Consider the following 72089-nt stretch of genomic DNA (forward strand, 5'->3'; position numbering starts at 1 on the left):
GCCTCTTTTTAAAAACCCTTCTATGCAGAATTGAAAGCTGAATGGGGACTCTGAAGTAATATTCAGAGACAGGCGCATCTACAGAGTGTGATGGGGACTCTATGTTGCCACAGTCACCCCTTACATGCATGAACCATATCACGGTTAGTTGGAATATGTCTGAAGACCTGTACCTTAGATAGGGATCAGTAATGGAGAATTTCCCTTTCCTGTCATCTTCAAACTCTCTACACCAATGGTGCAATGAAACACATGAGTACACTGAACTTCCATAAAGCAAATGGCCACAGATAATACTTATCGTAAATAGAAGTTGCTACACTTTACCAATCATATTGCTGCACTGTAATTCAATGGTTAGCACTGCTGCCTCACAGTGCCAGGGACCCAGATTCAATTCCACCCTTGGACAACTGACTGTGTGGAGTTTGCACATTTTCCCTGTGTCTGATTGGGTTTCTTCCCCCAGTTCAACCATGTGCAGGTTAGGTAAATTGGCCATGAGGAATGCAAGGTGACAGAGTTAGGGTAGGGGGATGGGTTTGGGTGGGATGCTCTTCAGATGGTCGGTGAAGACAGAGTGGGCCAAATGGCCTGCTTCCACACTGTAGGGAATTTTATGAAATCAATGAAACAATCATTACTTCCTGATGCCAAAAGTCACAAAGGGGTGAGTTACCTCTTAATTATGTCTGACCAGGTTTGGCAAGCCAAAAAATTGGTAATCTGTTATATAAACTGTTTGTACCCATTAGGACTTCCTGGAGGTTCCTGCAAGTGGGATTGTGTTAGATGTCAGCACAGTTGTTTTTATTTGAATGATGGACACTCCCATTGTCCTAGATATTTCTCTGGCTGTAATTGTTGACTTAATCAACTTAGAGAAAAAAGACAAATACTTAAGCCTTCATAGGTTGACAGGTCTCTGGGATCCTGGGTGCAAGCCAAAGATGTGGCATACAAGTTTAAAATATTTCTTTTACCTTTTTAAATAACAAATTAAAATGCACAGGTTTTCAAGCTGTCAGAGGTCAAGGTATACTATGAGCAGATGTGGATAAGAATACTGGTAGCAATGTTTTTAGTGTGTTTAATCTTTTATTGAGGGAGCAAAAATGTTTAGCAACACCCAATAGTTAGCACAATGAGTGGATTTGTGGTCTTGTGCTGGATCTGTGCCATACTCTGACCTCTCAATTGATGATCAGGGAAGTGCAAGTGTTAAAGAAGGAAATAATGTTGAAGACAGTGGCCTCCATCCACTACAGGATACTTTCCCCACAAGCCAGGATTGGCATTGTTCCATTGATCTTTCTTGTTGCAAAGATATAATAATTCTTATTAGGGAAAAAGCATTATTTCCATAATGTAATGTCAATATACCAAATCAACAGTCGTGCTAGAATACTTGGCATAAATTGACCAACAAAAAATGCACAAAAAACAAATAAAAAAGATAATAAAAAGTTTAGAAGGACCTTAAAATTCTGGCAAAAATGCTCCCATAGAATCACTTAACTGTAAACTACACAACTTGGAGGCACCAGGGATACATTATATTTTGACTTTCCAATAATGTCATTTGTCCTTATTTTAATATCATTCCCTGCAGAGTGGTGAATAATTTTCATATCAGGAAAAACTCCCTCCTCCCCAGAAAATTGAATAAGGTGTTAAATCGATGAACAATAATGTAAAACATATCAGTTTGAATGTCTGAATGGTTATCATTACTTATGTTTGTCAACTGAACCAAACTGATTGGAAGAGCTTATTAACACATTGTTGCAGTAAGTTTTGCCATTTTATAGTGAGGGGGAAGCCACTGTAGTGTTAGGCTGCTAAAGGACCATGACCAAGGAAATGGCTCCAAGATTACAATTGCCCACTAGATTAAAATTAATGTATTTAGACATTCAAAAGCATGTCAACCTGAAATGTCCTTTTGTCATCCTGTAACCATTTTATTTATACTTAAACACAGTACTGTTGGGTGAACATACTAAAAATTGACTACAGCTGTGGGCAATGAACACTTTCCAGATCAAGTAATCAGAGGAAAGAAATAGTTTTCCTTTGCTCTTATCTAAACACCCATGTTCCATTTAGTTCTGAAAACAGTACACCTTTCCAATATTGAGCCATATTAATTACCTTTTTCCTCCTCACAGGAACAAAAATAAAAATATGACATGATGTAAATAATACAATCCTAAAATAACGCTGTCAGACCCAATGCAAAGCACTATACAATTGCTAAGCACTTTGGTGAGATAGGAGGAGCTACGACCACAATGTAATTAATTTAAAATGGGTATTTGCTAAAGCCTGGCCTGACAGTTCATTTGGTACTAATGACTCTGAGAATTGCTTGATGATTACTTGCATATGTGAAATTGTCTATCTCCAGTACAGGTACAATGAACATCCTTCACCCTTTCAGTGGAATCAAATTAAATTTGTCTGTTCTGTGGCACAAAAGGAAATTTCTTTTTTCTGCCAGTTTTTTTTTGAAAGGTAAATGATGTTGCCAAAATGGAAGAAATTTCTCAATAACGAACTGATACAAATGATGTTTGAAGCTATGTTGGCAACAGCCAAAAAGCAGCAAAATTTCAACCAAGTATCTGTACAACTAATGGTGTAAATCAAACCAATGACCTGGCACGTATGAAGAGAGAAAAGTAATAAATTTATGATGGATTGCATAATTCATACACCACAGATTTTTTGATTAAATACTATTCAACGGTTTATTTATCTGGTTAAATAAAGCAATTTACCTGTCACACATTCTTATTCCTGTACTTCAGAATGATAAGAGGAAATGATGTCACTGCCATCTGTTTAAAACCTAGAAGAGGCTGGGCCATCTTTGCAATCTGGTTTCCTTTTCACTAACCAACAGTGTGACTGTGATTTTTAAGCAGTAAGGGAATCGAGGGCTATTGAGAAAATACAGGAAGTTGGAGTTGAGAACTATCAGATCAACAATGATCTCATTGAATAGTAGAGCAGTCTCGATGGGTGGAATGGCCTCATAATGCTTCTATATGTTATGGTTTTATGATTGTGCATACAATGTTGCCTTATTCAAGCAGTGAAGCAGGGTGGTAGAAATTTGATACTGCACATGGGTTCAGAGAAATTCTACTCAAAGAAAGTCATTTAACTGTTTTGTGCTGTGGTGTCAAGGTAACTCAGCAAAGTCACAACTTCTTGATTGATTCCTGGACAAGTAGCAACAGATTTGAATGGAGATAATGGATGTGAAACTTCTAGTTTGCAAAACAAAAGCATATAAAACTCTTTCTCTTTTATGAGAAGTTACTGAAATGTCCTTGTAGTTGTTCTCATTCACCATTTACCTGTACACTACTGTCTCTGCAAATTCCTTTGTTCAAAGGATAGGGGAAAGAGAAAAACAGCGTACAGGCATGAGAAGGATGAATTGTCATTCATTGAAAATGAATGATAGGCTGAGAATTGGCACATCTACAACCTCATGTTCTCAGCAAAGTGTCAAAAGGAATCAAAAGAAACTGAAAGCAAACAGTTCACTGTCTATGTTCTAGACGGGTTCCCAGAACTTGCTCCTCTGACTTTTTTTTTCTCTCCTTATCAATAATACTTAATGCCTTGTCCCTTTGAGTGTATGTCTTTGGAAATTTTAAGAATGGAGTAAAGTTTAAACTATCGAGTTATAAATTAACAACTGATGTTTTCTCTTCTTGCTATTTATTGAGTACAATTCAATTATAATAGCTATTTTCTTTTAAATGAAAATCTGGTGTGCAGATTTTTTAAGCCTGAATTTAGGCAAGGAAGTGAAATTGAGTTGTTCAGTGATTTAATCAAATTTTCACATTTGTGACAACTCTGGGAATAGTGGGGCTTGATTTCCAATGCACCACCCAAGTGAGTCATGACATTGAGCTACAGCACTGATGTTATCATGGGGAAATGAGATGAAGTAGTGTGATCTATCACAAATTACATCAGTAACAGCCTTTAATACATTTATGGGTTTAAGACTGAGAGATCCCACATCGATCCCCAGTGGACTCTTGGGAGTAGCCAGCCGCATTTAAAAATTAGTATCGCTGTCACCTCAATGAGACTGTCATTCATCACTTTTGAAAAAAAGCTGGCCAGAAACATAAGAACAGATAGCAAAACTTTCTTTCAATATTTAAAGTTGTTTTTGAAGACATTGTGTAAGTGTTTTTCTTTGGCATCTCATAATTCCTGGGTACTGCAATGTGTTGTGGCTCATTTAAATAATGTCCTGTTGCAGCTCTATTTGTGCTGAAGAAAAACACCTATACAATGTATTCAAAAACAAAGGGTACCCAATAAGTGCAGTCCTCTCTTTCTTACACAACAAACATAAACAAGAAACCACAATACAATCAGAGACTCTAGCCACACTACCATACATTAAAGACATCGTAGAGATAATGACCAGACTACTTCAGCCCTAAGCATTATGATAGCCAATAAATCTACCAACACACTGAAACAACTCTTAATGAATCTAAAGGACCCCATACCAACAGCCAGCAGAATGAACGTCATAAACAAAATACCCTGCAAGAACTGCAACAAACATTCCATCGCACAGACTGGCAGAAAACTAGCCACCTGGATACACGAACACCAACTAGCCTCCAAAAGACACAACCAACTATCACTAGTATCCTTACATAAAGACAACAAGGAACACCAGTTTGACTGGGACAATACAACCATCCTGGGACATGCTAAACCAAGATATGCACAGGAATTCCTAGAGGCCTGACATTCAAACTGGAAATCCATCAACAAACACATTGATTTGGATCCCATTTACCAACCACTCAGAAAAAGAACCAGAAGTGATATCACTCAGCACAACAGACCAAGACACATAAATGGAAAATGGGACAGTACACCAGCGCTTCAACGGAGGCTCACTGATGATGTGACATGGTGACGAAACATCTGAAAACAAACCTTTCAGGTTAGTGAGCAAACTTACAGCCTGAGCTACAAATCTTCACAAAAATTGCATATATGCAATTGTCCCTTTCAGCAGGAAAAATAAAATAAAAGCATATTATCTAAAATGCGAGATGTTGCAGAGTGTCTAAGTGCCCTCATGCATGAATTACAAAAAGATACCAAGCAGATGCAGGAAGTAATTAAGAAAGCTAATAGAATATTGTCATTTATTTAGGGCAGCATGGTGGCTCAATGGTTAGCAACACTGCCTCACAGTGCCAATGATCCAGGTTCAACTCTAGCTTCAGGCAACTACCTGTGTGGAGTTTCTCCCCATGTCTGCATGGGTTTCTTCTGGGTGTTCTGATTCCCCTCCACAATCCAAATATGTGCAGCTCAGGTGAATTGAACATGCTAAGTTACTCATAGTGTTCAGGGATGTTCAGGTTAGGTGGATTGGCCATGGGAAATGCAGGGTTACAGGATAGGATGGGGGGGTGGTGGATCTAAGCAGGATCCTCTTCAAAGGGTTCAGTTTAGACTCAATGGATCGAATGGCTAGCTTCCACACTGTAGGCATTCTCTGATTGTGAGGGAAATACAATACTGAATACAAAAGTCAGGTGGTTATATGGGGTTTGAATTTGGCATAATGAATGCAGACTGAATTTGGTGTAATGTTCACAGCACTGATAACCTTACTTAAGAAAGGATGTAATTGCAAGGAAGGTTTACTGGAGTAATTCCTGGAATAGTCAAGATGTCTTCTAAGGACTGGTTAGATAGGCTCGGCTTGTCTCCCTTGAGTTTAGAAGAATAAGAGGCAATTGGATTGAAATGTAAGAGCTCTAAAGAGTCTTAACAGGGCAAATGTGGAGAAGATGGTTTCCATTAGAGGAGAAACTAGAATTAGAGGTCACTGTTCAAAAAATGAGCGGTTAACTATTTAAAACAGAGATAAGAGAAAATGTTTTCTCTGATCGAGTTGAGAATCTTCGGAAGTCTTTTCCTGAAGAAATGGTGGAAGGAGAGTTCTTGAATATTATTAAGGAAGAGGCAGACAGTTTCTTGTTAAACTAGGTATTGAAAGATTATCAAATGGGCTGCAAGACTTTCTCCTGTTCCTTATTCATATGTTTGTATGTTGAGGTCACAAATCCCACCCCAGCAGATGACACAGTTCTGTTTCAGTGTTCTAGGACTCCCTTAGTCTACTGTGACAATGCATCTTGCTCATTTCCCATGCTTAAGTATTGTGTTGTCCCCATGGAAATAATTTCCCCTCTGTCTCCGACCTAGCATGCTGCGTCAAATCTAGACCACCTATTTCCACCTTTGTAACATAGCCCGACTTTGCCCCTCTCTCAATTTAACATTAGAATATATGCTAGATACTGGACCTTCATAGTTAGACATCTTAGGGTTGATTTTTGTTACTTTGATGCTTGCAAGTGTGAGTTCACAGAATTTGGTAAACACTGAAATGGCATGGGATTTGGAGTGTTTTTCTTATTCTTATGCTTCTTCTCCTCTTTGGCAGTTAACAGTTTTCCAGAGAAAGACTCCTCCACAACTACCCTCTGTCTTTGATGGCTAAGCTAATTTTGTATCCAATTTGTCAAATCACCAGGGATCCCATGCAATTCAATGTCAAACATCCAAATAAGCTTTCACCTCAAAAAGCCAGAACATTATTTTAGATTGAAATGGTGTTCATTTGATGGTATAATGCCTACTCTTAGTTTTGTTCATTGCAATTTAACCACATCAGAGTCATACCATATATAATGGCCATCCAGGATTGTTATGATTGTGCTCTTTATGGAAGTAAGTTTCAGGAACTAAGTGTGAATATGTATCCAGCATTTTTAATGCTTCTCCTATTCCATTTATTGCTTTTTTTCTTGATCTTGCTGCTTGCATTCTTTTATATCTTTTATATAGATCCCATCAGGCCCTGGGGACTATTCTAGCTTAATGTTTTTCAAGAGTTCCAACACTGAATCCTTTTCGGTATCGGCTTTCCTTGGAGTATTGACAAACCCTTTTCTAATCTTACCATCATTCGTGTCTTTCTCCTTGATGAATACCAATGCAAAGTATTCAAAGACTTTGCCCACTTCCTCTGGCTCCAAGCATAAATTCCCTTCTTTGTCCTTGAGTGGAACTATAGTCTTCCTTGTTACTCTCTTGTTCCTGTTAACTGGATAAAATGACTTGGAATTCTCCTTAATCTGACTTGCGAAGGACATTTCATGACCCCTTGCCACCCATATATTTACGTTTTTAGTTCTTTTCTGTTTCCTTTATACTCTTCAACTGCCTTGTTTGATTTCTGCTTCCTAACTCTTACATATACTTAAGTTTTCCTTTTTAACTGAACATGCAACATCTTTCATCATCCAAGATCTTGCCATCCTTATCTTTCATCCTCACTCAAACATGTTGGTCCTGAACTCTGACTCTTAAAAGTCCCCCACAGTATATTGCTTTTATATCACCAATAATTATTTTGAAACATCTAGACATAGCCGTGAGGAACTATCTTAATTAGGAAAGGTTTTTTTTTCTGTTTTCTCTTTCAAATTTATCTATTCCAAACAGGATAATTACACATTAATTGTAGCAGAGAGTTTTCATCAGCTAACAGATCACAGTGATCTTGGAGCTATGAATTTTCTGTGATAGAGAGAAACTTCCCTGAATCAATGTGGTTCTTTGTCCTCTCAATTGAGAGGTCTGTCAAAAGATTGGAAGGAAATGGAGAAACTCTCCGTAAGGTTTCCTTCTTCTGTCCCTAAGACTTGATTGGACTGTGCAGCTGGGAAGATCGGCTTTTATATCAGCAGGTTCTTTGAGGTAATCAGTCTGCTCCAATTCTTGTTGAACTATCTTTTCAAGGCTCTTTTGAATCTCAACTTTATGTTTTGTTATGACATTCTGTGCGTCAGGAAATGTTATAGTTTCATCTTCCTCTTTGTTAAAAAAAAACCTTGAGTGCTTTCATAGCCCACTGATGAGGCTATTTTGAAGATTAAGAATCTCTCTATACATTCAATTTTCATTTGTGTTCAAAAGTCTTCCTGAGCTGATGACCATTTTAATGTAATGGCAACTGCAATTTGTTCTGTATACTTAGCCTGCAACATTGGCAGGCCTTTCAATTTAAGGTGAGGTTCTTCGCGTCTAGGGGAGAGAAAGTGAGCACTGCACATGCTGGAGATCAGAGTCAAAAAGTGTGGTGCTGGAAAAACAAAGCCAGTCAGGAAGCATCTGAGGAACAGGAGAGTCAACATTTCAGGCATAAACTCTTCATCAGGAATGAGGTGTTCAGCACGGCCTTGACCATCTAACATAATTTGAGGTGGATTCCAGCTGGAACTTTAGTCTTACTGCTTCCCTGTAGTGCTCTGACCTTTATCACAGGGAAGAATTGTTTCATTTATTTGTGAGAGTTGGTACTATTCCTGTTATTGCCTGTTTTTAGTGAGGGCAGTTGATTAAACAGATACATTTCACTCTTGTTGAGATCTGTTTCACAAAAGGGTGATTCTCCTCAAAAGAGACCCATTAAAGCCATCACAAACTGAGATATCCAAACCCAACAATCTAGGAATGTCTAGACTTCTGCTTCCACTAAGTTAAAAACATGACTGGTGGCTCTATTCTATGCCATCTGCTCTGATTCCCTCCTATGGCTAATCACCTTCAGCTTTGCTACCTTTGATTTTCCCCATGATCTGTGGCCTCTATTTTAAATGAAATGAAAAATCTGTACCATCTTCCAGTGGACAAAAGGATGTGTAGTGAAAGTTGTTCCAAGGCTCACTGAGTCAACTTCAATGTCTCCAACATGTGGTTAATGAAAATGGTTCACATTCATACTGGCAGCCTCACTCAATAAACAAAAATGCGAAGCGATTAGGAATTACAGATAGGGTTTCTGTGATCTCTGTCTCTCTCTCTCTCTCTCTCTCTCTCTCTGTCTGCCTCTCTCACACTGTAGTGTATTTTGTATCTGACCTGTAACTATGCTTTTATTACTACCTCCACCTCAAAGTTCAATGGAAGAAAATCAAAGAGCTGCAGTTGTGACACTGTATTTAAAACAATGGATATGGCTATCGTGTGTCCAATTTTAGATTGGTTTTCTTGCTATTAACCATTATTTCGGTATACCAACATGTGTTCTGCAGGTCTGCATAATCAGCAGAAGGCTTGCAAAATTTTCCAGGAAGAAGTATTCTTGCCTTTCTGCATCCCTCTCCTGCAGATTCTTGTGGTTGTATTTAATTTTCTCAACTACTGATGCTGCAGCTCTGCATGGCATTTTTCTTGGCACTCAAAACTCTTCTTAAAAACGGCTGAGCTGGTATTCCTTAATGACATGGACTGCACGCTGTTTTGTCACACACTTGCTTTTTCCGTGGAATTTTCTTAATGCTCATTTCATTCCAATCCTTGTAAAGGCATCTGATTCACTCCAATTCTACATTCATTGTAGCTGAGTTATTTTATTGTTGCATGCCATTTATTCTGTTGAGGGCTTTCTTCCATGTCTTTTCAGCTTTTGTATGGATCTTTCCTCTTCATAGTTTAGTGCCAAGGCAAGCTTGGTCACTACTGTCACCATATAGCAAGATGCGATCTATACTCATAAATGAACATGAAAAGACTTTATTAAACAATCTATATACAACTGAGATTAAGAAAGGACATTTTCTGAACTCTACAGATCCAGATTCCATTTCCATATGATCTGAAATTACTATCACATGGCACTGCAGAGTAAAGGTGTAATTAAATCTCTACTTCAAGATTGCCAGAAAGACACAAAAATGTTAAGCGTTTTTGTCTTGCACTCATTGGAGCTAAGGCAAAAGAAACAAATTTGAAGAATAAGTCCCTATTTTATACAGCATAAGAAGACGGTTTTGACTGATTGGACATCTTGGCATGAAGATTTGGCAAGAGCAGTCAATTCTCCACTGAGATAGGTTATCTTTATTCAGAGTGTGGCCATAGGAATGCAGCAAAGGATTTTCTGTTTCCATGACCACCTTTTATTTTATGAAAAAGTTGTAATATATAGTGCTTCACTGAAGGAATGCACTGAAAATCAAGCTCACTGATTCCTGAGCCATCACAAATGTGAGAAATTTTATAAAAATACACAAAATTCCCCAATTTAGCTGTCTTTTACACCCACAGGCAATATTAATGAACTTATGGTTCAGAAATGTTACTATTTATTGCAAATCAATAGATTGTACCTACCAATAAATAATTATGATCTGGTGACATAGTTCTAATCTTTAAAATGTCCTTATAAAACTCCCGCAAACTGACGCAAAAAAATAGAATGATATAGGTATTGGGTCAGCCTGGGGAGACAGTCTATAGAGTTTACTGAGATGATCCTTTAGGCTTGTCAGGACTTGATGCTCCCTGATCTTCCTTCTCCAGGTACCTTCACTTGCTTGCAAGGAGCACAAAGCAACTGCACCACACTCGGTTTGTTTCTCAATTATTGGTTAAGAACTGCTGCATCCTTCTACTCTTGATCATCTATAAAATGATAGAAGTTGTCATTAACAAAGCAGCAGCAATAACTTGTTCAGTAATGCCAAGGTTAGGTTGTCCTAAGGCAACTTAGCTCTTGACTTCATGACACCTTGGTTCAAACATGGACTGAAGTGTTGAATTCCAGAGGTGAGGTGAGTGAAAACTTTTGATATTGAGGATGCATTTGGCTGAGTGTGGCAACTAGGAGTTCAGCAAAACTGAAGTCAATTGGGATCAGGGACAAAACACTCTGCTGATTGGAATTATACCTAGCATATAGCATGATATCAATGGTTAACTTGATGACAGATGGATTTTGTTAAACTGTATAAAATAAATCTGTGATGGATTCAAATATCACAAACAAGTGATCTGCATATCAGAAATATGCAACGAGTGGAAGGTTAATAATCATTTTATTGAAGATCTATTCTCATGGTAACCAGCAAAGATGTTAGCATGGAAATGTCCGAAAGGGGATCCAAAGACAGTGTCATCTATTTGAACATACACGGTGAAATTGAAATTGAACTGCTGCTGAGTTTGATGCAGATATGAGTGAATTCTGGATCACCCTGATTATAGTAACATAATGCAAATGTCAGTGGCATATTGATAAATGCTAAAAGAGCCCCTCAATATCCTATTGCTCTTAATATGTAGTTCTTGTACGAGCTTTGTGAATGTGAAGGATTCATTTACTCTGTATGTGGATTACACACATTTGGAACTGAGTGTAACAACTAACACAAGCATTTGACCATTCATCAATAATGTAAACATGGAACCATCATTGAACACAGTGTCATTGTTATTGATGAAATCATATTTGTTAATTGTCACTACTCCTGTTCCTGATTGTCAAGCAATTGCCGATAAACCTTTACTCCACGTACTTCACTCACTTTTGTTTGCCACTGTAAAGTTAAACTTAACAATATAAATAGGAAAAAAAGTCACTGGTGTTGATGATTCACCTTTGAGAGATAGTCTGGTTCCCAGAGAAATCTTTAGTTTCAAGTCAAGTGCTATTTTCTGTTGGTACCTCTTCCTTGTTCTCAGCCCCACAAGAGTCAAAAATCTGATGTTGAAGTTGTACCTTGTGTTGGTTTTGTGTTGATAAAATTAGATTGTTGCTGTTCATTCTTGTGGAGATTTGATCATGTTACATCATGTGAGTGGTGGGCTTGGAAGTTCTGGCCTTATTGTTAATAATAGTATAACTTTACTAACCTTATACAGCATGCATAATCACACAATTAAGCGGTATGAAATAAGCAAGTTGCAGTTAAATAGGTTGGAATAATAAACATATAGATTATGAGCTTACTGTTGGAAAGTGGGACTGGTGAATATTTAGTCTATTATTGGTGGTACTGACTTGATGGGTTGAATGGCCTCCTATACTGTATGAGTTTGTGATTGAAATAACTCCATCGAGGCTGATACCATGCTCCAAGTCACCATTTGTTTGCACGTGGAGAGTCCTTGACACTGATCCAGCTCCCTCAGAGCCAGCTCTCAGAGTAAACAGAAACTCTAATAACCCTGTTTATATCTTTCAGCCAGGGCTCCCTCATTGGACCAGATCAACAGCGCCAACCAGGGAACTCATATTCGATGAGGTTCACCTGCCTGACCTCATTACAGTCACTACAGATTTTATGATATAGGTTGACAAGACAAGAGATCTAAAGTGAGGATTTCTGGCCTGGAAGGTAGTACATATGTTTGAAGGGTAGTTAATTTATTCATGGAAAATATTTCTACAAATATTTAAATGAAAAGCATTCTTTCAAAGTTATGGATTTAATTGGCGAGGTCAGTACTGGCGACCATCCTTACTTGTCGTGAGAAGGTGGTCGCCTTCATTTAGCAGCTGTTGTCCACTATTCATCGATATATCCAATGTCTCTGGGATGGAGTTTTCAGGATTCCGACCCAGTAACAGTAAAAGAACAGCATTGTTATTCCAGTCAAGATGTGTGGCTTGGAAGGGAAATTGCAGATGGTGGTTGTCCCATGGATTTGTTGCCCTTGTCCTGCTAGACAGTAGAGGTTGTGGGTTTTCTGTCAAAGGAGCCTTAGTGAGTAGTTATAGTTCATCTTGTAGACAATGCCACTGTGTGTCAACACTAAAGTAAATAAATGTTCAAAATGGAGGAGGGTGCTAATCAAGAGGTCTGCTTTTTTTTCTTTTTCTCATTAGCCCTTTCTCAGGGAAGGCCTGAGTGTGTATAAGTTGATCTCTGCCATTAACTTTGAATGAAAACCCTTTCAATGGCCCATTCCAAAAGTTTGGAATAAATCAGTGAGCACCATCCAATTTAAATTCAAACTTCCTACGTTACTGTCTATGGTGCATATTTGTTCTGTAGCAGTATTTATTTGTGCAAAATCTTCATGAAATATTGAGACTGGCTGATCATGTGCCATAATTAAAAGAAATACAATGTTAACTCCCTTTGCTCTCATATCTTTTCAAAAAAGAACTTGGAGATAATTCTTGACTATATTGAACATGGATAGTAAGCAAATCTTTAATTGTGAAGATCAGACTCCATTTATGTCATTTGAGTCCAACTGCAATTTTCACCTGAAGCCTGTGTGGAGATGGCATTAGGCTCTATCACAAAGTTAATCCGTTATTTCTCAGATCCATGACCAGATGCTTGAACAGGTATGATTAATCAATTTTTATATACTTCTTTGTGTGGTTGCAAAGTAAAAGATTATTCTTCTAGCTTTCCATATAATGCAATTTTGATGGTGTTACACATATTTCAGAAATGAATACTGGTCAGTGAAAGAGTTGGTCAACATAATTCCCGCCTCAGGCGACTCTCTGTGTGGAGTTTGCACATTCTCCCCGTGTCTGCGTGGGTTTCCTCCGGGTGCTCCGGTTTCCTCCCACACTCCAAAAATGTGCAGGTCGGGTGAATTGGCCATGCTAAATTGCCCATAGTGTTAGGTAAGGGGTAGATATAGGGGTATGGGTGGGTTGCGCTTCGGCGGGGCGGTGTGGACTTGTTGGGCTGAAGGGCCTGTTTCCACACTGTAAGTAATCTAATCTAAAAGAAAATAATCCATCAAACTGCTATTTAGTAGGAACCCTCTCAGCTTTGCTCACATATATCTTTGGCAATTATAAACTAGTAAAGGGATCATTTCAGGAGAATGCATAAAAGTAAGTTGTATCACAGTAAGAACAATGAATAGATACAGAAACACTTAATAGTCAACCATGGCTTTGTACTGTTTATCAATCCTAGGATAGCAAAGTTATTTGTTGTATGCAATAGTAGGAAGATCAAAGGTTTTAAATAGATTAATACAAACGATGTCAATTATTTGACATGACTCATGCTTCCATTTTCTTCCCTACTTCTCTGTTTTAGTTTGAGCTCTTGGTTAGTACATTGCATTGTTATTAACCATAGTGTGATTAAACTATGTGCATTTTTTGTCAGGTTTTTCGAACAGCTGACTAAATCTCTGAGTGTCCTTTTCTTTATAAGCTGCCAGGATGCAATTGGACAACTAATGGCCATCATGGTATTTTGACTGCAGATAGTTATTGCATTTAACTTTTAATTATCTATTATTTAGTTATCTATGCTATTTAACTATGTGCTCTGCCTGTATTGCTCGCAAGACAAAGCTTTTCATTGTGCCTCAGTACAGAGACAATAAATTCAATTCAATTCAATTCAATTATCTACATAAAGGGTATTGGTGAAAAAACTCATATGACCAGGAAATTAAAATGGCATCATTTCCTAACACATTATTGTCATAATAAGGCTATAGATGTGCCACTGGATAGTACTCTATAGGTGAACCATGATTATATAGATTATCAAACCCATAACCCTCAAATATCCTCATTGTGCTATTCAGTGAAATCATAAACTTGAGTGTAAAGAATGAACTTAAGATTTTGCTAAAAAAAAGTGGAGAGAGGAAATTACCCCTTTGATCTCACTTATGATCTATTTGGTACTAGTAGACCAACAAAATATGAGCCATTCCAAACCTTTTAAAAAACGTTTAAAGAGATTTCCCCCAAAATTGTTTGTTATTTTCAAAGTATGATTTATTTCACCTTTAATTGTACTTTGCATGACCAAGATTTGCGTGATGTTTGTGCCAGTACATTTTCAAAACATTGCTTCCATTAAACATTGACTATGCAGCACAAAGAATTTGGAAGGAACCTGAGACAATGTAATATATCCTCGTGCCTATGCTTCAAATTAGAGTTGTAACTCAGCAAACATGAGGGAGTTTTATAAATTTGATCATATTTTCCTAACTGACATATGAACTGTACAGATCTGCCTTCCAAGGGTGTAACACAGTCTGTTGCTTTTTTTTTCTTCCACATCACTACATAGCAGAAGCCAGTAAGCATATTTTTGTGTTTAGTTAATCGACTCTGTTAGTAAAGAGACTTCCTTTAGGTGATCTGGTTTGCCTAGCATTATATTTAAATTTAATTTTTCATAAGACCTTTAATTATCATATAGCAGGAAATATTTACCACCAGCCACAAACAAAATTATCAGTTGTGGAAGGAGTACAGTCTGTTCTTCTTCTATGCATACTTCAGCAGTAATGCTAGCCATAATGGCACATTGTGTGCTTGAGAAATGTCATATGTGAGTTTTGGAGGTAAAGTCATCCTGTAATGAATTTCAGCTGGACAGGATGTAATGAAGAAACATCAGAAAGAAACATGAGGTTTCAGGCAAGCCAGGTTTGGCACAGGAGCTTGAATGAAGCCATGTAACCACAGTGAAGATTTCCAGAGAGGATGTTAATCATCGAGTAACATTGGATGTGTGAGACATGAGAGACAGGAAATAATGGCAAACACATGTCAAAGTGCACGGTGTAACGGAGACATTTGTTTACCTTTAATTACAGTGCCACACTATTTTGGGAATGATATTCAAGTGAGATTCATTTTCCGGTGTGCAGAAACAGTTGTGGTTTTATCCTACCCTCCCCGCCAATTCCACACCAACCGCCCACATCCCATGCCCTGCCCTCACACACAAATTTGGCACTGCATGTAATGACTATTGTCCCTGGACTCTCAGTTGCAAGCTTGACCTTGTGGCTGAAGCATGGAATTAATTCCTAATATGGTAATCATAGCAGCATCTGCAGGTGGGGGAGTACTTCACTCTGGCAGTATTGTCCATTGGTTCTTTCCTCTCCTCCGTAGAAGATAATAAAGATCAGTTCCCTCTAATCACAAATGGCTGGGTGTAACTCCAATGCCATCCAATATTCCTTGGGATTACTTTTTTTAACTCTGGCCCCTGGGTTGCAATGTGAATGAAATGTGATCCATCATGACACTGATCTTGATTAAATATGGTTAAAATCACGATTGTGCATATATCAGACTCCATTATGAAAAATCTGAATTGACAAAATGGTTCCTGTTATCAGGTTTTCACCAGTAATACTGGAAATCTCTTTCTTTTCTTCAGCATATACTGTTGAGAAAGTCTCATACTTCATCCAGTTTTTCAATCGTGCATGTACTGGAACTGCATTAAGAAAATTTTGACAACACCAGGTGTGTTATGCCAATACTCAAAGCACCATAGTCCTTCGCGTACTGCAAGTGGCCAGATGGGTAAACTTAATTTTGTAAATTGGAACTGAATAATGTAAACTTTAATCAGTTTTAAGTCAAACCAAACGATAGAAGCTTGTTAAAAGCACAGTTTTAATGAACTGAGTTTACCATGGAGAAATATGACTGGGGTTCCCCAATGATTCAGCAAGTTTATTCAGTTAGCAGCTGATTGTTTGTGATAAATAAAGCCTCCAGGCTTGATCCCTAGTTATTGTTAATTAGCTGATAACTGCTAGGGCATCAGTTGCAATTGGTCTCAATGCTTCTGTGTTAGAAAAAGTAAAATTGTCCAAAGTTTCAGCTCCTGATTGCTAAGTAGGAATCCTAGTGGAACCGAATAAATGTGTATGCTGAATGATGATAAAGGGAGAGACATTTCCTCTAACTGGTGAATAGCCAATTGTTTACCACTGGCAAAGCTCACAAATGTGCAATGTGACTAAGATCTATTGGGCATTAAACATCGATAGAACTCCACCCTAGCAAGGAATTAAAGCTTGCTGGAGGCAAGTGGAAAAAATTGGCAGGAGAAATTAGAGAAAAAAGACTTAGATTGATATAATTTACAATTGCCTAAAGTACTCATGTCATAACTTTGTGATATTGAGTTTAGGCTTCAACTGAACTTCAAACATTGCCAGCTAGAAATTTTCATGATTTCTTCATTGTTAAGGTTTTTCCTATAGTCCCCTTCCCAAATTTTCCACTTTGTTTTCTCAGTGGTAAGATACAAAACTAAACCAGATATTCCAATGACCCTTAGTTACATTTTCCTTTGTGAAAGGATTTGAATGTGCAGGAGAGGAACTTGTCTGGACAGCTTGGGTAGTTTGGCTATAGGGTGAAAATAGGTGCTGAATCATTGAAAGTCGAAAATGTGGTGCTGGAAAAGCACAGCAGGTAAGGCAGCATCCGAGGAACGGGACATTCGACGCTTCAGGCAAAACACTTCCGAACGGTTGATTCACCTGCCCCTTGGATGCTGTCTGACTTGCTGTGCTTTTCCAGCACCATACTCTCAACTCTGATCTCCAGCATCTGCAGCCCTCACTTTCTCCTAGCTAAATCATTGAAGCCCAGCTACTTCAAAGTCTGGTTTTAGCATACAATTTTGGTCCTAATTACTAAGTAATTAATTTGAATTTTCTTTGATGTGCCAAACCAACACCTGAGATGGGTAATGTTTGGGTGGTGAGTTATGGTGATGGGAGGTAAGGGGAACAGGGATGTGGTGAGGAGGATTGAGTGATGAGGGGAAGAAAATAGTTCACTTAGCATAGTTATGCAAATTAACATTGATTTGCCAAGGTCAGACAACACTGGGGCCTTTACCTGTGAGACGACACAGGTAAAATTATTCCCTCTGCAGGTTTAGCAGTCAAAGCAGTCAATTGCCAATTCACCATATGGTTCACTATGCTGGCTTGTCACACCCAGTTCCACTGAAAGTGTCTAGCAGTGGCATGTTACAGATTGACTCAGAGACTGAGGGAGATGGAACATTTTGTCAGGTGTGTTACTGAAGGTTGGAGACCAAAAACAAGCTGAAGATAATGGAGTCCAAAGTAGACAAACAGGAGGCTGGAAGAACGCAACAAGCCAGGCAGCATGAGGAGGTAGAGCAGGGTTAATATCTGAATCATTGATTTTTCCTGTTTTGCTGCGCTCTTCCAGCCTCCTGTTTGTCTCCTGTGTTACTGGAGGTGCTGATGGAAGATGGTCTAGAAGAGGAGGGACGTCTTTTGCCCACAAGAGAAAGATAATATTTTGTCCTTCTCACATCTTACCCCTAATACTGCGCCCCCCCCCCCCCCCCCCACCCCCAACCTCGCAAACGTCATTCCTCTCTCCAGTAGTTGGTGCTGCAACTTTATCTGGCCCAGATTCCTCTCCCATTCTTTGCCTGAAAAAGTAAGACCCCTAAAAAATGTGCATGAACAACAAGGAGTAGCACATTCTTGAAAGAGAATCCTCAAAGAACTTTCAAAACAAAAAGTGCCGGAGTATTGGTGAGGTGGTGATAAAATTTTCCAAAGCTGTCCTGATGTGTTTCAGAGGGCCTCAACAATGCCACCTCCAACAGCAATGCTGATGGAATCATTAGGTTCCCTTTAAGTGGTATCATTTCCAGTTGTATTTCAAATTGACATCAACGCCATGTTTATTCCTAAATGCCTTGTTGCTGTTGGGAATGCAGTTTGTGACATGACAGTCACCAAAATGCTTTGATCCTTAATGAGCTTTAGCGGGCATTTTAAGGGAAATCATCTATTCAAGAAGGCCCCAGGTGGCAGTCCTAATGCTGGTTCAAAATCCTTCACTAAGATATTGTTTAATGCTTAAGACCGACTAAACTGGCTTTTTAGCTTGAGAGCTCAGTCTGGCCTCTCCTTTAGCACATCAGATATTTGGTGAAATTGTGCTTTTTTCATCTCACTTGAGGTGAAATGCTCCACTCCAGGTATTATTTTAACTAAAATCTGCAAGAGATTTGAATATTGAATTCATAACTCATTGGTTGCAAAGTGTAATGCTCACCCAACTAAATAAAATTTGTCAATTCATTTACCTGCACATATAGAAAAAGTAAAAATCCAACAGTTTGCAAAGTGCTTTATTAGATTCACAGGGAAAGGTGGAATTTTAAAAATCTAGTAATATTCAGAGCTTCTATAGTTTACATTTGATGGAAAACATTTGTCCTGCTGATAATTTGAGTTGATCAAAAATAACCCACAGTACTGCTGCTTAAAATAGCTCCCATAAAAATTAAAGCATTTTTGAAAAATACATTGGCACAAATACGGTACAGTTTCAGAGGAGAGAGCAGTTAATGAAATGGCTTAGATTCTTCACCAGAACTCAGTCTACTTTAATTTCCCAACAGTTGGGCTTAATTTTTATCCAAGTTCCCACTGTTAACAGAAGTGATTTGGAGATGCTGGTGTTGGACTGGGGTGTACAAAGTTACAAATCGCACAACACCAGGTTATAGTCCAACAGGTTTAATCGGAAGCACTAGTGTTCGGAGTGCCGCTCCTTCATCAGGTAGTTATGCATGTAACCACTTGATGAAGGAGCAGCGCTCCGAAAGCTAATGCTTCCAATTCAACCTGTTGGTCTATAACCTAGTGTTGTGTGATTTGTAACTTTAATGGAAGTGGAGGTCAATATCAGCCCAGGAAAAGTGGATCTTCTTAACTCAAGAAAATATAACTTACAGTTTGCAAGCAAAGTACTTCATACCAATCCTGCTCCACAAATTACATAAATGGATGTGTTATCTCCGTACATACATAGGATTTATGCAATGCCATAGAATATTCTTTTGACTGGGAAAGTCATTATTTTCTCCATAAATAAACCATTGCATATTATTTTCAGGAGGTATTTGCTCCATTGAATAGGAAGCCTGGAAATTCATTGATTGTCCTCCTCTCAGGCCGAATTGCAGACTGACAATGTTTACTAAATATGCTATGTGTATTGCCATATTCAAAGTGCCCTAAAGAGGCGGAATATAAATTTATTCCTGGTGCTTAAAACATTGACTACATTTTGTATACTATTATCTATCTTACATCAAAAGTTTCATGAACATGAATCATAACCTCAGAGCACCATTGGACACACTGAATGTTTAATTGCAATGCATGTGTATTTTTGAAAGAGAGTTGATACAGCTAAAAGATAACTTTAAATATAAATCCAGTGGCTGTGTCAGAAAATCTCTGTGATGTCACAGCAGGAAACCTTAAATTTTAAAAGGAGTGATCAGTGGTTTACAGGTTGAAACTGGAAATGATGGAAATTGAAGCAATGGAAATTAGAATTTCAAGAAAAAGAGGAAGGCATATACGTAGAGAGAGAGGGAGGGAAGGTTACAAGAGAGAGGGGGACAGAGGAGAAAGAGAGCTAGAGATGGGCAGGAGAGGACAGAGCAAGGAGAGAAGACAGAATTTCAGGAAAAATAGTACAAAAGAAAATTCAAATGAAATCATCTCGAACTGAAGGGCAGGAGTCCTACTCTGTCCCATAAAGACACCACTGGCAAAGTTAAGGCCAGTGGTAAATTGGTTTGCTCATTTAATTCCTCCATTGAGGTTGTAGAGTTGGAACCCTTTGTTATCCATTTTGAGTGGGTAGCACAGCTGTTGAAGTGGCCGGTCCAACAATCACCCTTATTAGTGAGATTTAAGGATATTTGATTCCACTAGTTGGTATGTCAATAAATGGGGGTCACAATTTCATGATTGTCAGCAAGAGAGCAAGGACTGAGATGAGGAGAAACGTTTTTATTAAGGGAGTTGTTTGAATTTTCAATGCACTGCCTGGGAGAGTGGTGGAGCTTTCAAAAGACAGCTGGCTATGTATTTGAAAGTGATATATATATATATATATAGTGGGCTACAGAGAAAGAGATAGAGAATGGGACTAGCTTGGTAGCTATTCCAGAGCCTGCACAGACATGATGGGTCGAGCGGCCTACGTCTGTACTGTAAAATTCTGATTCTGTGAAAGCTTCGTAGTTTATTGCCCATTGCCTGAGGAAAGCGTGACTGAATATGAAGTGGTAAAATGGTTTTGCTTAAGTGCACATCAATTACTGCCCAAGGTGTACCCCTCAGGAAATGGCCTGATCAGATATACCTGGAATTTAAAAGGCTTAAGCAACTTACTTTTGATGAGTGGCCCAACGAACTTAACAGAGTAAAAGTTGTCTAAGAAATATTTCTCTTTGAAGAGTTTGAAAACCACCATACCCTTTCCAATAAGAATGCACCCAGAGGGTGAGAAAATGATTGATTTCTGGCAGGCAGCCACATTACCTAGCAATTGTGAGCTGATCTACAACTTTCAGTTCCAGAGAGAAAAGCCTTCAGTTGTCACTCAAACCAGCTGGGAAGGATAGAGGTGGATAGATTGGTAAGAAACTGAACACCAGTGGGACAGAGCCTTCCTCAGGACAGAAATGGTGGTGTTGAGGTGAAAGGTGAGGTTAAGAAGCTTGTCTGCTTTGACTGACAAAAGGTGAGGCCTGTCTGATCCAACTGCTGGACACTACAGGAAAAGCCAATGTGACTCATTGAGGTATTTTTTTTTTTTTTTTATTTCAAAAATATACTTTATTAATAAATGATTTGATGGTCTGTACATTGGATCATGCCATACATATGTCCATATTTACAAACACAGATTCGACTTTATTCTTGTCCTTTACAATCCTGTGCATTTTTTCAATCTTGTATATATACATATATTTGGCTGAGGCATCAGCAGAGCCCAAAAAAACGTCTGTATGGGCCCCCTGTTCTTCTTTCGGCAGGCCGATCTTACACAGTGGTCTTTCCCCACCGCGCCTTGGCGGCAGCTGCCCCAAGCTTCAGCGCGTCCCTCAACACGTAGTCTTGGACCTTGGAATGTGCCAGTCTGCAACACTCGGTCGGGGTCAACTCCTTCAGCTGGAAGATCAACAGGTTTCGGACCGCCCAGAGAGCGTCCTTCACCGAGTTGATGATCCTCCAGGCGCAGTTAATGTTCGTCTCGGTGTGAGTCCCGGGGAACAGGCCGTAGAGCACGGAGTCCCGCGTCACGGCGCTGCTCGGGACGAACCTCGACAAGCACCACTGCATTCCTCTCCAGACTTCCTCTGCATAGGCACATTCCAGAAGGAGGTGTGTGACAGTCTCGTCCCCCCCGCAGCCACTTCGAGGGCAGCGTGCGGTGCGGCAGAGAGTCCGGGCGTGCATAAAGGATCTCACAGGCAGAGCCCTTCTCACCACCAGCCAAGCCACGTCTTGGTGCTTGTTGGAAAGTTCTGGCGATGAGGCATTCTGCCAAATGGCTTTGACAGTCTGCTCAGGGAACCGCTCGACAGGATCCGCCCTCTCCTTTTCCCGAAGGGTCTCAAGGACGCTACGTGCTGACCACTTCCTGATGGACTTGTGGTCAAAGGTGTTTTTCCTCATAAATTTCTCCACGAAGGACAGGTGATACGGAACGGTCCAACTACTCGGAGCGTTCCGCGGCAGCGAGGCCAGGCCCATCCTTCGCAACACCGGGGACAGGTAGAACCTCAGTACGTAGTGACACTTGGTGTTTGCGTACCGGGGATCCACGCACAGCTTGATGCAGCCACACACAAAGGTGGCCATCAGGGTGAGGGTGGCATTGGGCGTGTTTTTTCCCCCATTGCACCGGTCTTTGTACATAGAGTCTCTTCGGACCCGGTCCATCTTTGATCTCCAAATGAATTGGAAGATGGCCCGGGTGACTGCGGCGGCACAGGTCCTGGGGATAGGCCAGACCTGTGCCACATATAGCAATACTGAGAGTACCTCACACCTGATGACCAGGTTTTTTCCCGCGATGGAGAGCGACCGTTGCCCCCATCTGCCTAGTTTCTGTCTCATCTTCCTGATCCGCTCCTCCCAGGTCTTGGCGCACGCCCCAGCCCCCCCGAACCAAATACCCAGCACCTTCAGGTGGTCAGTCCTGACGGTGAAGGGGATAGAGGATTGGTCGGCCCAGTTCCCGAAGAGCATGGCCTCGCTCTTGCCTCGGTTTACCTTGGCCCCCGAGGCCCGTTCGAACTGGTCGCAGATGCACACGAGTCTGTGCACGGACAGCGGATCCGAGCAGAAAACAGCGACGTCATCCATGTACAGGGAGGCCTTAACCTGCAGGCCCCCGCTGCCAGGAATAGTCACTCCCCTCAGGCTCGCATCCTTCCTGATGGATTCGGCAAATGGCTCTATGCAACACACAAACAAGGCGGGTGAGAGGGGGCATCCCTGCCTGACTCCAGATCTTACAGGGAAGCTATCTGATTCCCACCCATTGATTGAGACTGCACTGACAATGTTGGTGTAGAGCAGTCTGATCCAATTTCCGATTCCCTACCCAAAGCCCATTTTGGAGAGGACATCCCTCATATATGTATGCGATATCCTGTCAAAGGCTTTCTCCTGGTCCAGGCTGATGAGGCAGGTGTCCACCCCCCTGTCCTGCACGAGGTATACAGACAATGGGAGTCAGTCAGAGGGTATAGCAGACCAGGTTATGACTCAGTCTGCAGCTGTGACTCCTGCATAGATACTCCTGAGAGTGCAGGTGAATCCCTGAAAGTTACCATGATTTTATATCCAAATGCATAGTGGCCAAAATTCCCTAAACAAACAGAATTGTACAACACAGGAACGGGCCCTTCGGCGCACAATGAGAGCAAACCTGGTGATACTGAGGGTACCAAGATCCAGCCAATCCGTGCTGCTGGGAAAAGGTATGTCCTTCCTACCATAGAGTGCAGAAAATGTCAAGGCATTGGTAAAAACGATTGGAGAGGGGTTTCATGTCCATTCCCCCTTAACTGAGGCAAGCTGCAGTGTGACCCTATATCAGGACCAGTAACTATGGAAGTCATCCCCACTCTGCCTTTGGAATGGGATTGACCTCCAGCTCAGCAATATCCTGATGGCAGCAAGGTTAATGCCAGCCCCAGCAGTCTCTGAGCAGCTCACTGAGGTCAGGGACACTGAACAGCTACAGGAGGACGTGGCTGGCAGTTTCTTGGACTGTATGGTCATGTGCTGTACAGCTGACAAGGTCAGCTGGGGTTGGCTGAGGTGGCACTGAAAATAGAGGATTCACCAGTCTTGAAACATTTTGGGGAGTCTAGAAGACCCCAGAGAGGTAATAAATAGCTTGGCAGCTGACCAGCAAGCTGAATTACTGTTAAAAATACTAGCTCAGACTGCTCATACTGAAGCTGATGCAGAAGGAGTCTTCAAATTCTGTCGTGTTAAAAATCAGATGCCAATGAGGAAAGGGAGACCCACAACCACAGCCATGCAAATGAAGAGTGACAGTGACCCAGCAGTTGTGTTGCTGGCAAGGTTCCAGAGAGGAATATTACAGCTAGCCCATGAAATTCCAATAGCTCGGCGTGTCAGTATACAGTAAACCTAAGCCTGTGTCAGTCAGCAATTGCATTGACCACAACTCCATAAGGACGTAGTAAGGTTTTTCACAAGTTGCTTTAACTGCCAGTTTGTGGGAAACACCACCTGCAATAAAAGCTTCATTTATGAGTCCCGTGTCGGCTTTTGAGCAGCCATTCAGCAAGGTGTTAGCGGACTGTTTGGGAACTGATGCACCAAATAAACGGAGGCTTCCTGTGTACCTTCATAATCATGAACATAGCTACTCACTTACCAGAGATTGTTCCTTTGAGGACCATATCTGCAAAACACTGGTGAGGGAATTGACCTTATTCTTTACCAGGTACAGCTTGTACACCGAGATTCAGCTGGGTCAGGGCTCATGGGTTATCTGGATTTGATCCAATTCAAGTCTAGAATATTACCTGCATTCAAGGGGGGCATTAGAATCTTAATACGAGACCCCAAAAATAATGATCACGGTGTCTGCAATGACTGGGATCAAGAACCAAATTTTCTTGTTACCCACCAGGGAGTCAATGCGTGAATCCACTGGTTTTACTCACCTTGAATTAGTTTATGGACACAAGGGTCTCTAAAATCTATCAAAGGAAGATTTCCAGAACAGAATAAGGAAATCTTCGCATTACACTATGTAGCAGAGTTCCAAGAATACCTCTTACTAGCCTGTGAATTAGCCAAAGAAACTTGAATATTTCCTGGACAATCATGAAGGAACAGACAAATATTCAAGTATCCAAACATTTCAGGCTGAAAACAATGCGTTAGTGCTCCTTCCAATATCTTGCGTATCCTTAAATTCCTCAAGAGCCCATCTAGAATAGTCATGAAGCTGGAGGAAGTGAAAAATCTGATGGAGAGCTCAGATTGAAAAAATCCGAAATAGAGACTGACTGCCAAAGAGGGAACAACAGGCAATGATCTGTCCTATTGCTCTAAAATAAAGGACATAAGTAGCACTGGGGAAAGGTAGAGGGAGATGTGATTGAGGATGGCATTCAATCCCCTACTGCTTGTCTAACCCATACTGAAATACTAGCAAACTGAAACTCCTCATTTGCCCACCTAGGTGCCAAACAGTAAACAGACTTAACAAAGCTGCTCACTGCATTTAGGGCTTATAGTGAGAATTTCCAGACTGATTTGCCTTCGTTCTGCATGTTGTGGTTTTGGGATAGGGTCCTCCCAAAAGACAGTTTGTTTTTATTCATGGGAGGTGGGCATTGTCAGCTGGCCCTTGTTGCCCTTGAGAAGGTGAAGGTGAGCTACTGCCTTCAACTGCTGCAATCCATATGGTGTTACCGAGGGATTTCCAGGATGTTGACCCAGCGACACTGAAGCAATGATGATATATTTCCAAGTCAGGATGGTGAGAGGCTTGGAGGGGAACATGTAGGTAGTGGTGATCCCATGTATCTATTGCCCGTGTCTTTCTAGATGGTGGCAATCATGAGTTTGGAAGGTGCGGTCAAAGTACCTTGGTGAATTTCTATCATGCATCTTGCAATGGTGCAGAATGCTGCTCCTGAACATCAGGGATGAAGTAAATGTATTTTGGTAGGTTTGAAGCCATTCAAGTGGGCTTCATTGTCCTGGATGATTTCAAGCTTCGTGACTGTTGGTGGCGCAATCATTCAAGCAAGTGGGCAATAATCAATGACATTCTTGAGGTATACCTTGTGGTTCATTATCAGGCTTTTACTCAGTGCAGGATTCCTAGCCTGTGACCTGCACTTGTCGCCGCGATATTTATATGGTGAGTCCAGTTCAGTTTCTGGTCAATGGTAACCCCCAGGATAATGGGAGAGTTTAGTGATGCTAATGCCATTGACTATTAAGGGATGGTGACTGGATTCTCTCTTGTTGGAGATGGCCATTGCTTAGTATTGTGTGGCATGAATATTACTTGCCACTTGTCAGCCCAAACCTGGATATTTCAGGTCTTGCTGCATTTGGAAGAGGACTGCTTCAGTATCTGAGAAATCAGAAATAGTGCCAAATGTCATGAAATCATCAACAAACATACCTATCTCTGGCCTTATGATGTAGGCAAGGCCATTGATGAAGCAACTGAAGATGGTTGGGGCTCGAGCACTTCCCTGGGAAACTCTTGCAAAGATGTCCTAGAGCCAAAATGACTGACCCACAACAACCACAACTATCTTCCTCTGTATTAGTTATGACTGTATCTGGGGGAGAGATTTTCCCTTGATACCCACTGACTGTAGCTTTGTAAGGCTCGATGCTGCATTCGCTCAAATATGGTATTGAAGTCAAGGGCTGTCAATCTCACCTCAACTCTGAGATTCAGCTCTTTTGTCCATGTTTAAACCAAGACTATACTGAGAGCAGGGATGAGTGGCTTTGGTGGGACCCAAACTGAACATCAATTAGCACAATATTGCTGAGCAGGTGCTACTGGAAGGACTGTTGAATGACATCTTCCATCATTTTAGCGATGATTAAGAATAGATTGATGGAATGGTAATGGACCATAATTGGATTTGTCCTACTTTTTGTGTACAGGATGTATCCAGGCAAATTTCCACATTGGCAGAGAGATGTCAATGTTGAACAGATTGGGCAAAGGGAGCAAGGCACATGTCTTAAGTACTATTACCAGAATGTTGTCAGGGCCCATTGCCTTTGCAGTATCTAATATATCCAGCTGTCTCTTGATGTCAGGTGCAGTGAATTGAATTGACTGAAGACTAGCATCTGTGATACTGGGAATCCCAGGAGGAGGCCGAGATGGATCATCTGCTTGGTATTTCAGGCTGAACATTGTTGCAAATACTTCAGTCTTTTCCCTAACAATTAGGTCCAGGAAAACTGGCCCAGGTTTTGGAGGTGATTAACTACATGCAGGAGCACTAACTAATGGAGCTTAGCAATACTAGCTGGAGCTCCACAGCTATTCTCATGCCAAACTAGATAGGTTCACATGGCTCTGCAGTGACTATCAAAACTTTATGCAGCACTCACAGCCAACTCCTGATTCACTGGCTGTAAGTTTGCATAGATAGATTTGGTGAAACTCCCTAACTTGCCAAGATAGTGATACACAATGGATACGAGAAGGTTCATTGACTGCATGCCTGAAGGAAATCTCTACCTTTACCCTGAATACACCCTGAATGTACCTATCTTAAATCATGCCACACAGACTCCAAAATAACTAGCCACTTTTCAAAGTCTTATGAACCAATGGGAAGTGTTATAGACTAGGCCAGACCCCCTCAATATATTTTAACAGTGTAGCCTAGACAATAACTTTTCCTTATTTTAAAAGCAGATTTGAAGTGGGTGTCCAGCTGGTCAAACCACTCAGCTTTAAGCAGAACAAAATTAGTTTAAACATTACCTTTGAAAAATGAAAAAAAAAGCAGAATTTAGAGTAATTGAACTATTGAAAAACTTAACCAATCCAATACAGCAACTTAACTAATTAACTGTTCCAGTCTAGTAACATCCCATAAACAATCCCTTGGCAAAAAAGGTAAATTCAAACACAGATTCTTACGGCAGAAGGGAACAACATCCAGAGAGAGATTTCAGAGAAAGTCAGAGGAATCCTTTACTGAAGCTTGCAATATTTCTCCAACATCTTGTAACTGCTACAGCAGAAAAACTAGACAAAACATGAACTGGGAGAACTGGCCACTCCCTTTCCATTGTTAAACTGTTAAACTCCCTCGACTCTTCGGCACTTCTGCCTTTACGACCTCTCTTCAAAAAAGCTAAGGACAAAAGAACCTTTGTAAAGCGACAGTATTGTCACACAGGCTCACACAATTGTGTGTTTAACCTAGGTGACCTCCTACTGTACAGTGAAATCTGGCAATGCACTTAGAGCGACTGGACACACATCATCTGGAAAATATGGTCAACTGACCCCAAAGCCAAACACTCAAGGAATGAGTTTGTGAAGACACAAGTAACCCTATCTCAAACAATTAGTGGCTCATGGACAAGTACTGTGCAGGGCCACAAAGGGTCAAGCTATAAGTAACACAGTTCCCTACTCTTGTAACAAGACGGGAAATCATGAGGTTTTCGAGAATGTGTGGGTTCTACTAAAATTGCATCCCAAACGTTAGCGTAGCAGCTGCATTGTAGACAGACCTATTTTAGAAAAATAATGAGGGTAGTATGGACTGAGAAATGCCTACCTACTTTTGAAAAATTGAAGGCCTTTTTAACAAGCAAATATGTGCTTGTAGCTCCAAACGTTTAACAAGCATTAAATTTGCCATCGATGAGAATGACATCAGCATAGGGGTGTCCTCCTTCAGGAAGATTAATCGAAATAATATTTAAAAATTCACAAGGATCAGAAATGATAATTCAACATAGAGATGGAAACCCTCGGATTAGAGCTATCTCTCAAAGACTTTGAGAAATATATCCAAAATAGTTATAAAGAGATGACAATCTGTCTGATCATAACCTGAAAGCATTTGCACAAAGTTTATGACACAGAAGGCCAGATTATTCTACTGGAGTTTATTCCTTCAACTGCATGACTTATAAAACGCCATTGCCAGGAAATACAAAGTAATTGCAGACAACCAATGCAGAACCTGAAGAGAAACTCATTTAGAATTGAAGAAATACAATTGACATGGCTGGAGGAATGAATATGTCTGCTGTTTTAGGTTTTTTTAAATTTTCTCCTTTTTGCAATGAAATGTCATGGCCACAGATCACAATCCCAGATCATCCGTGGACATATTGAACTTAAATTGCAACATAGTCTATTTTAAAAAGATGGAGGTGCAGCCAAAAGATGAAAGTGGATGTAAGTATTGTGACTGTCTCAGAAGAACTCTGGAATATCACACCTGAACAGGCCGATGAAATACACTATGCAGTAAACTACAATCTCTGTGAGTATCTCAGACTATAAAGATGATAATAAAGTAAGTGAGCAATCTGGGTGTGAGACATCTTTGCACTATTGCCTTTTAAGAATTCGCTGGTTAAAAGCCTGGGTTTGAATGTTGTTATGCCATGAAAGTCATAAGGAACAATCTGTTAGTCAACTCTGCATTGCAAGTAAAAGACTCTCATTATCTGAGTGCTGGAAGTTGGTTAGCAAGTCAGTTCAAAATGAAACAGGACAAAAAAAAAATTAACCTGCAAATCCAAGAATCTTGGAATCAGCTGTTCAACCACCACCTTCCAAACCTACTTAAAAGTCAACTGTTCCAGCATCAATGTTCCACTATCCGCCTGTCATAAACCACCTAGAGACTACTCCTGTAGCTTTTATCTTTTCTTTGAATTCACTTCTCATTTCTAATCTGTGTGTATGTCTGTTACATTACTATTTCTTCATGCACTTAGCAATGAATAAACTCACTCTTTGGTTTACTCAAAACTGGCTCCTTTTAAAACAAATTTCAATTGGTATGGAAGAAAGGAAGGCAATTGTTTCTAATGAAACTTGACGTGACCAAATGAGGGGCAACTGAATGAAGTACGGGATTATTCCTCCCTACCTGGGAGCTTATTAATTCAGGTTATTTCAACTGTAATAAATTAGGACTTCATTTGGGCAATGGTCATAGCAAACCTCAGATGCCAGTGCATTTGAAGCAAGCATCAGCCCCATTTCTGTAGCTAGTAGACACAATGTTAGAAGCCTAACACTGATTCACCTATTCTCTCAGACACCCGTGCAGCCAGCCTGGATCAATGTAAATTCCAGAACTTTGTTACAATAGCACTATTTTCTATCTTTAAAGTTGACAGCAAAATAATGTGGAAAGGGTTTGATATTGCTCATATTTTAGTTCAACTCTTTTTATTCATCTTCATTACGGTCTCATTTTGACAATGGAATGATCACAGACTCTTGCTTTCCATCATAAAATGTGCCAGGTCTCGGAATTATTTTTGAACAAGGAGAAAATGCGCAGCGACTTTTTCTTCATAGGATAAGATGCTCTATCTTTGCAAAATATCCTACGTTATAGCCTGTCTGACAATTGAGATAACTTGATATGGAGTTGTTGAAAGCTAATGTATCAGTCATTACTAAGACTTGCAGAGTAGGGAGTATGTAAACTACCACAATCAGTCTGTATAGAATTTCCTTTGAGGATTTGCAACTAAATAAGATCCGTCCTTGCCTAATTTACTGGCAGCAAAAATGCTACCTTCATCACGAATAGGATTATTCCAAAAATCAAAATCTAGCTTTATAAAAAAAACTGTAATGCCATTGGAGACGTGTGCACTGATTAATAACATATGCCTAGGCAATTGCTTTTTATATGGTAAGGAATGCCACAGCTCTCTGGGAAAGTCAGCCATGCACATACATTTCCCATTGTGGGCTAACCACGGAGAAAATCCAAGTTTTTCAGCAGACCATCACTCTTGGGAAAATAGAGAAATATTGATTCTCCAGAATGTACAAAGGGTATAAATACATTGTAGAAAATGTAAGCAGTTTTATAGCTTTGAACCTGCAAAATGTTAAACCTCGAGAATCCTGGGGTATCTCAGGCTCCCCAATCGATTATTCATTTTTTGAAAAATCATCTTTTACTCTACAGGGTTGAAACAAAGCAAATATTTTTAACTCCATAAAATTAGGACAGTTGAATATTTACTTACTATAATGATGAATCTTTCCTCATTTAGTTGTAGCTATTCTAACTGTATTAGCTGCTATAATTTTTTTGTGTAAAAATATGCATTTGATGATTTTTCTCATGTCTATTTTGAAACTGGAGTAAAAGTAATTAGGCTATTGATCTAAATTAATCACAAATTATGCTAGAGCAGCTAATTAGGCAAAAAAAGCCAAAAAGCTAATCGAGTCCCACCACAAACTAACCTGTTACATGAGGGTCAATGTTTGTTTGATCCAAACATCTTTCACTCTATAGAGAATAATTACTGAAAAGGGAGACATCTTTTTGTTGTGTGCTCATCAGGACAAATGCAAGAAGGCCAAACTTTTAACAGTCACAGTGATTCATACTACAAGAGCAAAAAAGAGCTGATATTTTGGCAAATCTGATTGGTTGAGGCATTGCCAGTGGGAATCTGCAGGCTCCTAGAGTTCTCAGGTAATTCAAAAATGTGCAAGGCTTTGACAAATTCCTTTTGGTTACAGAGAATATATCCCTACATATGAAAATAAATGATTTCCAACAGGTATAAATGAGATAGATTACAAACTCAAATCAATTGCTTGTTCATGTAACTACTCAGCAAAAACTAGCCAATTGTGCAATTTCATCTAACTGTACATGTTTTGTTTGGAGTTTTGGCAAGCACAGTCTGAGCATAGACAATAATCTGCCTATTATGAGCTACACAAAAACATGTTTGTCATAGAGATCTACAGCACTAGAAAAGGATCTTTTAGTCCATTGCGTTCGTGCTGGTCAAAACTACCCACCTAACTATCCTAATCTTATTTACTAGCACTTGGCCCATAGCATTTATGACTTGTTTTATTGTACTTCCCGAATATCTGCTTGTTAGGTGCACTGTCGGATTTCATGATGATCAGTTGATCCCTATTACCAATGTTAAATTCTGAGTCTGATGCCAGTGGTGGGCAAGTTGTTGGATGGAATCATGAGGGACAGGATGTACATGTATTTGGAAATGCAAGGACTGATTAGGGATAGTCAACATGGCTTTATGTATGGGAAATCATGTCTCACAAACTTGATTGGGTTTTTTGAGGAAGTAATAAAGAGGATTGATGAGGGCAGAGCAGTAGCTGTGATCAGTACAGACTTCAATAAGGCGTTCGACAGGTTCCCCATGAGAGACTAGTAAGCAAAGTTAGATCTCTTGGAATACAGGGAGAACTCACCATTTGGATACAGAACTGGCTCAAAGGTAGAAGACAGAGGGTGGTGGTGGAGGGTTGTTTTTCAGACTGGAGTCCTGTGACCAGTGGAGTGCCACAAGGGTCGGTGCTGGGTCCACTACTTTTTGTCATTTATATAAATGATTTGGATGTGAGTATAAGAGGTAGAGTTAGTAAGTTTGTTGATGACACCAAATTGGAGGTGTAGTGGACAGTGAAGAAGGCTACCTCAGATTACAATGGGATCTTGATCAGATGGGCCAATGGGCTGAGAAGTGGCAAATGGAGTTTAATTCAGATAAATGTCAGATGCTGCATTTTTGGGAAAGCAAATCTTAGCAGGACTTATACACTTAATGGTAAGGTCCTCGGGGGTGTTGCTGAACAAAGAGACCTTGGAGTGCAGGTTCATAGCTCCTTGAAAGTGGAGTCACAGGTAGATAGGATAGTGAAGAAGGCGTTTGGTATGCTTCCCTTTATTGGTAGGAATATTGAGTACAGGAGTTGGGAGGTCATGTTGCATCTGTACAGGACATTGGTTAGGCCACTGTTGGAATATTGCATGCAATTCTGGTTTCTTTCCTATCGGAAAGATGTTGTGAAACTTGAAAGGGTTCAGAAAAGATTTACAAGGATCTTGCCAGGGTTGGAGGATTTGAGCTATAGGGAGAGGCTGAATAGGCTGGGGCTGTTTTCCCTGGAGTGTCGGAGGCTGAGGGGTGACTTTATAGAAGTTTATAAAATCAGGAGGGGCATGGATAGGATAAACAGACAAAGTCTTTTCCCTGGGTTGGAGGAGTCCAGAACTTGAGGGCATAGGTTAAGGGTGAGAGGGGAAAGATATAAAAGAGACCTAAGGGGCAGCTTTTTCACTCAGAGGGTGGTATGTGTATGGAATGAGCTGCCAAAGGAAGTGGTAGAAGTTGGTACAATTGCAACATTTAAATGGAAACTGGATGGGTATATGAATAGGAAGGGTTTGGAGGGATATCAGCCAGATGCTGGCAGGTGGGACTAGATTGGGTCTGGATATTTGGTCGGCATGGACGAGTTGGACCGAAGGGTCTGTTTCCATGCTGTACGTCTCTATGACTCTATTTCTGGGTGAGGTTGCTTCATTAAGGAATATACATGACAATCAATGGGGCCAAGGATACATTGGTCAAAGTCACTAGATGTATCAGTGTGGGAACAGGATGAATCACCATTGCAAATGACATTCTGGTTACAAATTGACAGATGACAATAGAACTTGGAGTGTAATCCCTCTCAACTGGATATAAGTGGAGAGGCATTGGAAGAGGATGGTGTAACCAACTATATCAAAGTTTGCAGATAATTTGAGAGCCATGAAGAAACTGAATTTAACATCAACACATAGGATATCACTTCTGACTGCAATATGAGCCTTTTTGATATTGTGGTTGGGTGGAAATCTGATTAGAAGAATTCAAAGGTGGAGTTTCAGAAAAGAAGTGAACTTAATGTAAAACAATTCCAATCCTCTGTAATACCGTGCATAAAATTAGTCATAGTTATGATATCAATTTATCAAAGATATTCTCTAAAAGTCAGATAAGCAATAGTACCATCGTATTTTCTGCTACATGACGTACAAAGTCGCTAACTCCACTTTGAAATCATTAACTGCTGTATAATCACATAATTTGTCCTCAAGTCAGTTCATGCACATTGTAAATGAGTTACATGATGGACTTGTGGGATTTCAGACTCCCAAATTATACACTGAGCATCACTCAATTCTGAATGTGTGTCCCTTGTAAGAAGTTCTCTGTTATAGTAAGAACAATCACAAGATTGCTGCTCTGTCAATGCTGAATAGTTGATTCTTGTCTGTCAGTTATCCAAAAAAGGATAATTACCCTTCTTTAGAGTCTGTTTCTTCTTCATCTGTTTTTGTTCTGCCATAAAAGGGCTGTTTTACCAAAATGACTACCCTGTTCACTTGAGACACAGTGGCTACTCAATAATGTGTACAAAGATTAGTGAGTAGAAGCATTATTTAACTCAACTTAAATTGTGACTTAGAGCAAATGCTGGAACTTCATAGCAAGATAGTTTGTTTATGTAGGGACTGAAATCCGCCCATATACATTACTACAGTTGCTATTCTAATTATTATTCAGCCAGCTGCTGGAATTGCAATGTAACATTAAGAGTGTTAGGAAAACATACAACTGCGTCTACATTTAAATTAACTTTTTTTTTTACATACTTCTGCTGAAACATTTTTGTAAGTTGATTTTGGACAATGGATTCTTTGTCCCTCTTTGCATTCACTGTTGGTATCATCAAGCATTATGTGGTCAGGTATAGAGCTTCTTGTGCTCAAAGCAACACCCTGCTACTCCCATAAGAAATTAACTTAAGCACTCTTTCTCACCTTTGAGTCTAAAGGTGATGGGTTATACTTTTACATCAGCACTTCCACATGTAAATAAAGCTGACATTCCAGTACTTTCGTACTGCTGCACCTTCGATGATGCAAACATCAACCAATGAATTTATACTGATTGCCTACTTAGATGCACGTTAAAATTCCTTTGATACAACAAAAGCCAGAGAGTTCTCCATTGTGGATGGCACTGCTGCCTCACAGTGCCAGCAACCCAGGTTTGATTCCAGCCTTGGGTGACTGCATGGAGTTTGCACGTTCTCCCTGTATCTGTGTGGGTTTCCACTCAGTGGTCTGGTTTCCTCCCGCAGCCTAAAGATGTGCAGGTTAAGTGGATTTGCCATGATAAAATTTGCCCTGTAGCACAGGCTTGATGGGCCAAATGACCGTTAACAGTTGGAATTCTATGATTCTGCCCAACTAGATATTGTAAGTTATTTAATTGATATTAATGTGATCTTTCTGTGCACAATATTGCGGTCATATTGCCATCTTTATCTCGGTAACCTTCCACTTGAAAATATTTAATTTAAGCTGCAGCACTAATAGATGTTCCTGGGAATCTGATAGGCCATATTATAATTGCATGATTCTTTTCCTCCCTTAGTGAATTATGAGCTGTTTGATGATGTGCACATAGGTTGAGACATTTTGACTCATCACCTGTGTTTTCTTATCAAAGTTGCCAACCATTAGTATCATGCATTAATCTTCTTCATAAAACAATGACATTGTATAACAAGTCAGATATTATGTTGTGACTGGTACAAGATACTTTATATAGTCTCATTTCAATCCAAAAGAGTCAAAATAGAGAGTCAAGGTCTGCTGAAATTTCATTTATTGCAAGAGTATGGTTTAATTACATGTATATATAAATGCATTTAAACCTTTAAAACTGCGGATGAACTTCAGTGGTTCAAGAGGATATCTCATCAACACCTTCTCAAGGGCAATTAGGGAAGGACAACAAATACTGGCTTAGCCAACAGTGCCCATATTCCATGAATGAGTTTTAAGAAAGTGTTTTAGAATAATGATGGGAAATAATATTGTGGAAGTATCACTGACTGACAGCGAGGAATTGGATGAGGCGCGATTGAGCTGGACGGAAGCAGTCAGGTTGGAAGTACTTCCACGTGTTACTGAAAACAAACTGTAATAGAATATGTAGCAATACTTTCAGAGATAATAGATCCATTTATGAAATCAAATAGACAGTCAATTAACGAGTTTTATAATTCCTTTTCATTGATAAATAAGGTTTCAGTGCAAATGTACCAATTTTTACTGCACCAAAGCATAACAATGTATGATGGATCAATGATTCATTGGGTTTTATCAAAATGTGCTTGAACCTGGTATTAGCCAGAAATGTAAATTTAATAAAATTCCATACAAATGTTCTGATTTGAATCAGGCAAAATTTATAAAGGCAGGAAAAAGCAATTAATTACCCATATTTTGTTGCTAAAATAACAATGTGTTCAATGGTATGTAATATTATTGTTTAAATTATTCAGTAGCTGTTGACAAGAGAAACATGACATGTTGATTGTGAAATTCCACAGGTAGTGCGACTATTTTCAATTCTCCCTTTTTAGCTTTATAAAAAATGTTCACTTTTAGCCTTGAACATCATGATCAGAGACTAACATAGATATCATGGTGTAGGGGAGGCAATTCAGCCCATCTTGTCTGCACTGGCTCTCCAAATGACTATCACAGTTCAGTACCATTCCACCACCTTTTCTCTACGCACTTGCACATTGTATTTAGAGTCATAGAGATGCGCAGCATGGAAACAGACCATTCGGTCCAACCTGTCCGTGCCGACCAGATACCCCAACCTAATCTAGTCCCACCTGCCAGCACCCAGCCCATATCCCTCCAAACCCTTCCTATTCATATACTCATCCAAATGCCTCTTAAATGTTGCAATTGTTCCAGCCTCCACCACATCCTCTGGCAGCTCATTCCATACACGTACCACCCTCTGCATGAAAAAGCTGCCCCTTAGGTCTCTTTTATATCTTTCTCCTCTCACCCTAAAACTATACCCTCTAGTTCTGGAATCCCCGACCCCAGGGAAAAGACTTTGCCTAATAATCCTATCCATGTCCCTTATAATTTTGTAAACCTCTATAAGGTCACCCCTCAGCCTCCGATGCTCCAGGGAAAATAGTCCCAGCCTCTTCAGCCTCTCCCTGTAGCTCAGATTCTCCAACCCTGGTAACATCCTTGTAAATCTTTTCTGAACCCCCTTCAGGTTTCACAACATCTTTCCGATAGGAAGGAGACCAGAACTGCACGTAATATTCCAACAGTGGCCTAACCAATGTCCTGTACAGATGCAACATGACCTCCCAACTCCTGTACTCAATACTCTGACCAATAAAGGAAAGCATACCAAATGCCTTCTTCAATATCCTATCTACCTATGACTCCACTTTCAAGGAGCTATGAACCTGCACTCCAAGGTCTCTTTGTTCAGCAACACTCCCTAGAACGTTACCATTAAGTGTATAAGTCCTGCTAAGATTTGCTTTGCCAAAATACAGCACCTCGTATTTATCTGAATTAAACTCCATCTGCCACTTTTCAGCCCATTGGCCCATCTGCTCCAGATGCTGTTGTAATCTGAGGTAACCCTCTTCACTGTCCACTGCACCTCCAATTTTGGTGTCATCTGCAAACTTATGAACTGTACCTCTTATGCTCGCATCCAAATCACTTACGTAAATGGCAAAATGTAGACGGCTTAGCACCGATCCTTGTGGCACTCCACTGGTCACAGTCTGACAAAAAACCTTCCACCACCACCCTCTGGCTCCACCACTTTTGAGCCAGTTCTGTATCCAAATGGTTAGTTCTCCATGTATTCCATGAGATTTAACCTTGCTAATCAGTCTCCCATGGGGAACCTTGTCGAATGCCTTACTGAAGTCCATATAGATCACATATACTGCTCTACCCTCATCAATCTTCTTTGTTACTTCCTCAAAAAGCTCAATCAAGTTTGTGAGACATGATTTCTCACACACAAAGCCATGTTGACTATCCCGAATTAGTCCTTGCCTTTCCAAATACATGTACATCCTGTCCCTCAGGATTCCCTCCAACAACTTGCCCACCACCGAGGACAGGCTCACCGGTCCATAGTTCCCTCGCTTGTCATTACCGCCCTTCTTAAACAGTGGCACCACGTTTGCCAACCTCCAGTCTTCCGGCACCTCACCTGTGACTCCTGATGATACAAATATCTCAGCAAGAGGCCCAGCAATCACTTCTCTAGTTCCCCACAGAGTTCTCGGGTACACCTGATTAGGTCCTGGGGATTTATCCACCTTTAACCGTTTCAAGACATCCAGCACTTCCTCCTCTGTAATCTGGACATTTTGCAAGATGTCACCATCTATTTCCTGGCAGCCTATATCTTCCATATCCTTTTCCACAGTAAATAGTGATGCAAAATATTCATTTAGTATCTTCCCCATTTTCTGTGGCTCCACACAAAGGCCGCTTTGCTGATCGTTGAGAGGCCCTATTCTCTCCCTAGTTACCTTTTTGTCCTTAATATATTTGTAAAAACCCTTTGGATTCTCCTTATTCTATTTGCCAAAGCTATCTCATGTCCCCATTTTGCCCTCCTGATTTCCCTCTTAAGTATACTCCTACTTTCTTTATACTCTTCTAAGGATTCACTCGTTCTATCCTGTCTATACCTGTCTATATCCTTCTTTTTCTTAACCAAACCCTCAATTTCTTTAGTCATCTAGCATTCCCTATACCTACCAGCCTTCCCTTTTACCCTGACAGGAATATACTTTCTCTGGATTCTTGTTATCTAATTTCTGAAGGCTTCCCATTTTCCAGCCGTTCCTTTACCTGCGAATATCTGCCTCCAATCAGCTTTTGAAAGTTCTTGCCTAATACTGTCAAAATTTTCCTTTCTCCAATTTAGAACTTCAACTTTTAGATCTGGTCTATTTTTTTCCATCACTATTTTAAAATGAATAGAATTATGATCGCTGGCCCCAAAGTTCTCCCCCACTGACACCTCAGTCACCTGCCCTGACTTATTTCCCAAGAGTAGGTCAAGTTTTGCACCTTCTCTGGTAGGTACATCCACATACTGAATCAGAAAATTGTCTTGTACACTTAACAAATTCCTCTCCATCTAAACCTTTAACACTATGGCAGTCCCAGTCGATGTTTGGAAAGATAAAATCCCCTACCTTAACCATCCTATTTTTCTGACAGATAGCTGCGATCTCCTTACAAGTTTGTTTCTCAATTTCCCTCTGACTATTGGGGTTTCTATAATACAATCCCAATAACGTGATCATCCTGTCTTATTTCTCAGTCCCACCCAAATAACTTCCCTGGATGTATTTCCGGGAATATCCTCCCTCAGCACAGCTGTAATGCTATCCCTTATCAAAAACGCCACCCCCCTCCTCTCTTGCCTCCCTTTCTATCCTTCCTCTAGCATTTTTATCCTGGAACATTAAGCTGCCAGTCCTGCCCATCCCTGAGCCATGTTTCCGTAATTGCTATGATATCCCAGTCCCATGTTCCTAACCATGCCCTGGGTTCATCTGCCTTCCCTGTTCAGCCCCTTGCATTGAAATAAATGCAGTTTAATTTATTAGTCCTACCTTGTCCCTACCTGCCCTGACTGTTTGACTCACTTCTGTTCTCAGCTGTACCTGTCTCAGATTGATCTCTTTCCTCACTATCTCCCTGGGTCCCAACCCCCCACCTTAGTAGTTTAAATCCTCCCCAGCAGTTCTAGCAAATTTCCCTGCCAGTATATTAGTCCCCTTCCAATTTAAGTGCAATCTGTCCTTCTTGTACAGGTCACTTCTACCCCAAAAGAGATTCCAATGATCCAAAAATGTGAATCCTTCCCCCATACACCAGCTCCTCAGCCATGCATTCATCTGCTCTATCCTTCTATTCCTGCCCTCACCAGCTCGTAACACTGGGAGTAATCCAAATATTACTACCCTTGAGGCCCTCCTTTTTAAGTTTCTGCCTAACTCTCTGTAATCTCCCTTCAGAGTCTCGACCTTTTCCCTTCCAATGTTGTTGGTTCCAATGTGGACACTGACCTTCTGCTGGCCCCTGTCCTCCCTCCCCCGTGAGAACATTCTGCACCCTCTCTGAGACATCCTTGATCCTGGCACCAGGGAAACAACACACCATTCTGCCTTTTCTCTTCTAGCCACAGAAATTTCTGTCTGTACCCCTGACTACAGAATCCCCTAACACAATTGATCTCTTGGAAGCGACGTACCCCTCGTTGCATTAGAGCCAGTCTCAACACCAGAAACTTGGCTGTTCGTGCTACGTTCTCCTGAGAATCCATCACCCCCTACATTTTCCAAAACAGCATACCTGTTTGAAATGGGTATATCCCGAAAAGACTCCTGCACTAGCTGTCTACCTCTCTTACCCTTCCTGGAGTTAACCCATCTATGTGACTATATCTGAGACTTTCTCCCCTTCCTATAACTGCCATCCATCACATACTGTTGCTGTTGCAAATTCCTCATCGCTTCTATCTGCCTCTCCAACCGATCCACTCGATCTGATAATATTTGCATCCAACAGCATTTATGGAAGATATAATCCGCAGTAACCCTTAAACTCTCTTTAAACTCCCACATCTGACAAGAAGTACATATCATTGCAAAGGCCATTTTTGCTCTTTCACAATCTACAGACCCAGAAAATAACACCATCTTATTCCTCTACAAACACTGCCCCAGGTTATATTAATAGCTATGGCTTATATTTTAAGTTTAATAAAGAGGCTTATCTCCAAAAACATATAATCAAGAAAGAATCCACTATACTCGCTACTGCAGCCTTTCTCTTGGACAGACTTAAAACAACAATTAACTTAGCTGATTCTGTGCTGTGAACTTCGCCCAACAGTTCCTCTAAGATTAGTTGTCAATTTCACTGTTTGTTAGTTTTCCCAGATGCACTCCGATGTCCAGCGATACACAAATTCAAACAGCAAAGGCGGTAACTGTGCAGATTCTCTCTCTCTCTCTCTCTCTCTCCTGCACTGTCCTCACTCACCGTGTGCCTCCTTTGTCTGCTCTTTTCCCTTTTGAACTGCTGTTGTTTTGACTATTTTTTCTCAAAGTTCCAAAACAATGCAACAGCATATAAAACAGTAATTGCTGCTCCTGGAATTCAAGGAAATCACCTCCTTTTTACTTAAATAACTGTTTCATGCCCTCTTGAATGCTTCAATCGAATCTGTCTCCACCACAGTTCCAGGAAGTGCCTTCCAGACCTGAATGACATAGAGTCATAGAGTCTTACAGCAGGGAAACAGACCCTTTGGTCCAACTCATTTGCATTGACCAGACATCTCAATCTGACCTCGTAACATTTGCCAGCATTTGGCCCATATCACTCTTAACCCCTGCTATTCATAAACCATCCAGATTCCCTTTAAATCTTTCCCTTCTCACTGCAAGCTTATGCCCTCTAGTTTTGGACTCCCTCCTCCTAGGAAAAAGACCTTGGCTATTCATCCTATCCATGTCCCTCATGATTTTATAAACTTCTGTTAGGTCACACCTCAGCCTTCCACACGCCAGGGAAAAAACTGCAGCCGATTCAGCCTCTCCCTATAGCCCAAACCCTCCAGTCCCAGCAACATCCCTGTTCTTTGCTGGACCCTCTGATGTTTAACGACATCCTTCCTAAAGAAGGTTGACCAGAATTGTATATAGTATCCTAAACGTGGCCTCACCAACATAGTACGAGAAGTCTTTTTCTCACATCACAGTCACTTCCTTAAATCTATGCCCTCTCATTCCTGACCTTTTAATGTTTGGCAACAGTTTCTTCCTTTCTACACTATTCCGCCCTCTGATAATTATGCAATCTTCAATCCTCTTAACTTTCTTTTGTGCAACAATGAACAGTCCCAGTCTCCCCAAGCTATCCACATAAGTTTCGCCTTGGCTCCATTCTCTTCTACACTTTCTTCGATGTGTTCACATGTGTGCATGTGTACACATGTGTACCTTTCTATATTGCCAAGAGCTACACACAAAACTCCAGCTGAGGTCTATCAAGTGTCGAATACAAGTTCATCATCACCTTCTTCCTGTTGTATTTTATATCTGTATTAATAAAGCCAGTAACACCTTGTGCTTTACTAATTGCTCCTATCACTTGACCAAGTTTGTATCCACATTACTATTTTCACTTTTATGCCACGAGTTATAGATTTTTGACAAGTACGTTGTGTGTATTGTACCAATAAGTTCATTAAACATCATTTCCAAATTTGGAATCCAGGATTCCATTTCCCATTTGTCCACTAATTCTGTAGCAAATAATTGTTTCTGGAAGATTCCTCACCATTGAAATTAAACTGAGCGGTCTATAATCATTTGACTTGTCCTTAGAATGTTTTGCAAACAAGGGCATGATATTTTCATTTCTCCAGTCTTTATCTGAGTCTCGGGAAGACTGAAAGATTGTGGCCTGTTGCTCGGAAATTTCAACCTGCACTTCCTTCAATATTTGTGGATTTATCTCATCAAATTCTGTTGCTTTGTCAGCTTTAAGTACTAACAGTATATCCATGACTTCTTCCTCATTAATTTTACAATTGTCTACTGACAGAGGTATGCTGCTGTTACAATGGCTTGGGTTACATCTACTTCCTAGGTAGAGAGAGGCAAAATATTAATTACATACTTCAGCCATGCCCCCTACCTCCATGCACAAATCCCCTTTATGTTTCCTAGTTGGCCCTATTCCTCCTTTTACTCATCTTTTACTAGCTAGTTGCCTTTAGAAGACTTTCGTATCCCATATTACTTTTGCTTCCATTCTTTTCTCATAATTCCTCTTCACTTCTTTTTTTATAGAATCCCTACAGGCCCTTTGGCCCAACAAGTACACACTCTGAAGAGTAATCCACCCAGACCCATTCCCCCTATATTTATCTGTCTAATGCACCTAACCTATAAATCCCTGAACACTTAGAGGCAATTTAGCATGGCCAATCCTGCACATCTTTGGATTGTGGGAGGAAATCGGAGCACCAGGAGGAAACCGATACAGACACAGGGAGAACGTGCAAATTCCACACAGTCACCTCAGGCTGGAATCGAACCCAGGTCCCTGGCACTGTGAGGCAGCAGTACGAACCACTGAGCAATTGTGCCGCCCTTAATATTTTTCCCCAATAGTTTTCTCACCTTTCTTTTAAACCATCTGTATTTTTAGCTTGGTTCCCGATACATTTTCTAACAGACATTTTTACAATTTATTTTAATTTCAATCTCCTCCTTTTAATCTTGAGACTTCTAGATTTGCTTGTTCTACCTTTTGTTTTTGTTGAAATATACCTTGACGATATCCAAACCATCTCCTCAGCTCCAGTTTACCGCACAAACATTTCTTTCTCGTCTATCCATCCCCGGTCAATTTTTGAGAGAAAGTGAGAACTGCAGATATTGGAGATCAGAGTCAAGACTGTGGTGCTAGAAAAGCACAGCCAGTCAGGCAGCATCCGAAAACATGAGAATCAATGTTTTGGACATAAGCCCTTCATCCATTGATTCTCCTGCTCGTCAGATGCTGCCTGACAGGCTGTGCTTTTTCAGCACAACATTCAGGTCAATTTTTGCCCGATTGAAGTCAATTTTACAAAAACTGATTTTGCTTACTCGGAAATAGCCATTGTCATTCTCCACCATTGTTGTAAATTTTATGATATATTGATTATGTCTCCTAAATGTTCTGCATCTGACACTTAATTCATTCAGCCTACCTTATTTCCAGGAACCAGGCCCAACAGTACATCCTTTATTGTTGGAGTCAACACATACTGCTGTAGGAAATTCTCTGAACACAGTGTAAGAATGTTTGTTCCTACCTGCCCCTTACCCAATATCCCAATCTATATTTGGATAATTAATGTTGCCCATTTTAAGTATTCTGTACTGTTGGTATCTCTCTGTAATTTCCCTGTAGATTTGTTCCTCTACATTCTCCCCACTAGAATCACAGAGCCATAGAATCACTACAGTGTGGAAGTTGGCTATTTAGTCCGTCACGTTCTCACTGATCTCGGAAGAGCATCCCATCTAGTCCCACCCTCTACCCTATCCTTGTAACCTTACATTTACCAATTCTAATCCACCCAGCCTGCACATTCCTGGACTCTGTGGGCAATTTAGCATGGCCAATCTACCTAATCTGCACACTTTTGGATTGTGGGAGGAAACCGGAGCACCTAGAGGAAACCCATGCAGACACGTGTAGAATGTGCAAACTCCACACAGACCCACGTAGGTCGTCTATCGAGGAACTCAGTCCCAGCTCTGTTCAGGTCCAGCCCTTACAGGTGCTGTCTTCCCCAGAGTCAGTCCCAACATCCCAACATCCCAACATCCCTGCAGATGTTCCAGCATCAGGGAAACAACAAACCATCCTGCTGTCACATCCATGGCCACAGAAGCACCTTAACTTGGGTGAATTTCAAGGTGAAGAGTTAGAGAAAAAGCCCAACTAACTGGATCTGCTTCAAGGGAAGTGAGAAAAACAATAATTTAGATTTAGATTTTTATTGTCAAGTGTACTCATGTACAGGAGTGCAGTGAAAAGTGTATAATGTCTCCACACAAAGTGCTATCTTAGATACAAGTACCTAGGTGCAGAATCATAAGAACAAGGTAAAAAGAAAGAACAAGGATAAAAGTTAAACATTACAGTAACTCTTGACATTAAGTAGAGGAATAAAGAAATAAAGCTGAATGTCAAACATTACAGTCTTTTGAAAGTGTTTAGCCGCTCTGGGAGCGCACTTCCTATAGGGGCTTGATTCCTCCTCTTTACCAAACATTCCCTGCACAGTCAATTTCAGAAGCCCACATAGGGCGTACCATGCGCTGCCAAAGCAATCACTGCTCCTGTCGATCCGCCTGGATTGTCGCATTGCCGCAGCTGACCAACGCCTGACTGCAGAGGCCGTCCTGCTGCTAAAAGCCAATGCTGCCATCCCCACCTCAAGTACTGTGCTGGTCTAACCAACGTCGAAGATGTCTCACTCTGCTGCCATCACTCGCCAATTGACCCATAAAACCAAAAGACATAGGAGCAGAAATTAGGCCATTCAGCCCATCGAGTCTGCTCTGCCATTCCATTATAGGTTTTGTAACTCCATTTTCTCACCTTCGCCCCATAACTTTTGATCCTTTTCCAATCCATAACCTATCTATCTCTGTTTTAAATAAACTCAATGACCTGGCCTCCACAGCCTTCTGTGGCAGTGAATGTCACTGATTCACCACTCTCTGTCTAAAGATAGAGTCATAGAGGGTCATAGAGATGTACAGCACGGAAACAGACCCTTCTGTCCAACTCGTCCTTGCCGACCAGATATCCCAACATAATCTAGTCCCACCTGCCAGCACCTGGCCCATATCCCTCCAAACTCTTCCTATTCATATACCCATCTAAATGCCTTTTAAATGTTGCAATTGTACCAGCGTCCACCACATCCTCTGGCAGCTCATTCCATACACGTACTACCCTCTGCGTGAAAAAATTGCCCCTTAGGTCTCTTTTATATCTTTCCCCTCTCACCCTAAACCTATGCTCTCTAGTTCTGGACTCCCTGACCCCAGGGAAAAGACTTTGTCTATTTATCCTATCCATGCCCCTTATAATTTTGTAAACCTCTATAAGGTCACCCCTCAGCCTCTGACACTCCAGGGAAAACAGCCCCAACCTGTTCAGCCTCTCCCTATAGCTCAGATCCTCCAACCCTGGCAACATCCTTGTAAATCTTTTCTGAACCCTTTCAAGTTTCACAACATCTTTTTGATGGGCAGGAGACCAGAATTGCGCGCAATATTCCAACAGTGGCCTAACCAATGTCCTGTACAGCCGCAACATGACCTCCCAACTCCTATACTCAGTACTCTGACCAATAAAGGAAAGCATACCAAATGCCTTCTTTACTATCCTATCTACCTGCGACTCCACTTTCAAGGAGATATGAACCTGCACTCCAAGGTCTCTTTGTTCAGCAACACTCCCTAGGATCCTACCATTAAGTGTATAAGTCCTGCTAAGATTTGCTTTCCCAAAATGCAGCACCTCACATTTATCTGAATTAAACTCTGTCTGCCACTTCTCAGCCCATTGGCCCATCTGGCTCAGATCCTGTTGTAATCTGAGGTAACCCTCTTTGCTGTCCACTACACCTCCAATTTTGGTGTCATCTTTCTAAAGGGTCTTCCCTTCACTCGAAGGATGTGCTCCCGGGTCCTCGTTTCTCCAGCCAATGGAAACATCTTCCCAACGTTCACTCCGTCCATGCCGTTCAGTATTTTGTAAGTTTCTATCCGATCCCCCCATATCCCTCCAAAATCCATCCTGCTGTTGCTGCCGTTGCTGCCACAAATGCTGCTGTGATGAGCTCTCCAACGGTTTGCTCCCTCAATGATGGGTTCAGTCTCCCCAATCAGGCAACTCCTGCCACCACTACCACATGTGCTCGGGATGCCAGACTCCCTCTGGCCATGCCAGGGACATCAAAAGGTCTCGTCTCAGCTGCCGACTGAGCAGCTGCAAGGAAGAGCCAGGTCTACTCTGCTGCTGCAGCCTCCTGGAACCTCCTTCCTCACCAGAAGGCTGAACTAGATAGTGAGCTGGCACTAGGACCGCCTCGACAGAAGCTGCCAGGACCCCGAATTCCCCTCAGTTGTTGCTGCCATGAGTCTATGATGCTGGGCCTACCTGTCATCACTGGGACCAAGAGCTACACCAAAAGGTAAGTAAAATATAATGAAAGAAAAAAAACAGAGAAGACAGAGAAAATAATGAAACAAAAAGAAAAGTGGACAGAGTGGGCAAGCCCTGAGCTCAGAATGCCTACTTACCACCATCATATTAGACTTGAAATGTTAACCCTGTTTCTCTTCCACAGATACTGACAGACGTGCTTAGTTTCTCCAGTACTTGCATCTTTCTATGCTGCATGTTGTCCTGCTTTAATAAATTTTGGGCATGTGTTAATACTGCTCCCAAGATTGTTTATCATTAAAAATATCTTTACATGTTTGGTTACAGGTACTTCATCCTCACCTGCATCAGTATTCTGATAATGAAATGGAAATGTTCAAGAAAACAATGTCCTTGATGTTGTCTTGCCTTAGGGTAATATATATGTATGTTTGGTTTTTGCAACTCATGTGAACAGGTACATAACAATCAATTTTTACAATGCTTCTTGATGAAAATGGGCCATAATATTGTACACTACAATGAGCTTTGATATGGCTACTGTGCTCTGTAAATTAGTTTTCATCAGTAGCTGAATAAACTTGAATTTTAAAGTAGGAGTGAAAATGGTCATTTACTGATAACTGTGAGTGGCTTGGCTTTGGAGACTGTCATATGTTCACTGCTTTGAAACTACAAATTAATGACAGAAGAGAACACTAACTGTCTTTCAAAGGAGACTGACCTCGTTCTTATGGCACATTGCTAATGTCATCTGTCGGCTGCATCTAATTATGTGAATTTCATGCAGTAAAAGTAACTCAAGGCTGTTCAGAAATAAAAAGAGACGTTCAATTGAAGATCGCTTTGAAAATTGGAAAACACTTAAAATACCTTCCAAAGATACTTGCTCCTTTCTTCCAGCACATCACTTATGTCATCTATTTGCTGCGACTAATTATGTTAATTGCATGCCATAAAAGTAACTTCGGGCTGTTCAGAAATAAAACATTTTTGAGTGAATTTTTTTCTCTCTCTCTCCATAAACGGGTCTTTTGAACTGAGGAACGTAAGCCACATTCTGAGCAACAGACCGGGCGTTGTGCTAAAAATACAAGCAAGCTCCATGAATATGCCCATTTCTTCGCATTATTAGGTCACTTATGAAAAAGTATGAAGGGAAGTCTTTTTGTTCCAACTATTTGCATAAAGCTGGTGCCCCATCGATTAAATGACTTCCTGTCTTTTGTGTGGCACCAGCTGGAAATAGATATTTGAGCCTCTGTCTATCGCTTTGCTTCTAAACCTGCTGAGCTCAAAGCAAGACAGTAAACAGAGTCCACAGTAATACTAAGAAGGGCAGCAGTGCAATTTTTTTTTTGTTCTGGTAACTCTAGGGCCTGCTTTATTTTTCCTCCTGTCTGTTTCAAGTTATGATGTGTGGATGAAGGCTTTTCCCATGCAGTAATGACTGTACGCTGAGATTTCAAGGGCTGTTCATGACAATCCCATTTTCTGTGTAATTTCATGGTTGTCTTCTTGAATGAAGATATTGGCTGCTCTGAAGCGGGAGGTCAGACACTCCTGCTCCCTTTCAGTATTGTTCCGGAGTATGTTTCCTTTCAGCTGATGAAAAGTAATTCATCATTTACACCCCTGAATTTGCCAGCATTTGAACAAACTTTTCTGTCCCGTGGTACCTTAGGCTCCTGAAAGAGATAAATAGGTTCAATAAACAGCCTCCTCTGAATCTGGAGAGCAGGTTAGGCTCCTGAGGCCCACGGCTGCCCATTTCTCATGATAGAGTTTGTCACCTTTCTACCTCTGGAAGTCAAATCCTGTCGACTCAGCCATCTTTCAGGTTCTGTGAAGCAGTTTTGGCACCCATCGGGGCATGTGATTTTAAAATTGATTTTTTTTTTGCCTAGCAGGATCCGTCAGGACCCCTTAAGAGACAGAGCTGACAGCCGACAAAGCTTCAAAATCTAACAAAGCAGATCTAGAGAGTGGATGTGTAAAAGACACCTAAAGAACTTCCTCCAAGAGGGCAGGGGTCTCAAAGCCTGAGACCCGTTGTGGAGTTATTGCTAGGAAACCAGCCCATGGCAGTTAAATTCCTTCCTGGGGAAAAAACAAATCAGCTCCCTTTGATTTATCTCCTCAACCAGAATTAATTGGCATAAAAACCCCAAACTTCGAAAAGTCATTTTTGTTAGCAAAATATTAATTGAAAATTTTCCACAATTACTTTTCATTATTATTCTGAAATTGGTTTTTAATACACAGAGCAATTCCAATCACCTTAAAGTCTGCATGATTTAGATACCATCATAAGCACGATTAGATTACCATACAGTAATCAGAGAGGAGGATCATTAAGAGAAAGAAAATGAATTAGTTTAGTTTTGCAAGTACTGAGCAAGCAAAAAAAACCCCTGAAATTAATCTCCATTTAAAATCCTTTGTATTAAAGCACTATAAAAGCTTGTCAGGTAACACTTCTCCCCACACAGTCCCAAAGCAGAAGAACAACTTCAGGTTTAAGAAAAAAAATGCAGTTTCCACAATGTCTGAATCTGTTCACCTGCACAGCACTATTTTTTATATTTGACAAACCATCTCCTGAGTCCAATTTATATGAAACTTTATTTAGGCGTAAATGTAATACAGATAAATGCCTTAAATAGGACATAAAATTTAAATTTGCTGATGTAGATAATCAGGTAAAAAGGCCAGTTTATAATCTTGCCATTTGTGCAGTCAAACATGCTGGCTATTTAACATCAGATCAATGCAGCACTGGAACAGCGAGCCTGTCGTTCCGTGGAGTGGCTTGTCAAGTCAAGACTCAAAGGGGTGATACTAGAATATTGCCTCATGACATATAATTATTTCATGATGTAAATCTTGCCATTAACACTCTTCTACTTGTGATCAATGCTAAAATATTGAACCCTGGTAACCTATTCAAGGTTGCCACAGACTCCAGGATTAGACAAGAGTGAGTGAAGCTGAGAACAGGCAAGGTGTATAGATAGCTTGTTTTAATTGCTTTACATGTAAGGTTTGGTGAACTGTGCAGGAAGGATGTAATGGAGTAGGATGGCATAGAAAATTTTAAGGTAGGATTGAGCAGATATTGAGAGTGCCTGATGATTTTTGGGACTGAACAGATAGAAATCAGCCTTCTATGGTATTGTTCCATGTTGTTAACAGTTTGTACTACCCTACTAACACAATGTGTTCATGTAAAGGCATGTCTTTTCATTTCTAGATCTTAAGCTTTTTGATTTCCTGTTCAATTATTTCTGCCTTCCTCCTTGATCTCTTCTTTTAAGACTAACCTTAAAAACTATTAATTGCAGCCTGTTAATCAGCTCATAATATACAGGAACAGGAGTAGGCCATTCAGCCCCTCGAGTATGTTCTGCCATTCAACAACATCAGGGTTGATTTGTAATCTAATTCCATATACCTGCCTTTGGCCTATATTCCTTAATAACTTTACTTGACAAAAAATTATCTATCTTAGATTTAAAATTAGCAACTGATCTAACATCAACTGTTGTTTGTGTAAGACAGTTCCAAACCTCAATGTTTTATGTAGAAGTACTTCTTAACATCTCTCCTCAATGATCTGGCCCTAATCTTTGGACTATGCCTCCGAGTTCTGGAATCTTTATCTGCCCTGTCTTTTCTTATTAATACCTTTAAGAGTTCAATCAGACCACCCCTTAGCCTTCTAAATTAGAGTCATAGAGTCATGGTGCTTTGGTCCAAATCGTTCATGCTGCCCAGATATCTTAAATTCATCTCGTCCCATTTTCCAGCATTTGGCCTATTTTCCTGTAAATCCTTACTATTCACATTTCCACCCAATGCCTTTAAATATTGTAATTGTACCAACCTCCACTACTTTCTCTGGCAACTCATTCTATACACACAGTACCCTCTGCATGAAGAAATTGTGCTTTAGATCCCTCTTAAACCTTTCCCCTCTCACCTTAAACCTATGTCCTCTAGTTCTGAACTCCGCCACCCTGGGGAAAAGGCCTTGCCTATTTACCCAATCCATGCCCCTCATGACTTTAATAACCGCCATAAAGTCACCCCTCAGCCTCCAACACTCCAGGGAAAATATCCCCAGCCTCTTCGGCTTCTCCTTATAGCTTAAGCCCTACAACACTGTCAACATCTTTGTAAATATTTTCTGAACCCTTTCAAGTCTTACAACATCCTTTCTTTAGCAGGAAGACCAGAATTGCACACAGCATATCTAAAAGTGACCTAACCAATATCCTGTACGGTCACAGCATCACCTCTCAAATCCTATACTCGAATGCACTGACCAAACATTCTCGAGAAAATAGGTTTAATTGGTGTAATCTCTCCTCATAACCTCCAAAGTCCAGGTACCATTCATGAAAATCTATGTTGTGCTGCCTCAGGCTTTAATATAGCCTTCCAAAGGTGTTGTGCCAGATATGTTCACAGTCCTCCAATTGGAATCTAACTAGGATTTTATACAGCTGAAGCATAACTTTTGCATTGTGTACTCCAGTCCCTTAGATACAAAGACCAACAATCAATTACCATTCTTGGTTATTTCCTGCACGTTTCTGACATTTTAATGATCAATGCACCTGAACTCCCAAGCCTCTTTGGACATCCACTGAATTTAACTTCACACCATCGAGAAAATACCTGATCTATTGTCATTATTTATAACTTACTTTGGTTGATTTTGTCTGATTAGATGGCTTTGAAGAACCTTGGGAAGGTTTTTTTTGTGTGTTACAGGAATTCCATAAATATAGACCCTGGTTGTTTCATTCTTCAGTTTGATATGGACCTGGATAATATATTCAAATTGTGTGGTTAGGGACCAAAAAACATTGTTTTTAAGTCAACCAGGTAATTCCAGGTAAAGGTAAATTTCTGAAATTCCAGATACTCGCTAAGAGAGTAAAGATGTAAGATTTTATGGTTTGACATAAAGACAGAACTTTACTATACAAGGTTAGAGAAGTGAGATGTTCTAACATTGTGAATAAATATGAGGTAAATATGAGTTAGCAGACAAGGAAGCATGACACCTTTGGAAGGCTATATTAGCCTTTGAGGGAATACAGCGTACAAGAATGATACCTGGACTTCAGGGGTTATGAGGAATGATTAGGCAAATTAAGCCTATTTTCTTGAGAATTTATTGATCTGTGCATTGAGTGTAGGAACTGAGAGGTCATATTGCAGCTGTACAAGTCATTGGTGGGGCCACTTTTAGAGTTCTGTGTGCGGTTCTCGTCTCTCTGCTATCGGAAGGATGTTGTGAAACTTGAAAGAGTTCAGAAAAGATTTACGAGGATGTTGCCAAGGTCAAAGAGTTAAGCTTTAGGGAGAGGCTGAATAGGCTGTGGTTATTTTCACTGGTTGAACACATCACAGTGCACATTAGTAGCAAATGCGTTCAAGGCATACTTACATATTTCTCAGCAAGCCACCAAGATTCTTGGTCACCAAACCCCTTCGAAATTTTGTCTTATTTACCTACACTTTGAAATCCAGCTTCAAAACTCCCTCAAATATTGATCCATCACAAACAGCCTCAATTATTAGTGACATCTTAATAGTTCAATCTCTCTCTTGAGATTGCTTTTCAAATGATTGCTGAAGTTGCTCTCCGCACCTAATAATGGGCAAAATTTATGATTTTTCACAGACGGCTAGCTTCATTGACTTGGTACTGCCCCTGGATTTCTCTAAGCTCCAATATTTCTCAGCTGCACTAAACAATGCAGCATGTGACTTCCTTCAGCCCTACTCAGCCATGCCCAGCTATCAGTTGCTCCCAAGGCTTCCTCTGAGCCCAAACTCTCACCAACAGAGAACCAGTAACTTTCTCATCTCCTCAACTTTCTCATCTCATCTCCTGCACCTTGCCCATCTAGAGATTGCTAACAAAATCATCTCTGTCGTATAGAGGCTCTTTCCCCACCTTTAAGTGTCTGACCCTCAGCTTGAAGCTGGCAACCTTCTGTTTCAAATGAATCTGGCCAACATGGAGTCACTGTCTCTGCCTTCCATCCTCCTGTACAAAGCTAACCATGATGCTTAAAATACCTTTCACTGACCCATGAATTAATCTGGGTGACCTACCAAAACTCTTCAAGAGAGTCCCACAATTGTTACTAAGCAAGAAAAAAACATTTCCAGCTGGAATGCCTTGCACTTCAATGTTATAATTTTGCTAGACTGACAACCTCCACATCAAAAATAGAGACAAATGAATGGAGTTTGTCACACATTATGTATTTTATTGTAAAGATAAAGCAAATTTAATTGCACTGTGGCACAGTGGTTAGCACTGCTGCCTCACAGCTCCAGAGATTCGGGTTCAATTCCTGCCTCAGGCAACTGTCTGTGTGGAGTTTGCACATTCTCCCTGTGTCTGCGTGGGTTTCCTCCGGGTGCTCCGGTTTCCTCACACAGTCCAAAAAATGTGCAGGCCATCCGAAGTTGTCCATAGTGTTCGGTGAAGTGGTAAATGTGGGGGAATGGGTCTGGGTGGGTTGCTCTTCGGAGGGTCGGTGGGGACTTGTTGGGCTGAAGGGTCTGTTTCCACACTGTAAGTAATCTAATCTAACTGCTGATGCTGGAAATCAGAAACAAAAACAGAAATCGTTGGAAAAACTCAGCCGGTCTGGCTATCTGTGAAGAAAGATTGCACTTACCTTTTTGTGTCCAGTGACCTTCCTCAGAACTCAAAGTTCTATCATGAGTAGGTGTGGAGTTCTGAGGAAGGGTCACTGGACCTGAACATTAATTTTGATTTCTCTCCAAAGATGCTGTCAAATTTAATTGCATCCTTCTTTCAAATAAAGAGAAGGAAAGATAATAAATCTTACCATTCTTGTCAAAAGTATAAATTATGTTCTGGATCTCCTTATCACAACAACAAAGTAGCGCTGTACATAAGTCAATTTTTGAATTATTTTATTCTCATTTTAAATTGATGCTGTGAATTTAGCACAGGGAAGGTTTCCAAATGATTACGATCAGTTTTCAGTACTAACTATACAACTAGGATTATGCGCATAAGTTAAGCATGTATAATATATTTGACTATCTAAAGATAAATTCGTGATCAACATGGTTAACCTCTGCCCTCTCCCCAGACTTCATAACGTCAGTAATCAATTTGACTCCTTCTTATTGTTGAGTATTTCTGTGATGGCATGGAAGCACTTTGAAGATGTAAGACCATTTCACCACTGTTGTAAATTATCAAGTGGTAAGTGACATTCAGGACAATGGAATTGGGGTAGAAGATCAGCTACGATCGAATTGAATAGTGAAGTAGCTTCAGGAGGCTGAAGCTCCTACTCCTGCCCTTACTCCCTATGGCTTCATGTAGTATTCGGGATGTTTCCTGGACTAAAGAATAACATGTACATTTTGGAGTATTTCCATGTGTGTGCAAATATATACCCATCCTCCAGCTAAACAAAATCCAATAGGAAATGAATAAAAATGTAAAAATTCCAGTTTTAAACAAGCATTTCATGTGGAATAGACAAACCATTCACCAGGGGAGTCCAGAGTTGTAGAATAATTGCCAATCTGTAATCCTGGCCTATTAAATGCACACAGTTTATAACTTTTGGATGAAATTGGTGCTAACTCAATCCTTTGCTTGTTGTTGTTGTCTTGTACAATGAAACTTGAGAAACAGGCTGGAAACAGAAATGCTTTTGGAGTGGACAAAGGGTTGAACTGCTTGAGGATGCAGAGAAACATACTACTTTGCAAATTATCACAAATGCATTGACTACATTATACACAATTACGTCTTTTATTTACACAACTATGCAGTCATGTCAATCATATCCCTAAGCAGATAGGCTATTATAAATACTTCCAGCTGAAATCTTACTTTATAACCAGCTTTACAAACTTTACTTCTGTCAAATTCTTGGTTTGTGATGCCAGATCTGAAGAACAGTCGTATTAGACTCAAAATAGTGGGTGGCACGGTGGCACAGTGGTTAGCACTGCTGCCTCACAGTGCCAGAGACCCAGGTTCAATTCCCACCTCAGGCGACTGTCTGTATGGAGTTTGCACATTCTCCCTGTGTCTGCGTGGGTTTCCTCCCACAGTCCAATGACCTGCAGGTCAGGTGAATTGGCCATGCTAAATTGTCCCTAGTGTTAGGCGGGTGGGGCGGTGTGGGCTTGTTGGGCCAAAGGGCCTGTTTCCACACTGTAAGTATTCTAATCTAGACATGTTATATCTTTTTCTTTCTCCACTGACACTGTCAGACCTGCTAAGTTTTTTTTATCAGTGGCTTCTATTTATTTATTCTAGTAACAGTGGCATTTATCCAGGCATTGTACAGAACCTGTACAGAAATAAAACCCTGACATGCTTTCTTTACCTGCTCCATGGAGTGGGTGTGAGACCCAAATAACAGTTACAGTTAGGTTTTAATTTTCCATTTTATCACAGATTGAGGCTGAAAATCCATTGGCACCAGGGTAGAGGCAAACTGATAAGTTAAGGCGGTGGGTTTGGGGTGGGAGGTTTAGGGACTGGGGGGGGCGGCGGGGGGGAAGTGTGGGGTGGGAGGGGCGGGATTTAGTGAGATGTGATACCAGGATAGGAATGTGGTAGGTCGGTATGAACTAGGATCACCACTTTTGGTTCTAGGAGAAGTGTTGTTGAAAATAACAAAAACCTCTGAGAAACAAGTCTCTGCACTCAACTGCAATGTTGGCTGAGTTGGAATTTCTCCCTTTCAAATGGCATTTCTGGGAATCACCTGACAGTTTAAGAAGCAGGAACTTTACAAATTGTTAGTGGGCTCCTGTCGGAATTTCCAGCCCAATCTGTGAACCCGGCCTGGAAGATGGGAAAGAAAATGATTAAGATACATCTCCATTATCCTTTGTAGTATTAGCCCTTCCAATCAATTGCAAGTGATTGACTGCATCGGCTGTGGCAGCTCTTCACCAGTTTGAATAATGACCTTGAACATCAATATCCAAGAATCAACGTTACTCAGGTGTAAACGAAGAGACATACACTGTCTGATGTTTAGATTAGATTAGATTAGATTACTTACAGTGTGGAAACAGGCCCTTCGGCCCAACAAGTCCACACCGACCCGCCGAAGCGCAACCCACCCATTCCCCTACATCTACCCCTTACCTAACACTACGGGCAATTTAGCATGGCCAATTCACCTGACCTGCACATCTTTGGACTGTGGGAGGAAACCGGAGCACCCGGAGGAAACCCACGCAGACACGGGGAGAATGTGCAAACTCCACACAGTCAGTCGCCTGAGGCGGGAATTGAACCCAGGTCTCTGGCGCTGTGAGGCAGCAGTGCTAACCACTGTGCCACCGTGCCACATCATTTGCCTCACGGTTGTATGTGGCCAAGGGAAAGTCATAAAAAGATGGGGAAACATAAACTGGAGCTGAAAATGTGTTGCTAGAAAAGCGCAGCAGGTCAGGCAGCATCCAAGGAACAGGAGAATCGATGTTTCGGGCATGAGCCCTTCTTCAATAAACTGGATCCAAGACTGATTTACTATCTCTGAAACTGTGTTATGGTGCCTGGTAACTCCAGTAGAAATTCTATTCCAAAAATGTGAAGTGTCTCGGCAGGTTTTGACATGGTAGACTCTGAATGATTGCAAGTAGTATTCCTTTAAATAATCGACTAGTATTGTTAAAGCATGCAATTAGATACAAAAAAATCTGTGACTTTTCTGTTATATCTTACAACAATGTCTCCAAGTATTTCTGCAGTTCAGCTCAGCAACCATCAGTATCAGCCTCCGAAGCATCTGTCTTCCTTATAAATGTCATGTTCTTATGCCATCCAATTAAAAAAAAACAGCAAAAATGTCAGATGAGACATCCTTTGCGTTTTCAAAATTCTCTCATTATTAAAGAAAAACTTCTTTGTCTCTCTTTTTATCTTCCATTATAATTTCTAATCTAAATGTCTTAAACTGTGTGGGACCTTGTAAGTTCCAGCAGCTCTTTGGAATCAAATTAAACTATCACAGATGAATTTGAGCAGAAAATTCAGTCAACTAATCGACACAGAAACCTAAAACAGAGACGTTCTCTCTTGGTTTTAATCACTATCATATCTTTTAATGAGAAAAGCCACTGGATAGCAAAAGAATAGGAATCCCATCCATAATGTGCCTTCCTAAAGAAAGTGAATTATAGCAACTAAAATATTTTCGAACTGAGTTTGGCTAACTTGTTATAGACCAGGGATTGAGCCTGGAATGAGATTTTGGCAGGACCTCCAGCCCAATCATTGAACCCTCCCTCAAAAACTGGAAAAAATAATTAAGATATATCTCAGATAACTATTATATAACTGAACATCAACCAGAGGTTGTATCTGGAATGGTCTTGGTTTGTCTGAGCCAGTGGGTTGGATCCTCTTATACTTTTGTGCTCAATGAGAATGGGCACAGGCACACACTCAACTCAGAACAAAGCACTAAAATGGCCAGGATGTAGAAGATCCCTAAACAGACTAAGGGTGATCCTGGACGTAAGTTTAGGTAACGTAGCACGCAAGTGGTTGAAGTATTAGTCGGGGAGCATTTTGCAGGCAATGATCCTAATTAGATCAAGACTGTTCTGGAAAAGGTCAGGGATGAATCTGGGGACAAGGTCCTAAATGAGGGGTAGGCTGATTTGGCCAGAGTGGACTGAGAATAGATGATGGCATGTAAATCTGTATCAGAGCAGTGGGATGCATTCAAGAAGAAAACAAGGGAAGTACAGGGTCAACACGTTCCAGTAAAGACAAAAGGTAGAGCCAACAAATCCTCTAAACACTGGACATCAAGAAATATACAGGATTGGTTAAAGAAGCTGATAGCAGATCCTGATGACTCAAAATGGCAGAAATCCAAGGGGAGTACAGAATGTGTAACTAGAACCTTAAAATGGAAATTAGAAGAACAAAAAGCAGCATGAAAGAATAATGTCAGGTAAAATAAAGGGAAATTCTAAGTTATTTTACAAGCGCATTAAGGGAAAAGTGACAACCAGGGAAAAAGTGTGAGGCTCATTAAGGAAACTGTGACAATTTATGCTTGGAGCCAGAAGACAGTTCGAGTTCTAAATGAATACTTTGTGTTGATGTTCACCAGAGATGGACAATGTAGGAACAGAAATCATGAAGAAAAACTGTGATATACTTAAAGAAATTAGCATAGACAGAGAGGAGGTTCTGAGTGGTCTGGTAGAGTTAAAAGCAGCTAAATCTCCAGCACTGGATAAAATATCCCCCAAGCTATTGAGTGAGGTAAGAGATGAAATAACAAGAGTATTGGTAATAGCTGGCCGCAGGAGAGATGCCAGAGAATTGGAGGAGCCAATGTGACACTGCCTACAAGGTGGTAAAGGCAAAAAACTCATTTGCGATTCCATGTATACAAGGCTATGGCCCAAGTGCTGGAAAATGTTGGTGGCTGTTTTGACCAGTGCAGACTCTATACATGAAAAGACTTTTTCCTCTGCTGCTGACCTCGATGACTTTAGGATTCTAGTAGAAGATGCCTATCTTTCAGAATAACATTGGAAATTCTTTATTCTTCCACAGCATGTAAATATTGCTGGCAAGGCCAATGTTTGTTGTGCATCCATGCTACCCTTGCATCAGTGGCTTGCTGGGTCATTTCAAAGGGTAGTTAAGAGTGGACCACATTGGATTGGTCAGGAGTTACATGTGGGCCAGACTAGACAAGGATGGCACACCTTCTTCCCGAAAGGATCAAATGGATTCTGCGCCAGATGGGTTTTTAACGCCAATAAATGATGGTCAAGCTCATCCTTACAGAGACTAGCTTTCAATTCCAGAGTATTTATTGAGTTACCATTTCATCAGCTGCTATTGTAGATTTGAATCCCTCACCCCCAAAGCATTAACCTGAGCATCTAGATTAGTCTAATGACATTACCATTCTACCAACATCACCCACTTTCTACAGGAAGGAACAGTAGGGGGAGGAAGTGTTGGCCTGCATTTGGATGAATGTATTATAATTAGTCTGTGAAATGCGCCCTCACTAAATTCAGCAATTTTCACAGAGACAGATGCCAATAACATTAATCTTGAATTGATTTATTTCTCAATGAGTCAGAAAATCTAGCTTGGTATGTTTCCTTACTGAGCCACTGAAAGAAATAAGAAAAGTCAGTTTACATAACACTGGTGCTTCACACAGAACCTGAGTGCAGTATTGCCAAAGCAATATGGATGGAGGAATCATGTGTCAGAAACTGGTTGATTGTTCTTCCAAAAATGTGAGTGAAAAATAATAAAACTAAATTCTGTAGTGAGTGCACCATGCTCTCTTCCAGGTTTTTCTTGTTGCATTGTGGCCAAAGATTGGGTAATAAAGATGTAAATCTACCTTGCTTTGTTTATAAAAGTCATGGTTAAATAGCTAAGGAAATAAAAATGATAGGATAAAAAATCATCTGGTCCCCATTAGCATACTATGGTTTTAACTTGAACATACACAGAGCAACAAAAGCAATTCTTTCTCCCAATTTCCACTAACAGGACACTATAATGCAAAGTTGTATTCATCTCATCTCTAGTTTAAAACTGACTGAAGTATAAAGCATTAAAATACCTATTATTGCTGGAAACATTCTGTAAAGTTTGAATTGGATATGTCATTGCAAAATAGGGAAAAAGTATGAAACAGACCACTATCCATTTAAAGGTTTATTTCCAGACATATTTAATCTCTAGACAAAAGCAAATTACTGCAGATGCTGAAATCTGAAACCAAAAGAGAAAATGTAGAAAAGAGCTGATGTTTCAAGTCTAACTGACCCTTTGACCCTTGTCCTTACAGATGCTGCCAGACCTGCTGAGATTTTTCAGCATTTTCTCTTTTGGTTTCATATTTAATCTCTAATCGCCTTTGTTGCATTCAATATTCCAAAAATACTAGCTGCTGTGAATTACCTTAGTGGAGCAAGTGGCAAACAAGGTTGTATCTGTTACTGGCTACAACCTTATCTGGTACGACTGTGGTACAGATGGTAAGGAGTTGCTCCAAGTTCTAAAGGTCTAGAGAAGATTTAAAAGTAATTTCATTAGAAAAAAAAACTCTCTTTTGACCAATTCACTTTTTCCTCTTCCATCTTACATACAGAATGTTAGGATATTATGCTTTAGTCGCTGAAAATGTGTTGCTGGAAAAGCGCAGCAGGTCAGGCAGCATCCAAGGAGCAGGAGAATCAATGTTTCGGGCATGAGCCCTTCTTCGTGCCCGAAACATTGATTCTCCTGCTCCTTGGATGCTGCCTGACCTGCTGCGCTTTTCCAGCAACACATTTTCTGCTCTTATCTCCAGCACCTACAGTCCCCACATTCTCCTATTAACCTTTAGTATTATGTCCAAGTGATCTCTCTTTGCTACTGCTCTGAGACAAAGATTGTCATCAAATTTTGCCCATAAGAAGTACCCCAGGAAAGCTGATTTCCTCCTCATTCAAAATCCATACAAGAGCATTACAACAAATCACTAGATCAGCAGGATCGGTGTAGATTCTCTGCTCTCCATACGCATGAGCGGTGATATTTTTGTTGGTCAGACTGTCAGATGGTAAAATCATTCTGATTTGTATTTTTAGCATAAATTCAGGTATTCAGGTTTTTAACACCTTCAACTCCATGTGTTGCTCTTAATATGCTAAATGACATTTTCCAGGTATTAAAGAGTTAATTACATTTTCATAGCACAAGGTTGAGCCATGGACTACAATATCATGTTGGCTTGGGTCATGTGATACCATCTTGTTTATAGCTATAATTAAATCTCTAAACAAGAAATACATTGTTCTGTGGAAGGAGTGTGGAATTCATTTAAGAGACAGTAGGCTCCCTATTCATAATCTCACAAGGCTAGGATTTCATGATGTCACTACAGGGAAAATCCTACATAATTGCTTTTTTTTTAAGATTGTGTCTGTCCTACAGTACCACAGGACACAGTGCAGCAACAAAAAGTAATACAAACCAGTTAGAATACAGCTATCTCCCATTTTATCATAACAGGATTATGTGGCAATTCATGTGAGCATAACTCTACTTTCAATCACAATGACAGTCTGCAGCATTCAAAGTCATTCTACTGACTGCATTCTTTTACTTACTGTACTAAACTGAGTTTGTATTTCTATTTTTTTAAGTAATATTAATGACATTTTTGTCAAACGCCCTTTTTCCTCGAGTTAGAAATTCATGTAGCTACAACCTGAAGATAGACCATTTGGTTCAATTTGATGTCTATATATTGAACAAGCAAATGTTTATATTTATATTTATCCATTCTGTTTCTATACTTCATCAATTATTTATGCTTCATCATTTAATTAATCCAATCTTTGCATCTATATTGGGCATTATTTGCCGAGAGAAACTTATAAGTCAGGATCCAGCTCCAATCAATAATGCTAAATTTCCCATTAATTCCTTCGGTCTACTTTCTCTTGGTTGAATGCAGTTAAAAAAAAAACTTTTTAAAACAGACCTTCCTTAACTTGAATCTGCAGGAATATTTCTTATAAAACTGAAATTAGTAACTTCTTTAAAACCTATTCTGTGTCTATTCTCTCCATTCCTCTTCTCCAGTCACATGCTCAGTCCTTGCTAAACGACCATTCAGTTGCTCTTTATTTGAATAGGAAAGAGTTGAACCGGATCATTAAGCAAAACACAACTGTTTGGGTTCTCATTTTGGCAGCTATTCTTCATACTTTTACACTTTCTTAGATATTAATGATATTAATATTATTAAATGTTAATTAATAATTTGTTCACTATCCCTCAATTCATTGATGATGTCTTTTTAGGGTCACATGTTCCTACCATGGATCTACACAAACTTGTAGCTGTTTGGGTACAAGGGACAAGGCATCTTGTGTGTAGTGATCTCCAAAACATGATATCTGCTTCATTTTTTGCTGTGTTTCTTATATTACAGGGGAAGAAGTAGGACATTCAGCCCGCCGAGTCTGTTCCACCATTCAATGAGATCATGGCTGATCCAATAAATCCTCAATTCCACTTTCCTGCTTTAATCCAAAACCTTTTATTCCTTTACCAATAAAAAATCTGTCTATCCTAGCTTTGAATATAGTTAATGATCCATTCTCAACAGTCCCCTGTGGTTTAGAATTCCACAGATTCACTCTTCTGTGAGAAAAGAAATTTCTCCGTACCTCTGTTTTAAATGTGCAACCCCTAATCTGAGATTATGCCGTCTGGTCCTAGACACTCCCACAAGGGGAAAACAACCTTTCAGCATCTACCCTGTCATGTTCCTTAAGAATTTTATGTGTTTCATCCATGATCTTATTGAATGGCGGCGCAGGCTTGACGGGCTAAATGGCCTGCTTCTGCTTCTATTTCTTATGTTAATTGGGTCACCATCATTCTTCTAAACCTCAGTGAATACCAGCCCAATCTACCCCATCTGTCTTCATAAAACACTCCCTCTATACCAGTCATCACTCTAGTGAACCTTCTCTGGACTCTCTCTAATGCCTGTAAATCTTTCCTTAGATAAGGGACCTAAACTGTTCTGCAGCATTTACTTTGTCCTTCACTGAAAAGTTGGGAAACTAGTACCTATTGTGTGTCATAGTTTTCAGTTTTCCAGACAGTATTCAGTCCATTACAGTTGATTTTGCTTGAGATTTACTTGAAGACTTGTGGAGCTGGTTTCAAGAAGGAAGGGTGCATTTTTATTTGATAGTCCTCCCATTGAATCCAGAGGATGCAGCAGAGGCATTGTGGGGGACTTTCTCTAACATCCTCAGGTGTTGTTGATATACAGTCCATGTCTTATTGCAGTATAGCAGTGTGGTAATGACAGATGCTTTGAACACTTGCACTTTTGGAGACTTATGGGGGCCTTTATTGTCAAAGATTCACTGTGACAATTTGTGGATGGTAGACCTTGTGGAACTGATCCAGATGTTGAATCTCCTAGTCACTAGTGGCCTTTAGAAAGGTGGCTACCAAAGTAAAGGAAGTGCTCAACATCTTCCAGAATCCGTCCTGTAAAATATATGTGAAATGGAATATTAGTTTCATCTGAACTTGTATCGCGTATGAGTTTTAGGCAACATGCAAGGGATAGCTCGGCTGAGTCCATTGAATCCAGAATTGAAAAAATTGAGCAATGCTTGAAAATCTGAGACAAAGTGGGCAGCAACACTGCAGTCATGCACAACTATAGATTATAGGCAAAGGGTGTGCTGCTAGGAAAGCACAGCCAGTCAGGCAGCATCCGAAGAGCAGGACATTCGACATTTCAGGCATAAGCCCTTCATCAGGAAGGTCTTATGCCCGAAACATCAACTTTTCTGCTGCTCAGATGCTGCCTGACCAGCTGTGCCTTTCCAGTACCACACTCTTTGACTCTGATCTCCAGTATCTGCAGTCCTTATTTTCTCCAAACTATAGATTATGTATATCTGCTGATCAGTCCAGTTTTGGTGTGGAGATGACTGAGATTAAACAGTTTTCTATCTGGGTGAAATTTAATATTTAGGCTAGATGTTGAAGTTGTTTCTTCATGTGGTGAATAGCCACTGCCACATAGATTGCAAATGGTAATAGGGCTAACTCGCAGACTTAACTGACATCAGCCCAAAGTTTGAAGGGGACATTTTAGGTTTCCCACTCAAGCTAGTTGCAATCTTGTCATCATTACACAGTCACAGGATTGAAATAAAATTCTTTGGACATCTGAACTCTGGAGCATAATCAACAGACTCTTGCAACTTCCTGAATCAAATGTTTTGGTTATGCCATCACGAGTTAACTTTGTCTGCATCACATCATGTTTTATGTGGCTCCTTGAAAGATAGTCATTCAAGATAGAGAAAAACAAAACCTGTCAAAATGATATGTGCACTTTATGACTTATTGACTGAGATGAATGTAGAACTAATGGCAATCATAGCATGATCTATAGTCTGTTCTCAACAAAAGTATTAACTTCAACAGGAGTAGAGTAACAAGATCCCATTTCATTAAAGATAGAATTATATTCTTGCTATCAATGTCAGCATGGTGGCACAGTGGTTAGCACTGCTGCCTCGCAATTCCCACCTCAGACAACTGTCTGTGTGGAGTTTGCAACATTCTCCACCTGGGTTTCCTCCCACAGTCCAAAGATGTGCAGGTTAGGTGAATTGGCTGTGCTAAATTGTTGGGTGAAAAGGGGGTGGGTTGCTGTGGACTTGTTAGGCCAAAGGTCCTGTGTCCACACTGTAAGTAAGCTAATGCCATGTTTGGCAGCCACGAAACTGCCAAATCTTTGTGTTATTGTTAATAAAGTTTGTATTTTGTTCAGTTTGGAATTATGTCCCACAAAATGAATATTTGAACCTAATTTGAAAACATTTGAAGAGTGTGTAGACATTATTCCATGTTATGCTAAAAAAATCATAGCGCTGCTTTCACGCGAAAACTAAAGATACATGAGATCCTTCAAAGATGGTTAGATGTTAATTTGTTAAAATGGTTTTCCATATGTTGAATTATTAATCTAAGCCACACCATTGAGACAATATGCTGACTGAATGCTCACCAATCTTCACTGGAAGACAGGAACAATCAGAACGTGAGTCATCTTGAGCTTTTGTTGCAAAAATATCATCAATAGGTATCTGAGAACTAGTTATTTGAGGACACTGTAGTTAGTTCATGGTACATTGCAACTAATCCAAGGCTTGGAAATGTCTGTAACCTAACCTGATACACATTTCTTAGAAATTTGTTCAGAGGATGTGGGTGTTGCTGGCTAGGCCAGCATTTATTGTGCACCCTAATTGCCTGGAGTCACGTGTTGGCCAAACAAGGTGAGAATGACAGTTTACTTCCCTAAAGGACATTAGTGAACCAGATGGATTTTCCTCACAGTTGACTACAGTTTTATGATCATCATTAAGTATTTAACTCCAGAACTCTATTGAATTCAAATTACACCATCTGCTATGATAGGTTTTGAACCTAGGTCCCAGACTATTACTTGGATCTGTGGACTAATAATTTAGAGATAATACCACCTATCCATTTTTCTTTCGAAAGTTCAAAATATTTTTATTGTCATGCAATTACCATTAAAACATAAATTAAACAACAAGAGTAGATTCACACCTGGTCGCTCAGTGGCAGTGACCGATTGGGTTTACACTATACTCCAGAGAACTGCATTTGCCTCTGAAGTCAAACATGACAGTCAGATTTTGCCCGGTAACCAAAACTTAAAATGTGTTGCCTTAGAATTGACTGAATTGGAACACAAATGTAGTTCAATAACTCAGAATTTGGATGGATAATGCACGTCAGAACAATAGAGGTGAAACAGTTTTTGTTGGATAGTTCGGTTGTTTCTGTGAGAAAGGACGATTTCTGCCCAAGTTGTTGGAGGCATAATGGAACCTTAAAAGAAGCACCCACAACACCCTAAGTGCATTTACCCAGTGAAATATAAAACTAATTCAGAGTATACGAGCAACGATTTTTGGAAAAAAACATGGCTTTTGTTCTGTGTCAGTTGAGTTGGTGAATATGTTGACATTACTATGTAATGGATGACAGATCATAGCAATTAAAATTCCAGTCATTTACCTTTCTATGTTTCATGTCAACTATGCCTGACTTCAGACCAGGCCCGAGAGCATTTTCATTATTGATTTCATGACTCCTGTTGTTGCTATAAATACATTTTTAAAGTTTGTGAAGCATATAAAAATCTTACTGGCAAATGATGAAACATTGAACCCATACAATTTAAATTGCTACTTTTGCTGTCTTGTGGGCAAACACATTAATAATGTTGTAATATGCAAACAATGATGTCTGTCAAAGACAATATACTGATATTGACTGTTGTTCAGGATGATAGTGACAAAAGTTACTCGAAGGATTACACTCAGGAGCAATCAATATTAGAAAGCTGAAATCCAAAGGTTGAGATATTATGACATTCAGCAGATAGATTTTACAGTTAGAAAGTTAATATTTTATCTCTATCACATTGCAGAAAATTGCATATATAACATCTGAAGTAGACTGGTGTGGATTTTTTTTTATCATGCAAATTTTTCTCTTTCTTTTCTCATCGACTCCTTCCTGAGGCAATCTCTGTCATTTGATCTGTTATTCAATGGGATGGATCTTGCCTCTTTGCTTGTATAATAGGATGGATAGAAAATTGGTAACCCAGAAACCTTAAAGGAAATCTTGTGAGAGATATCAAATGGGCCACTATCTTGCTATTACCCATTTCATACTAACATAAATTCGAGATCTAACACAGTGAGTGTTAATGTGACTCAATGCTGTTCTCACATGACATCCACATGTATAGACTTTCAGAAGCTGTCAACTGAAGTAACCTTCCCCTTCCTAAACAACGACTAACAATGTTAATTATAACACCTTACTGTGACACTAGCTAACGTAAACTAACTCAGCATAGACAGGGTTTAAACCTGTAAGCCTCAACCTATGTGATTAGTGACATTTTCCCCTGTAACCTGCCATTGAATTGGCTGTAATTTCCAAACCCGTGACTTCATGGCAGTCAAGTTTGTTTGTGATCCTGTCATAGTTAAACATCATTAATAAACTGCTGATGAATAAGGACCTCACACTTCAGTTTTTTTTCCTGAACCATGGAATGAATGAAACTTAAAATATAGGCAAGCCCTGTCACAAATTATTAAAGTACATTGTCTTCAAAGCATCGAGTGAGCTGGTTAGGAGTATGTTGTGGAGTATTCAAATAAATTATTCAAATGAAAGACAATTGAACAGTAAAATTGCATTTAACTGTCTGCACTCTCGCAAGAGCGGTATAATAGTGAAATGTCTAATCTTCAATTACATTGATGTAAACATCAATATCTAGTGACATTGCATAAGTAGCCTGAATCAATCAGTGAAGCACCTTACAAAGCACCAGTCTTTGGGATGTCAAAGGGTGCTAATCTTTTTGTTTTCTTCTTCTTTGATTCAATTCACTGATGATAATAACCCTCCAGATAGTGTCAGCACAACTGGGCAATCATGGAAATGGTCAGATTGCATTTCCCCAATCAAAATTGCAATTCAAAAGTCTAATAACTATACAACATGGCCTCCAGGCATCATTGAAGGTGGGTTCCCTAAATGTTTTATGTATTTCATGTGTATTGTCAGACTGAAATAGGAGAAAAATCTAAATTTATAGATCTACTTTCACCATAAGGTTTTGAATATTAAAGGGTCACAATTGCTCCTTGTATTGGAGTAATCACACTCAAAGATTGAGCAGTGATGTTTAGTAATTTCATAAATTCAAGTTAACACAGAAATTGCATGGCCCCCTGCACTACTCGCAAAATTGCTGCCTGCCCTTCCAGCTCTTTTTGCATATTACTGTAAATTCCATGAGTAATATTTTAAAAAATCTTGGTAGAATTTGTTAAAACTCCTTAAGCCACTGTTCCCATACTGCCGTTTGAAACATTGATTCTGTTCTAGCAGTTGCATCAATTTACCAATTTTGCCATAGATATCTTTGAGAATTTAGAGGCATCAGTCATTCCTGTATGAATCATAGAATCCTACAGGAATGAAGGAGGCTATTGTTTCCATGCCAGCTCTCTGAAAGTGCTACCAATTATTCCAACTTCCCTGCCCTTTCCCCATAGCCCTAGACATTTTTTTTTTCTTTTTAAGTAGAATTGAGGTTACTTTCGAGTATGTTTCCACTGCCCAGCGTAATGCATTCCTAATAATTACAATTTGCTAAACGAAGCGTTCCCTCTTTTTCCTGCCCACGCCCATAACCACAAACCATCAACTCCACCTAAGCTTTTCATCCAACTGTTAAAATTGAAGTCCTTTGTTTACCAAACGTCTGTAAATTGAAAATAATTCTTTCTATCTGCTTTATCAAATACCTCCTGCTTTTGGAGATGACATTTTAAGCAGCTTTACTTCCCAGCTAATGATTAAAAGAACAATTATGATGGATTAATATTGAAGCTTGAGCTTCCAGCAGTGTGATGACTGAGAATATGATTGACATTCTGAAGGTTGGATCATTGAAGAGGTGCAATGTAATCTGGGGAAACTACAAAGATCAGTGAGGCCTACGGCATACTTTACAATCTAGCCATTAAAAGGGGCATTCTCCATGGGGAGCAAAGAGAAGAGTGAGCAGGGCAGGTGGGAGAGGGGAGAAAGATGAGGAAGATAATGATCTGAGTTTCGAGGACAGTCAGTATTTTATACCTAAAGATCTAGAAGGCATCTTAAATTAGATTCTTCCTCATAGTCCTGTCATTGAGGGCAATTCATTAATTCCATCCTTCTCACTTTTGCTTTCCTCTGCAATGAAGATGTTTCAGGAATACGTTCTCTGCTACCAGCCACAGTCCATTATTCAACCCATGACAAAAATCTCAAATCTCAAAGACATGGAAATAGCTTTTCATAAAGCAGAGAGCACAATGGTTGACTTTCTGTGTCCTTTGCATACTCCCTACTCTACTGAAAGGTCCTAGCTGACCCCCTAACACAGGTGAAAGTAACTGGAAGATTTTGCAAGAAGCTGCTGCCCTCACTCAGATGGACATTTTTCTCTCATATTTGCTGCAGAAAAACTCAGTATCATGTACCTATCAGCATTAAGCGTAGGATAGAAACACTTTGTGATTGAAGGAGCATTAAACCAGGCTTTAGGAATGGTTTCTCTCAGCCAAAGGCCTGGGACCCGAGGTTTATAAGGAAACTCTGATTTGAGGAGGAGGTCAACAAATGTCAGGAGAACAGGTGAAGGGAGGGGTTCATGGAATGGGGTAAAACTCTGGCAGACTGAGGGGTAGGAATGTGCTGACCATAGTGGTGTTGGTGGGGAGGGTATGTGGAGGTAGTTGGGGGTGAGTGGGATTAAGAGGCTTGAGGGGTTTAGGGATGAGTGTTGGGAGTGGAAGGCTGGAGGCTGGGAGTGGTGAGGTAAGAGGAACAAGTGGGTGAGAAGACAACAGGGTTAAGGTGAGAGAATCAGGGATGGTGTGTTTTGGGGGTGTAGAGAGGTGAAGCTGTGACAGTGCAGAGGTCCAGCAGTGGGAGTAATAATCAAATAGGTCCTTCAGAGGGAATGACAGTCAGGTAGGAGGTGGGGGAGGGGATGGGAATGATCAGTGAGACATTTGGCTAGGTATGGTGGTTGGAAGCAGGTAGATCTTATTGACTATGAAATTGGGGTTGTTAATATGGGCCAATCAGAGAGCCCTGGCTGACAAATATAAGCAGGGGATTTGCGGTAGTGTGGGGGTAAGAAAAATAAAACAGGAGTCTTGGAAGTTCTGCTCACTCAGAGAGCTGGCTCTGAGGGAGCTGGAAAAAAAGATAAACAAAGTGTCAGTGGTTCTGCTTACTCTTCGAGCTGGCTCTGAGGGGGTTTGGAACAGTGTCATGTACTATCCAGGTGTAAATAAAGGGGGAGAAAAAAATAAACGGGAATTCAGAATTTTCTCACTTCAAGGATTGAACTTGAGCTGGCAGGCCACAGTTAGTGTACTGTGCACATTTAAATAAAGAGTGACTTGGTGATGAGATACCAGCGTCTGTGCAGTTATTTCAGTGGTGGTGGAAGGAATGATTACTGAGTGGTTGCTTGTTAGAGAGGGGGGGGGGAATGGAAGTTGGGTGGCTTGCTAGATTTCCAGTGGGAATGAGAGCAGAAAAGTCACAGGAAACAGGATGAGGAGTGAAATGTCTTGGCTAGTTGTGTCAGATTTGGGAGGAATAGGGAGAGATTTGGGCAAGTGAGAAAGTGAGTGAAGTGAGAGTTGGACTGTTGATGGGGAGAGCATAGAGTGAGATTCATAGGGCCTTTCAGCTACTTTTTCTTCCCAAAATATGTTTAGTGTTGAATGTTTAGCTTTTTGTAGCTCTGAATGGTTAACTGTACTGTGCCTCTGATTGGCTATTTGGTCCAGACCCTCCAATTGGCTGTTTAAAGATTCTAGTGACATATTACATTCATAGCTGCAGCTACATGGCAATATCAACCAGCAAACATCCTAAGGGTGGAGGAATAAATGAGGATCAGTGAAATGGCTGGCATATGGGTGATTGACTACAACGGTGGTGGGGGAGGGAGGGAGGGAGTTGCAGTTTGAATGAGTGAGTGGCTTGGAAAATGGTTGAATGAATGAATGAGTGAGTGAGTGAGTAACTGGACGACAAGTTGGTGGATTAAGTAAGTGATTGGGGAGTTGATTGACTTGGAGGGGTTAAATCCGACAATATTGTTGAGTCTGGTTCCAGGCCCTTCCCTGGCAATCAGGACTTGGGACCCAGTCTTTGTCTCTTTTACCCTCTGCTTCTTAACCAAAAATCAAAATAAAAGGTTTCATCAGTTAGCTTGGCTGCTTGGCAGGACATTTTCATCGAGTAACAAACACAGACAATGCATTGAAAAACTCATGAGGTCTGGCAGCATCTGTGGAAAGAGAAACAGAACTAATGTTTTGAGTTTTGTATGACTGTTTTAAATATAACTTTAATTAATTATCCATTTAAATGATTGCTTCATTGCTCACAACCTGCTTTTGCTTCTGAAGTATGTGTTTACAAGCCAGTATCTATCTTTCTGAAAATTACGCAACCAACATCTCCCATCCTTGCCTCTGAAAAAGATTGAAATGTGGCCTTCCATCCTAAAACAACCTTTTGAGGGTAACTGGGACAAGCAATAAATACAGTCTTAATTGTGTTATCCGCAGCATAAAAGCAAACTTTTTAGAAGTAATAATTTAACTCTGCCTTTACATTAAGAGATTGAAAATATTAGGTAGTTGCCATCCAGCTCATAAGTTGTTTCAAATATGTATAATGATTTGCAGTCCTTTTCTGCTCCCCAAGAGATCATCAATTATCTTTTGTTATTGCACCCAGGACCTGAATTGATGCTGCTTAGATGCTGGTCATCTTGCACATTCCACCAACTTTTGTGGCAGCTTTGTTATAAAAGTTCTCCATTGCATTTCAAGACAACACCAAACTTTGTTTTTACTTATTCACAGGATGAGGACAACACTGGCTGGGCAGCATTTATTGCCAATCCCTAATTGTCCAGGGGGCAGTTGAGAGTCAACCATACTGGGTCTGGAGTCACATGCTGGCCAGCAGTTTTCCTCCCTAAAGGACATTATTGAATCCAATAGATTTTTCCAAAAATGGATTCATTAATCTCTTAATTCCAGTTTCCTTTAAAATTGAATTCAAATTTCACTATCCGCTGTGGCAGAATTCAAACCCAGGTCCCCAGAACATAATCTGGGTTTGTGGATTAATACTCCAGTGATAATACCACTCAGCCATCAACTCCCCTTAATGTCTTTCTTTATGGCTTCTTGCTGACATAATTCATTCACTTCTCCTTCAGAATAAGGTGCAGCTTGAGGAGAAGTGATGGCCTTCTGACATGATTGCTAGAGTATTAATTCCAAAACCCAAGTAAAGTTCTAGGGACCCAAATCCAAATTGTGCCAAACAGATGGTAAAATTTGAATTAATGCAAAATCTGAATTAAGAGTCTAATGATAACTATGAAGCTATTGTTAATTGTCAGGAAAAACCAATCTGGTTCACTAATGTCCTTGAGGGAAGGAAAATGCTGCCATTACCTGGTCTGGCTTATATGACTCCAGACCCACAGGACCATGGTTGACTCTTAACTGCCCTCAGCACAATATGTGCCAGCCTCACTAGCAATGACCACATCTTGTAAATGGATAAAACAGAACAATGTGAAATTCTTTTATTGATTGGCTAATGAAAGACAAGTTTCCTTTACAGTGCAATCGCAAAATTGACTTCCTTTACGCTGCCACATGAACAATATTCTTATAAAGGAACACAATTCTGAGTGTAACTTGGATCTTGGAGACACTCTGAAATATTTGTGTGTGATTTGTACTTTTTCACATTACTCAAAATTCTCTGTTTCTCTTGAAGTGGACTGTACCATTAAATTTGGCTATAAGTCCTCTGCCTTTCATGTTGAATCTGAAAACGGAGTACTCAAAAATCCATTGATATATTATTAATGAAATTCACTTGCAATTAAGCAAATTACAGAAATAAATGGATGAAATAAATAAAGTTCAGCATCATAATTTATTTTAACAAATATTGAAAAAAATTGCCACAATTGTGTTTGTCATGTTTAAGCTTTAGGCTTTTTTCAAAATAAAGCTTGTTAAAAAAAGTCCAGCAAAACATCGCCCTTTTCATAAAATGTAATATTTTTCAATGGAACAGTTTCTTAGGTTGAAAGTGACAAGCTTCATCTTGCACCTTATACTGAAAGCGGTCTCAAAGTACATCTTCAAGTTCAGATGTTGCATAAGGAACATGCCAGTTCACAGATTTCTCTGCACTCAACAGATCTCAGCAGTTCTGTCAGAACATCTGAACACCAAATAATTCTCGTGTTTTATAATTCCTTTGAATGCAGGGCTATCAATCAATTATGATCAAAGCAACATTAGCAGAGACACAAGTCGTAATAGATCGCAAAGTTCATGGAATCATGCATTGGAGAGATCCTCTGGAAATCTAATGAAAAGGTAAGTACTGTTTGTCTGCTTCCTATCAGTTTTCCGTTCGTACAGTGAGATGAGTCCAAAAGAATTGCATGAATGGCTGACACAAATACTTCTTACAAACAAAGGACAGTGCAGATTGTTAACTACAGCATGATATAGGATTTTACGATGCTGAGGAGATTTATTTCTCTA

The sequence above is a fragment of the Chiloscyllium punctatum genome, chromosome 10 (genome assembly GCF_047496795.1).
Source record: "Chiloscyllium punctatum isolate Juve2018m chromosome 10, sChiPun1.3, whole genome shotgun sequence".
Lineage (NCBI taxonomy): Eukaryota > Metazoa > Chordata > Chondrichthyes > Orectolobiformes > Hemiscylliidae > Chiloscyllium > Chiloscyllium punctatum.